The sequence below is a fragment of the Pan paniscus genome, chromosome 3 (genome assembly GCF_029289425.2).
Source record: "Pan paniscus chromosome 3, NHGRI_mPanPan1-v2.0_pri, whole genome shotgun sequence".
NCBI lineage: Eukaryota > Metazoa > Chordata > Mammalia > Primates > Hominidae > Pan > Pan paniscus.
Genome location: NC_073252.2, coordinates 65,973,177 through 66,045,265, shown reverse-complemented (window position 1 = coordinate 66,045,265; position 72,089 = coordinate 65,973,177).

Sequence of the window (72,089 nt, the reverse complement as noted above, 5' to 3'; positions counted from 1 at the left end):
CAAATGCCATTATTTTGTTCCTTTTTATGGCTGAGTAGTATTCCATTATATATATATCTATATATATATATATATATATATCTCACATTTTCTATATGTACTTGTTGATTGATGGGCATTTGGACTGGTTCCTTATCTTTGCACTTGAGAAATGAGATAGCAACACTATAATACTGGGAGACTTCAATACTTTACTGAAAGTACTAGACAGGTCATCAAGACAGAAAGTCCAAAAGTGGGCTAATGACATGAATAGAAAATTCACAAAGAAGATATACAAATGGCCAACAAATATATGAAAAATTCTCAACATCACTACTGATCAGGGAAATGCAAATCAAAACCACAATGCAATACCTCCTTACTCCTGCAAGAATGACCATAATAAAAAATAAATAGATGTCAGTGTGGATGTGGTGAAAAGAAAACACTTTTACACTGTTGGTGGGAATGTAAACTAGCAAAACGACTGTGGAAAACAGTGTGGAGATTCCTTAAAGAAGTAAAAGTAGATCTACCATTTGATCCAGCAATCTCACTCCTGGAATTTCCCAGAGGAAAATAAGTCATTATATGAAAAAGATACTTTCACACATGTGTTTATAGCAGCAAAATTCTCAAGTTTTATGAATTTGGGAGCTCCAGTACTAGGTGCATATATACTTAGAATTGTCATATTTTCCTGTTGGACAAGTCTTTTTATCGCCCTATAATGTCCCCTTTTGTCTTTTTTAATGGCTGTTGCTTTAAAGTTTGTTTTGTTTGATATAAGAACGGCTATTCCTGCTTGGTTTTGGTGTCCGTTTGCATGAAATATCTTTTTCTACCCCTTTACCTTAAGTTTATGTGAGCTCTTATGTGTCAGTAAGTCTCTTGAAGACAGTAGATACTTGGTTGGTAAATTTTTATCCATTCTGCCATTCTGCATCTTTTAAATGGAGCATTTAGGCCATTTATGTTAAATGTTAGTATTGAGAATGTGAGGTACTATTCTATTCAACATGCTATTTCTTGCCTAAATACCTGTTATTATTGTGTTATTGTTTTACAGGTCTTCTGAGATTTATCCTTTAAGGAGATTCTATTTTGCTATATTTTGAGGATTTGTTCCAAGATTTAGAGCTTCTTTTAGCAGTTCCTGTAGTGCTAGCTTGGTAGTGGCAAATTCTCTCAGCATTGTCTGAAAAAGACAAAGAAAATCTGCTAAGAAATCCACTGTAAATCTGGTAGGTTTTCCTTTATAGGTTATCTGATGCTTTTGCCTCACAGCTTTTAAGATTCTCCTCTTCATCTTGATTTTAGAGAACCTGATGACTATGTGCCAAGATGCTGATCTTTTTGTGATGCTTTCCCATATATTCTTTGAGATTTCTTGTACTCAGATGTCTACATCTCTAGCAAGACTGGGGAAGTTTATGTGATTAGTCCCTCATATATGTTCTCCAAGCTTTTAGATTTCTCTTCTTCCACAGAAACACCAATTATTCTTAGATTTGGTCATTTAACATGATCCCAAACTTCTTGGAGGCTTTGTTCACTTTTTTTTCAATTCTTTTTTGTCTTTGTCGGATTGGGTTAATTCAAAAGCCTTATATTTGAACTCTGAAGTTCTTCCTTCTACTTGTTCAATTCTATTGCTGAGGCTTTCCAGTACATTTTTCATTTCTCTAAGTGTGTCCTTCATTTCCAGAAATTGTGATTTTTTTATTTATGCTATCTATTTCACTAGAGATTTTTCCATTCATATCTTGTGTCATTTTTTTAAAATTTCTTTAAGCTGGACTTCACCTTTCTCTGGTGCCTCCTTTATTAGGTTAATAATCAACCTTCTGAATTCTTTTTCTGGCAATTCAGACAGTTTTACCTTGGTTTTGATCTATTGCTGGTGAAATGGTGTGATCTTTTGAGGGCATTAAAGAACCTTATTTTGTCACATTACCAGAATTGTTTTTCTGGCTCCTCTCATTTGGGTAGACTGTGGCAGCAGGAAGATCTCGGGCTCAAGGACTGCTGTTCAGACTCTCGTCCAACATTGTGTTCCCTTGATTTGGTACTCTCCTCTTCCCCTAGAGATGGGGCTTTCTGAGATCTAAACTGCAGTGATTTTTACTTCTCTTCTGGATTGAGACACCCAGCAGAGTTTCTGGGCTTCAGGCCAGCACTGAGGAGTGTCTTCAAAGAGTCCTGTGATGTGATCCATCTTCAGGTCTCTCAGCCGTGGATACCAACACCTGCCCTGGTGGAGGTAGCAGGGGAGTGAATTGGACTCTCTGAGGGACCTTGGTTGTATTTTTGTTAAGTACACTGGTTTTGTGTTGGTTTGCCTCCAGCCAGGAGGTGACACTTTAAAGAACATATAAGCTACAGTAGTATGGGGGGATACAAGCTTGCCCTATGGTCAGGTGGTGGATGGGGCAATAGAGTTCCCAAGAGTTTATGTCCTTTATCTTTGGCTGCCAGGGCAGGAAGAGAAGAATCATCAGGTGGAGGCAGGGTTAAGTGTGCCTGAGCTGAGACTCTCCTTGGATAAGGCTTGCTGCGACTGCTACAGGGGATGGGGATATGGGCCCCAAGCCAATGGAGTTATGTTCCCAGGGGCATTACAGCTGCATCTGCTGTATCACACAGGTCTCCAGGGAAGAAGGGGAAAGCTGGAAGCCATCAGCCTTTCCACGCAGCCCAAAAGGCTGGTCTCACTCCCAGCATGCCCCCCACTCAATAGCACTGAGTTTATTTCCAGATAGCGGGTAAGCAGAGTTGAGAACTTTCCCCAGGCTACAAGCCTCCCAGCTGAGAAAGCAAGCTGACGCATAGCTCCTTGGCTTTCCCACAGAGCCTATAGTGGCAATCCTCCTTCAAAGGGTCTGTGGGTCTTCTCAGCTTTCCTGGTATGTACATGTGGTAGTTCTTAAAGCAAAAGTTCATAATGTGGGTCTCCACCTGCTGCTCTGTCCATCCGAGTAAGAGCTGCAAGTTAGTCCTGCCACCTATCTGCCATTTTTACCTCTCTGTCATTAAAGATATTTCTAAGTATTTCCCTTTATCTGAAATTCCATTAGCACACTCTCTTGATCACATTTGTTAGTTTATTTCCATTCATATTCTTATATATATATGATTAGGAACAATATATATATCATATGCCCATCTCCCTAGTATTTTATTATTTTAACGCTCTGTGTCATGATCCAGCAAAAACAAAATATTATTTTTATACAATTAATGCACAATTAACTGTTCACATTCTACACCTTGTATTTAATGAAATAATAATTGCTAGCTGTGAGAAAAGAGAAGACATTTAACCTCAAATATTTCAGCTTTTTGCAATAAAATCCTAGGAATTGTAGTTATATTACAGGTGTCTTGTGACTACCTAAGTCATTCCTAGAGACTTCAGTTTATCAATTACAAAGATTTTTACTAAAATTAGTAAAAGACACAATTTAAAAGGGCTTAAATTAAGAATGTATTTGTTATTTCACATGAGAAGGGATCTAGAGATTGGGTGATTCCAGAAATGATTTCCAACATATGAAAGGCAGCAGCCAAACTCAGTATGCCTTCTTTGGTATATAGTATTACACCCAGTACTTACTAATCCTGGCCACAGATAGGTGCTTTCATAGATTTCACATTCCTAGGCAATTTCATCCAAAGATAGGAGGGGGTATTATAATTGTATATTTTGTGTTTTTTCTAAATCAACTTACTGAAATTATTCTTAGGTATCTAGGAAAAATTTAGGTAAATACTTATTCATAAGCAGAAAGGGTTGCTGCATTTTCTGTATTAAGAGGAGACAGGCACTGTGAGTGAGAAAGACACGAGTCTAGCTGTTCAGTAGGCAACCAATAACATTATTTTTCATAGTCTCTTTATAATTTCTTTTAAACATACTCTAGAAAGGAAGCATATATCCCAATAGAAAATGATTGCAACATATATGTGCATTAATAGAGAGTCACCAGTTCATTATTGGAAGCATTATTTATTTTACCTGCAACATTGCACTTGAATTTTGGCTGAAATTTTTTCTCTTTCAATTGTTCTTAAACTTTTGTGTGATCTTAGTATACTTTATGTTATTTATTAAATTTATTGCTTGAAGAAAAAAGTGCCTGTAAATATTAACAGAAAATTTCACACACCATTTGAGTTAATTGGTTCTACTGTTGAATCTCATCTGTTTATCCTTGGATGTCAATTTAATATGTATCTTTCATGGAAGCAATGATATAGTTTGTAAATATCTCAGAACACACTCTATAATATAATTCCACAGGCTGTGTTTACTATTCAGTATGCTCAAGGTTTTGGAATTCATCTTAACCTGCGCTTCTGGTTGCCTTGCACAATGACTTTCAAACCTTTCTGTGCTAGATTCTTCTGCTGGTATTCTGCTTCCTTCCTTACTTCCTTCTATGCTCCAACTGTCCTCTCCCATATCTCATGGGCCTAAAAATAAAATATGTCATTTTCCAGACATCTTTGGAGCAAAGAAACAGCTTTTCTGTAGGTTCCTGTAATGAAAAATATTTATATTATTTTGGAAGTTAGAAATAGCAAAAAATAAAATAAAAATGATACCAGGCTAAAATGTTGATGTACATGAATGTTTGAAGCAAGCCAGCCTTACATTGCACTGTTCACTTACAAGGTTCAAGAGCAAAGAGTTGCTATGGCAGAAACAGTAAGGTAATGGGATGTGGCAGCTGTTTCTTTTTTAATTTTTATTTTCATGGATTTAAGAGGTACAAGTGTCATTTTGTTCCATGGATATATTGTGTAGCGGTGAAGTCTGGGCTTCTAGTATAGCCATTGCCCAAATAATGCACATTGTACCTGTTAAGTAATTTGTCATCCCTCCTCACTGGGCTTACAAGTTTCCAATGTCTATTATTCCCCAGTCCATGTCCGCTTGTACACATTATTTAGCTCCCATTTATAAGTTAGAACATGCGGTATTTGACTTTCTCTTTCTAAGCTATTATATTTAAGATGATGCCCTTCAGTTCCATCATTTTGCTTCAAAAGGTATGATTTCATTCTTTTTCATGGCTGAGTAGTATTCCACTGTATATGTAGATCTATTTTAAGTTCTTCAAGAAATCTTCATGTTGTTTTTCATAAAGGTTGCACTAATTTACATTCCCACCAAAAGCGTGTAGTGGTTTTATTTCCTCCACATCCTCACCAATACATGATTTTTTGAATTTTTAATAATAGCAGTTCTAATTAGTCTAACATAGTATCTCATTGTAGTTTTATTTTGCATTTCTCTGATGATTAGTGATGTTGAGAATTTTTTCATATGATTGTTGACCATTCTTGTATCTCCTTTTGCCTACTTTTCTATGGTGTTATTTTGTTGTTGTTGTTGTTGTTACTAAGTTGTTTGATTTTCTTGTAGATTCTGGATATTAGTCCTTTGTCAGGCACATAGCTTGCAAATATTTTCTCCCATTCTGCACGTTGTCTGTTTGCTTTAATATTTATTTTGCTGCACTGAAGCCTTTTTGCTTATAAAAGTCCCATTTCTTTATTTTTGTTTTTGTTGTGCTTGCTTCTGTGACCTTAGTCATTAATTATTTGCCTAGACCAATGTCCAGAAATGATTTCCTTAGTTTTTTTTTCAAGAATTTTTATACTCTCAGCTTTTACACTTAAGTCTTTAATACATCTTGTGTTAATTTTTATATGTGGTAAGAGATAAGGAACCAGTTTCATTCTTCTGCATGTAGAAATCCAATTTTCTAAGCACCCTTTATTGAATAGTATGTCCTTTTTCAGTGTATGTTTTTGTCAACTTTGTCAAAGATCAGTTGGCTGTAGGTATGTGGTTTTATTTCTGGGTTCTTTATCCTATTCCTTTGTTTTGTATGTCTGTGTTTATACCAGTACTATGATGTTTTGCTTATTATAGCTGTGTAGTATATTTTGAAGTCAAGTAGTATGATGCTTCTGGCTTCACTCTTTTTGCTTAGGATTGCTTTGGCTACTTAGGGCTTTTTTTTATTGTTCCATATTTCTTACTTCTAGATTGGAAGGCCAGTGAGGTTATTTTGATGTAGAAATCTATTTTTTCTTCTTCCAACCCTTGTTTCCATTCTTCTAGACTTTTTGATAATTTTGTTAAGTATTTATTTTATTATGTTAAATCCCTTCTTTATATACAAGTAGAATTTTTCGCTTTACCTCCTGGACTTTAACTACAAAAGTAAGAACCTGTCATCCTTAAAAGCCAATAGTAAAGTTTCTGAGAATATACCTTAGAGAATGAATAAATTTTCCAATTCTTAATGTAGTCATAAATAAAATTAAATAACTTTGATTTTAAACCTTCTGTATCACAAGTCATCTTACTACCACCTTTAGCAGATACAAGCTTACATCAAGTGAAGAAATGAAGCAAAATAAAAAGAGGGCTCCAGAAAAAAAAAATGATGATGATAAAGAAAAACCTCTGTATTCTAAAATTAAAAGAATTGCTTTAGGAAAAAATAACAGGTATCTGAAAAATGCAAAGATAAGCTAGAGTGGAGTGAGAGTTAACTGAAAATTTTTTAAAAAACAAAATTTAGATGGTAGTATATGTTTTCTAAAAAATACAAATAAAGCGTAATACATATTTTCTGATATTTGGAGCTGAAAGTATTCAATCTCCACGTCTGGGCTATGATCAAAATGTTTCAAGATAAAATGTGGGTTCAAGAAAACACCCGTTAAATTTTCAGAGAAAATATATTACCAAATCTCATTCTCAACAGCTAAGATGATTATAAATTTGGTTTCGAAGATTTTTTTTTCTTTTTCTTGTAAGCATGCATTGTTCCTTCTTCTGTTAATTGAATCTGCACTTCTACTGTGGAAACCACCCATTCTCCTTCCCAGCTCATGTGAGTGAAATGTACCAAGTTCACTGGATACAAAACCGGACAGGTGGCCAGAGCTTTTTAGAGAACTTACTGAAATTTCTTAGACATGCACACGCAGTGGAAGATTGTCTCATGACACAGAACAATAAAATTCTTCGAGTTGTTCCACTTATTTGTGAATTTAACATGTGACATTTGAAGTTGAGGTTGCTAGTTTAAACATGTTGAGGAATCAATACTGAAATAAACAATGATCCATAATGAAAAAAAAAACTACTTGACTCTAACTTGGTGCGAAGTAATTTCAGTTTCTGTGTAGTCTTTGATGTATAGATACTTAAGTTCTTTGCAGTGATTTATTACTTATAATAAAAAAATCTTGATTAATACATGTGGTTTCAAATGATTATGAACAACAGGGAGAGCTCTATATTTTGAACATAACTGAACACAGGAGTGGGTGTTGCAAACAAATTGAAACAGGGAAGAGAAAGAGAAAAAATTTCTGCTCAACATGTTCATGTCAGGTAGTTTTCACATTCCGAAGAGAAGGATACCATCCTCCACTTGTTTCTTAATGTGATCATTAGAGCTCAGAAAGAGTACGCAGAAGTAAAATTCAAACTTGGGTTTTCCAGATTTCAAATACTGCATGATTTTAACATTGATATTTATTATGACTAAATCGCCTTGGTAATTCTACACAAAGTCTGAGAAAATTTGATGTCTTCAAAGTTGGTTAGAATACAGTTTCTCGCTTTATGACTTCTATTGAGGAAAAATAATATTTTTCATTAGCATTGAGTATAAATTTCTATCACATAACAGGTTCAAAATAATGTAACGCTTGAAAATTCATTAGCAGGTGAATTTTATATATGTTATATAATGGTCATGCAAGCTATAATTTGCACAATGATTAACATTATAGTATAAGTACTCAAATAGTATATAACATAAACTAAATCTGAGGGAGATTATTACTTTTCATACTAAAATTTTATATTTAAAAAACTAAAAATTTCTGTTATTATTTTCTCTAGAGTAAGTTTGCTTCTTTTCTCACTTCTCTTGTGATAATGGGTAGGAAATGATTCAGCTCCTAGAGAAATATAATTTATGGTTGTATAGGTATATTCTAAGTAAGCCAACAGCAGTGGATATCTATGATGTCTCAGAGAAGTTTCTTGATCTGGAATAGTACTCATTTTAAATGTAAAGCATACTACAAAATATGTCTTAGAAAAATGAAATATTATTGATCAAAATAAGAACACCCTTTATAATAAAATGCAGAAGCCCAAAGAAATGCATTTGGGCAATGCTCTTAAGATATTCTAAAGAAAAAATAAATTATTAGTTCTTACTGTAAATGGAAAGTGAAGAGGAGATGACAGTAAATCTCATTCCTAAATCATCTACCTCAAGCTATAGACTAAATGACTGTGTAGAATAATTTCAGGTATGTTAAAATATTGGAAGAATAAAAATGTCAGATTGAGTAAAAGTCTCTTGACAGGTGATTCCTTGGAGAAAATCCAGAAATGAATTTTTGGAAGCATATCTTAATGTAATATTCTCCTTTTACAGTAGCAAATAAGTAAACCAGCTCTGTTGTAATTAAGATAACTATAGTATGCAATGAAAAAATAAAACACTAAGCTAAATGATAGTTCCTATCTTATTTAAAGCCCCAAATCTTTCAGATTTCTCTCCAGGACATATGAATATTCCTTGATGTGAATAATCAAAACAAACTTGGAAAGGTACAAAGTTCAAGGACTTACGTTACTTGACTTCAATTCTTACTATAAAAATAAAAACTAAAGATATAAATACCTTACAATATTCAAAATGGTTAGAAAATAGATCAGTAAGACATAACAGATGTTTTAGGGGTATAACCATACTGAAACAATACATTGATAATTCAGTTTTCAAAAAAAATACTACATAATTCATTGTGAAAAGGAAAAACTATTAAAGTAAGAGTCACTAACCAACTGGAAAAGATGTAGAAATAATGAACATTAAATTTGATCTCATACTCTACTCATAAATTTGTTCAAGGCTTTAAATACAGAAATGGAGAAAGAGTCGGGTGTGGTGGCTCACATTTGTAAAACCAACAGTTTGGGAGACCAAGGTGAGAGTATCACTTGAGGTCAGGAGTTCAAGAACAGCCTAGCCAACATGGAGAAACCCTGTCTCTACTAAAAAATACAAAAATAAGCCAAGCGTGGTGGTGCATGCCTGTAGTCCCAACTATTTTGGATGCTTGGGCAGGAGAATCACTTGAACTCTGGAGGCTGTGGTTGCAGGGAGCCGATATCATGCCACAGCACTCTGTCTCCAAAAAAAGGAGAAAATAAATGTGTAAATGTTCTTAAATTTATACAAAAATCTAGAAGAATTGTTTTGAAACCTAATAGTAAGCTCTTGTTTCTTGGATAGAATGTCACAAAAAAACAAATAATGTATTAGAATTCATTATCATTAAAGGCTTTTTAGATATAAGAAAGTAAGCAATCCACAGATTAAGAGAATATTTTGTCATGTATTTGTAGGCATTGTATGTATGCATATAATGTACGTATATGTGTCCGTGTGTATATATGTGAAACATATATACATATATATGAATATTTCTCATAAAAGATCTAAGATCTATTTTAAAAGATAAGAAACTTCTACGCTCAATAAAAACACAAAGTGTCCTTGAAAGTTAGGCCAATTGAACACTTTTCAAAACAAAACAAAATAAAACAAAAAAACCATGTAAATGGCCAGTAAGGACATTTAAAAAGTGTTCCACAGTAGTCATTAAGGGAATGCATATTTAAACAATGATATATCAGTATATTGTTGCTAAAATAGCTAAAGGTTTTTTATGAAACCATCAAAATAAAATACTGATGAGGAAATGAATCTATTGGAACTGTCATACATTTTTAGTAGGAGAACAAATTATAATTTGACGATTTCTTGCAATACTAAATATACATTCATTCTAGAAAGCAGCAATTTAACTTAGATATTTACCAAAACCTATAAGAGTATTTATGTCATCTTAATTCATAAGAGAGAAAAACTAGAATGTTCATCAACAGAAGAATAAATAAACGTGATGTAGTCACACAATGAAGATAATAATTGGTCATGAATAAAAATGATCAACTGATAGATATTACAACGTATTTATCACAGGTATTATACTGAAGTTTTAAGGAAAATGAACACAAAAGAGTGCATATAGTTTGATATTATGTACATAAAATCTACAATGGTTAAAAATAGTCAGTGATATAAAAATTGGTAAATTATTGTAGAGGAGTTCATGAGGCCGGGACTTCACTGGAAAAGGAGACAAACAAAATACAATTCAAATTGTACACTTAAGATTATTGAATTTCACTGTATGTATATATTGCTTTGTTAACAAAGACCTGTAAATCAACATCACATATGCACAATGTTGTGAATTTGCATTTTTTTTCTTTCTAAGACAGGATCTTTCTCTGTCATCCAGGCTGGAGTGCAGTGGGGTCATCGTACCTCACCATAGCTTCTAACTCCTGGGCTCAAGTGATCCTCTCACCTCAGACTCCCAAATAGCTGGGACTACAGGCTTGCACTACTGCACTCAGGCCTGTTAGCATTTTTGAAACTGCTTTCAATATCTTTTGTCATAAGCACATGAGTAGAATTTTTTTTTATTTTATTTAAATTTTATTATTATTATACTTTAAGTTTTAGGGTACATGTGCACAACATGCAGGTTTGTTATGTATGTATACATGTGCCATGTTGGTGTGCTGCGCCCATTAACTCATCATTTAGCATTAGGTATATCTCCTAATGCTATCCCTCCCCCCTCCACCCACCCCACAGCAGTACCCAGAGTTGATGTTCCCCTTCCTGTGTCCATGTGTTCTCATTGTTCAATTTCCCAACTATGAGTGAGAACATGCAGTGTTTGGTTTTTTGTCCTTGCGATAGTTTGCTGAGAATGATGGTTTCCAGTTTCATACATGTACCTACAAAGGACATGAACTCATCATTTTTTATGGCTGCATAGTATTCCATGGTGTATATGTGGCACATTTTCTTAATCCAGTCTATCATTATTGGACATTTAGGTTGGTTCCAAGTCTTTACTATTGTGAATAGTGCTGCAATAAACATACCTGTGCATGTGTCTTTATAGCAGCATGATTTATAATCCTTTGGGTATATACCCAGTAATGGGATGGCTGGGTCAAATGGTATTTCTAGTTCTAGATCCCTGAGGAATCACCACGCTGACTTCCACAATGGTTGAACTGGTTGACAGTCCCACCAACAGTGTTAAAGTGTTCCTATTTCTCCACATCCTCTCCAGCACCTGTTGTTTCCTGACTTTTTAATGATTGCCATTCTAACAGGTGTGAGATGGTATCTCATTGTGGTTTTGATTTGCATTTCTCTGATGGCCACTAATGATGAGCATTTTTTCATGTGTCTTTTGGCTGCATAAATGTCTTCTTTTGAGAAGTGTCTGTTCATGTCCTTCGCCCACTTTTTGATGGGGTTGTTTGTTTTTTTCTTGTAAATTTGTTTGAGTTCAGTGTACATCGGCCCTTTGTCAGATGAGTAGGTTGCGAAAATTTTCTCCCATTTTGTAGGTTGCCTGTTCACTCTGACAGCAGTTTCTTTTGCTGTGCAGAAGCTCTTTAGTTTAATTAGATCCCATTTGTCAATTTTGGCTTTTATTGCCATTGCTTTTGGTGTTTTAGACATGAAGTCCTTGCCCATGCCTATGTCCTGAATGGTATTGCCTAGGTTTTCTTCTAGGGTTTTTATGGTTTGAGGTCTAACATGTAAGTCTTTAATCCATCTTGAATTAATTTTTGTATAAGGTGTAAGGAAGGGATCCAGTTTCAACTTTCTACATATGGCTAGCCAGTTTTCCCAGCACCATCTATTAAATAGGGAATCCTTTCCCTATTGCTTGTTTTTGTCATGTTTGTTAAAAATCAGATGGTTGTAGATATCTGGCATTATTTCTGAGGGCTCTGTTCTGTTCCATTGATCTATATCTCTGTTTTGGTACCAGTACCATGCTGTTTTGGTTACTGTAACCTTGTAGTATAGTTTGAAGTCAGGTAGCATGATGCCTCGGGCTTTGTTCTTTTGGTTTAGGATTGACTTGGTGATGCAGGCTTTTTTTTGGTTCCATATGAACTTTAAAGTAGTTTTTTCCAATTCTGTGAAGAAAGTCATTGGTAGCTTGATGGGGATGGCATTGAATCTATAAATTACCTTGGGCAGTATGGCCATTTTCACGATAGTGATTCTTCCTATCCATGAACATGGAATGTTCTTTCATTTGTTTGTATCCTCTTTTGTTTCATTGAGCAGTGGTTTGTAGTTCTCCTTGAAGAGGTCCTTCACATCCCTTGTAAGCTGGATTACTAGGCATTTTATTCTCTTTGTAGCAATTGTAAATGGGAGTTCATTCATGATTTGGCTCTCTGTTTGTCTGTTATTGGTGTATAAGAATGCTTGAGATTTTTGTACATTGATTTTGTATCCTGAGACTTTGCTGAAGTTGCTTATCAGCATAAGGAGATTTTGGGCTGAGACAATGGGGTTTTGTAGACATACAGTCATTTCATCTGCAAACAGGGACAATTTGACTTCCTCTTTTCCTAATGGAATACCTTTTATTTCCTTCTCCTGCCTGATTTCCCTGGCCAGAACTTCCAACACTATGTTGAATAGGAGTGGTGAGAGAGGGCATCCCTGTCTTGTGCCCATTGTCAAAGGGAACGCTTCCAGTTTTTGGCCATTCAGTATGATATTGGCTGTGGGTTTGTCATAGATAGCTCTTGTTATTTTGAGATACGTCCTATCAATACATCATTTATTGAGAATTTTTAGCATGAAGTGTTGTTGAATTTTGTCAAAGGCCTTTTCTGCATCTATTAAAATAATCATGTGTTTTTTGTCTTTGGTTCTGTTTATTTGCTGGATTACATAGAAAATCTAGAGGAAATGGATAAATTCCTAGACACATACACCCTCCCAAGACTAAACCAGGTAGAAGTTGAATCTCTGAATAGGCCAATAACAGGCTCTCAAATTGTGGCAATAATCAATAGCTTACCAACCAAAAAAAGTCCAGGACCAGATGGATTCACAGCCGAATTCTACCAGTGGTACAAGGAGGAGCTGGTACCATTCCTTCTGAAACTATTCCAATCAATAGAAAGAGAGGGAATCCTCCCTAACTCATTTTATCAGGCCAGCATCATCCTGAGACCAAAGCCTGGCAGAGACACAACCAAAAAAGAGAATTTTAGACCAATATCCTTGATGAACATTGATGCAAACATCCTCAATAAAATACTGGCAAACCGAATCCAGCAGCACATCAAAAAGCTTATCCACCATGATCAAGTGGGCTTCATCCCTGGGATGCAAGGCTGGTTCAACATGCACATGAGTAGAATTTTAAGGAAAATACGAGTTCACTATCTGACTATGAGGGAAGTACAGAATTAGAAGTAATGGAAGCTAGAATAGACGCTGAGCTATTAGAATTGCACTACACAATTGTGGAATCCTGGTTATTGATATAGAAAGGTAAACATATAAATAGATAATAAAAATAGAGTGTGCACATATATACATGTATAGATATGATGATATAGATAAAGCCACAAAGAGAAAGATATACAAGAAATATACATAAAATGTAAATATACATAAAAATACATACTTATATATTTTTATACATATATGACATAATATATGTTTATATATTATATATTAATATATTATATATTATATATTATATATAATACAAATAAATTAATATATATTCAATATTAAATATTCTATATTATATATTCTACATTATATATTTATATATTATATATAATATATTATTACATAATTATATTATATATAATATTATATATTATATATAATATAAATATAATACTATATATGTAATATCTTAATAATATATGTATAATAATATATAATACAGATATAATATATAACATATATAATACAAAATAATTATATAATATATACTATATATTATATATAATATATACTATATATTGTGTATATTATATATGCTATATATTATGTAAAATTATATATCATTATATATTATGTAATATATAATATATATTACATATATTATATTATATATAATATATAATACATATATTATATTATATATAATATATAATACATATATTATATATATAATATATATATTATATGAAACATATAATATATATTATATTATATGAAACATAGTATATATATTATATTATATGAAACATAGTATATATATTATATTATATGAAACATAGTATATATTATATGAAACATATAGTGTATATTATAATATATGAAACATATAGTATATATATTATATGAAACATAGTATATATTATATTATATGAAACATATAATATAATATTATATTATATGAAACATATAATATAATATATATTATATGAAACATATAATTTATATTATATGTTTCATATAATATATATTATATTATATGAAACATATAATTTATATTATATGAAACATATATATTATATGAAACATAGTATATATTATATTATATGAAACATATAGTATATATTATATTATATGAAACATATAGTATATATATTATATGAAACATAGTATATATTATATTATATGAAACATATAATATATTATATTATATGAAACATATAATATATTATATTATATGAAACATATCATATAATATATTATATGAAACATATAATATATTATATTATATGAAACATATCATATAATATATTATATGAAACATATAATATATTATATTATATGAAACATATAATATATTATATTATATGAAACATATAATATATTATATTATATGAAACATATAATATATTATATTATATGAAACATATAATATATTATATTATATGAAACATATAATATATTATATTATATGAAACATATAATATATTATATTATATGAAACATATAATATAATATATTATATGAAACATATAATATATTATATGAAACATATAATATATTATATTATATGAAACATATGTATTATATTATATGAAACATATATATTATATTATATGAAACATATAATATGTATTATATTATATGAAACATATAATATATATTATATTATCTAATATATAATATAATATATATTAATCATATATTAATATGATATTAATATCATTCTATATTATTAATATATGATGTTCGTATCATTCTATCTTATTAATATATGATGTTCATATCATTCTATATTATTAATATATGATGTTCGTATCATTCTATATTATTAATATATGATGTTCGTATCATTCTATATTATTAATATGTGATGTTCGTATCATTCTATATTATTAATATGTGATGTTCGTATCATTGTATGTTATTAATATGTGATGTTCGTATCATTCTATATTATTAATATGTGATGTTCGTATCATTCTGTATTATTAATATGTGATGTTCGTATCATTCTGTATTATTAATATGTGATGTTTGTATCATTCTATATTATTAATATGTGATGTTCGTATCATTCTATATTATTAATATGTGATGTTTGTATCATTCTATATTATGAATATGTGATGTTCGTATCATTCTATATTATTAATATATGATGGTAATGTCTTTCTACATTATTAATGTATGATGTTAATATCATTCTATATAATTAATGTATGATGTTAATATTATTCTATATTATTAATATATGATGTTAACATTCTATGTTTGTAATATATTAGAAATAATATATACATATATATGTTTATACATATATGTATACATTTTTATATATATTTATTATTTAAATCTGCATTCCCTTAATGACTAATATGGAACACTTTTAAACATATATCATATATATAAACATAAAACTTATAACATATATAAACATAAAACAAAAACCATATATGTGTTTATATTTAGATACAAATATCTTATTTTGAGAAACATATGTGTGTTTCTGTGTTTATGCGTGTGAGAGAGACAGAGAGAAAAGGAGGGTAAAATAGGAAATTACTCAAAGAATAAAAGAACATCAAAAGCATAGATAGCCATCTGACATGTCCTTGCCAAGTCAGAGAAAATTGAAACATTAAAAAAATGAAAAATATGTGATCTCTTTAATAAAGATTCATAAATTCCCACAATAGTACACAACTCAATAAACATGCAAATAGAGAGGATACAATTCTTTTCTACAATAAGTTGTTTCTTGACCAAAGTAGCAGATTAATAGAATTAGAAAATCATCCAATAATTGCAAAAGTAAAGGGAGAAATTTTCACAGATTAATAACATAATCTCAAAATAATACTGAGAAATTAGTTATTAATTTGCCAACCCAAAGAAACTCTTCTTTAATATCTTTATTGTCATATGATGGCTTCAACCTTACGTTTTCCAGGTGATTAATGTTGAAAAGAATAGAAGAACGTACACAACACACTCACATACATATAAAGTAGAAGAAAGAAATCAAAGGAAAAAGAAAATGGGCAAAAATAGTACTTGGTTTGTGTTCGTGCATGTGTGTATTTGAGAAAGGGGAAGAGTTCTTTATTTTTTGAGTTCTGCAAATTTTTCTGTGAAATTTAACTTATATCAACATGAAATTAAAATAAAGCATGTAACACCTTAATATAGACTATTCTAATAGCCAAACAAAATACTAATGGTATAAATTGAAACATAGACATAATAAAGACCAAATGCAAGAAAGTGATATCTCTGTGTGGGATGGAGATATTGAAGAAAATGCAATTGCAGAGATTGCCACACTGGGCTTCCAGAATATATATATAGGATATCAAAACTCACCAATAAGAAAACAAATAACACAGTAAAATTAGGTAAAAATTTAAACAGACACTTAATTTGCCCCCCCAAAAACAGTACAGGTATGACAAGTAGTAACATAAAAAGGTGTTCTAAACTATTAATTATTAGAAAAGGTGAATTAAACAGTAAGTGAGATAATAATACACACTTAGTGTGATGTCTAAACTGTAAAAGATTGACCGTAGCAACTAATAGCAAGGATGTGGAATAAATGTGACTGTCATATAATTATAAAAATAGCTATCATCATTGTAATTGTATGTAAAATTGTTCTATCATTTTGAAAAAGAGTTGGAGGTTTATGAAATATTTAAACTTATACCTGTGTATTACTCTACCGTTCCAAAGCTAGGAGTTGCCTAGCCAAATTTAAAGCATATATCCTACAAAAATATTTTTACGCAAATATTTACTGTAGCTATTTTTAATAACCATACTTGGAAAAAAACAAAATACCTACCAACAATGAAGAAATAACCATGGATAAATCATACTGGGTAAAAGAATCCAAATAAAATAATATATGCTGTATAATTCATTTATATAAAAGTTTTGGAAATGCAAATAAATCAACAGTAAGGAAAGGTATGTCATTGTTTTAGTCATGGAGGAAGAAAGGGGAGAGAATCGTATAAGGGCATGAAGAAACTTATGGGGATGATAGTTAAATTTTTTTTTTAATTGTGATGGTTTCACAGTTACATGCACGTTAGTATGTACCATGTTATACAATTTAACATGTCGAGTTATTTTATAATTATGCCAATTAAAACTATTAAATTTAAAAATTTTAATTTTTTGCATGTCTCATTAATTTATTAAATAAAAATTATTATATGTAGTGCCTCAGAAATTACAATTTTTACCAAGAAAGAAGTCACAAAGTGGGGCAAGGCGCATTACCCCAAATCTATGCAATCCACAGTAAAGATAAATGTCAAATATTATTTTATTTTATTGTAGTTAGAACACTTATCACTAGGTCTATCTTTATAAAAAATTTGGTGTGCCATACAGTATAGTTAATTATAGAGAAAATATTTTTCAGTAGATTTCTAGAACTTATTCATCTTGCATAATTGAGACTTCGTGCCAATTTATTAGCTACTCACTATTTCCCTCTTCTTCCAATATTGATTTATATTGTTCATCTATTAACATGTTTTAAATACAGTTATTGTAAATATATTTGTGTTTTGACTTTTATACTTGAATCAAGTGATTTGCCCAATACTATAACAGTATATGATATTCTGCATTTGTCTACATGTTTACCTTTACCAATGAGTTTTATATTTTCTTATGCTATTGTGTTGCTGTTTAGAGTCTTTTTGTTTCAAACCGATGAACTCTCCTTCGCATTTCTCTTGATTCATGTCTAATAGTGATGGCGTAACTTTTGATTGGGGAAAATTTTTGTCTCCTTCATTGTATAAGAATAGTTGTGGCAGGTGTAATATTCTTGGTTAGCAGGCTTTCATTTTATTTATTTCAGTACTTTGAAAGCATTATCCCACTTCCTTCTGGACTGTACAAAAAGAAAAAAAAATCTGCTGCTACCTTTCTGAAGCTACCTTGTATATGATGAGTTACTTTTCTTCTTCTGCTTTAAAATATGTGTCTAAATTTGATAATTCTATCATAATGTATCTTAGTGTGAATTTATTTGGGCTTATTTGGGCTGGGGACTTTTGGGCATCCTCAGTCTGAATGTTCATTTTCTTCCCCAGATCTGGGAAGTTTTCTACCATTATTTCTTTAAAAAATTTTTTTTTCTCTTCCTCTGCCTCTTCTATAACCCCTTAATGTCTTTATTGGTTCACTTGATGATGAAACATAAGTCTCTCACACAGTGTTTTTTAGTCTTTTTTATTTACGCTTCTTTGATTGAATAATTTTCAGTTACCTATTATTTATTTATTTATTTATTTATTTATTTATTTATTATTGTTTTTGAGATGGAGTCTCGCTCCGTCGCCCAGGCTGGAGTGCAGTTGCGCGATCTCGGCTCACTGCAAGCTCCGCCTCCCGGGTTCACGCCATTCTCCTGCCTCAGCCTCAGGAGTAGCTGGGACTACAGGCGCCCACCACCACGCCTGGCTAATTTTTTTGTATTTTTAGTAGAGACAGGGTTTTCACCGTGTTAGCCAGGATGGTCTCAATCTCCTGACCTCATGATCCGCCCGCCTCGGCCTCCCAAGGTGCTGGGATTACAGGCGTGAACCATGGCTCCCTGCCAGTTACCTATTTTTCAAGCTTGTCATTCTCTCCTGCTTTGCAGATCTAGGCTTCTGTTGGACCCTTTAGTGATTTTTTTCTCAGTTATTATATTCTTCTTCAACTCCATGATTTATGTTTGATACCTTAAAATATTTTCTCTCTTTATTTATATTTTCTGTTTATGTACGTATTGTTCTTATCTCAGCAAACAAGGACTATGTGATGTTTATTTTGAATTCTCTGTCAAGTACGTCATAAAATTCTATTTAATTAGGGTAATTTCCTAAAGTTTTATCTTATTCCTTTTTTTTTTTAGAATATATTGTCCAAATTCTTCATTTTTCTTGATCCTCTCTGTTGATATCTGCTCAACTGACAGAACATTCATCTCTTCCATTATTTATGAGCTTGCCTTATTTATGAAAAGACCCTTACTAATCAGCGCAACCAAAAATTATGGGGGCCTCTTCAAACTTAGTGCTTCAACTCACTTTCTCTATCTTTAGAGACCCTGGGCCTAGTACATGCCAAGTCAAATCAGCAAACACTCACAAGCGAGATTGAAGCCAGTTCCCCAACCAGTCTTGAGAAAATTGGTATTATTGGTTATTCTGTAAGGCTCTTTTCCTCCACATGGAGAAGAACAGATCTCATTGTTTTTGGCCTATCAGCCTGTGCTGAGCAAGATGGAGATATTTCCAGTGACTAGTTGCATGTTATATCAACCACTGCCTCTCTTCTCACTGGAACCCGGTGGGCTAGATTATTCCAGGTCCTGTCAGCACTCCGAGACAAGCTAGACAGAATCCAGTCATAAGGGTAGCCCCCTGGGAAAGTCAGAATTTTGGACACAGAATACATCTCTCCTTACTCTGAGAGAAGATGGAAGCTGGGGATTTTTATTCATTTTCTCTTTAATGACCTGGGAGAGGAGTTTTGACTACTGCCAACCCAAACTGCAATCCCTGTTCTCACCTGTCCAGGCAAATACATTGTGCTGAGTCCTGTCAGCTTTCCAAGACAGACTATACAGAAGCTGGTATTCTAGGTAGGCCCTGTAAGTGTTGGGTCATTGGATAAGTGGTACACCTTCTTCTCTCCCCTAGGGAAAAGCTGTAACTGAAGATTTCCACCTGATAAGATGGCGCCATATTTGGGGGTAAAGATTGTAGCAAAAATAGTCTTACATTTTCCTACTGCTTTCAATGTGGGTACTTTTGCATTCACCCAGGGTGCAGGAGCCTCTCGACTAATTTCCGGATTCCTCACAAAACGAATTTTTACATGATTTTTTTTGTTAAATTACTGTGTTTATGGGAGGAAAGGAGTATATATGGATTCCTACTCTGCCACTGCAATCCTTCTGACATGACTCTGTCAAACGTTGTTATTATTAATAATTATTTTTTCATATACTTGTTGGCCATACGTATGTCCTCTTTAGAGAATTCCCTGTTCATATCGTATGCCCACTTTTTAATGGAGTTGTTTTATTCTTGCAAATTTGTTTAAGTTCTTTATAGGTTCTGGATATTAGATCTTCGTAAGATGGAGAGTTTGTAAAACTTTTCTCCCTTTCTGTAGGTTGTCTGGCAACTCCGTTGATAATTTCTTTTGCTGTTTTGTTATTTAATTTAATTATATTTCACTTGTCACTTTTTGTTTTTGTTGCAATTGCCTTTGGCATCTTTGTCTTGAAATCTTTGCCTGTGCTTCCATTTTAAATGGTACTTCGTAGGTTGTCTTCCAGGATTTTTATAGTTTTACACTAAAATCTTTAATCCATCTTGAGTTAATTTTTGTGTATGGTGTGAGGAAGGGGTCCACTTTCAATTTTCTGTGTAGGGCTAGCCAGTTTTCCCAGCGCCATTTACTGAATAGAGGTTTTTATTTTTATTTTTATTTTTATTTTATTTTGTTTTATTTTATTTTATTTTGAGACGGAGTCTCGCTCTGTCGCCCAGGCTGGAGTGCAGTGGCACAATCTCGGCTCACTGCAAGCTCCACCTCCTGGGTTCATGCCATTCTCCTGCCTCAGCCTCCCGAGTAGCTGGGGCTACAGGCACTCTCCACCAAGGCTAAATTTTTGTATTTTTAGTAGAGACGGGTTTTCACTGTGTTAGCCAGGATGGTCTCAATCTCCTGACCTCGTGATCCACCTGCCTTGGCCTCCCAAAGTGCTGGAATTACAGGCGTGAGCCACCATGCCCGGCCAAGATTTTTTTTGCCATGGCTTATTTTGTCAGGTTTGTCAAAGTTCAATATTACTGATCATTAGAGAAATGTAAATCAAAACCACAATGAAATACCAACTCACACTAGTCAGAATGGTTGCTATTATGAAGCCAAAAAATAACAGATGCTGGTGAGGTTGCAGAGAAAAAAGGAAAACATTTTACACTGTTAGTGAGAGTTTAAATTGTTTAACCATTGTGAAAGACAGTGTGGTGATTCCTCAAAGACCTAGAGGCAAAAATACCATTCAACCCAGCAATCTCATTACTGGGTATATACCCAAAGGAATACAAATCATTCTATTATAAAGATACATGCACACATATGTTCATTTCAGCACTATGCACAATAGCAAAGACCTGTCATCAACCTAAATACTCATCAATGAGAGACTGGATAAAGAAAATGTGATACATATACACTATGGAATACTATGCAGCCATAAAAGTGAATAAGATCATGTCCTTTGCAAGGACATGGAGGGAGCTGGAGGCCATTATCTTTAGCAAACTAACACAGGAACAGAAAACTAGGTGATGCCTATTCTCACTTATAAATGGGAGCTAAATGAAGAGAACACATGGCTACATAGAGGGGACAGACCCACACTGGGGCCTTTTGAAGAGTGGTGGGTGAGAGGAGGAAGAGGATCAGGAAAAATAACTAATGGATACTAGGCATAATCCCTGGGTGATGACATGATCTTTACAACAAACCCCCATGACACACATTTACCTATGTAACAAACCTGCACATCCTGCACATGTACCCCTAAACTTAAAATATAAGTTAAAAAATAATTAATATTATTATTATATTTTAGAGACAGAGTCTTATTCAGTTCCTCAGGCTAACATTCAGTGGCAAGATTACAGCTCACTACAGCCTTAAACTCCCGGGATCAAGTGATCCTTTTGCCACAGACTCCCAGGTAGCCAAGATCACAGGTGCGCACCACCGCAAGTGGCATTTTTTTTTTTTTTTTTAGAGACAGGGTCTTGCTGTGTTGCCCAGGCTGGCCTTGAACTTTTGACTTCAAGTGATTCTCCCTCCTTGGCCTCTCAAAGTGCTGGGGTTATAGGCATGAGCCACCATGCTCCACCCAAATATTATTTTTTGAAGAAATCAATTGGAAGATGTAAAACCTTAGCTATTACAGATATTGCCACCCATGGTTACATGTTTTAGCAGAACAAAATTATTCAGGTTATGAATATAAAGTTAAATTAAAGGAAAACTAATTTAAATCCAGAATATCTTACCGAAAATATAAAACATTTGACATTCCTTAATTGGCAAATATTATGAATAAAGAATGTAGGGATATTTGAGATCAATAACTGTATTAAGATCATGGACTTAATGAAATTAAACAGAATCATATTATATTTGCAACTACTACCTAGTAGTCAACTATGAAAACCATAATATTTAACAAATCTAATAAAATATGAGAATTAGTTCTTAAATCAAAATAATTCAGTAAAAATACCACTTGGATTTAATAAAATTATTCAGCTTTTTAAAACTGATTTAAGTAATTAACTGGCATTTAGTTAATTTTTAGCACTAAAAATATGTATTTAAATATTATTGGAAAAGGGGCATATGTTTTAAATATTATTGAATAATGGTCCCTGTAAAAGAAATAGTCAGAGTTATTTTCAACTGACTGCTATTTGAATGTCAGAATCATGAAGAAACTAAGTATTATACAGTTCATACTTATAATTTTATAGAGGGGGGAACCTGTAGTGCAGAAAATTCAGTTTATGGTGGTTTAAACATATCTGGTACCTGAGTCTCATAACAGCCAGTAAATTTGTTCTATCATTGCATGCAGCCTTTATAAGAATAATGTACTACTTTAGAAAATAACAGTAAATAACTTTCCATTGTTTAAAGAGTTTATTTAGCATTACTACAGTCATTTTTCATATTAATACTTCTCCTAATTCTAAATATATATGAAATTACAAATTGCATATCCCACTGAGCTGTTCAAAAGAAAGATATTCTCTAATTAGAAGAAATGACTCATCTCCAAAAACTGCTTTATTCTGCATATAGTAATTATTTTTAGAAGGCATTTTGACAAGAAATTACAACAGGTAGTCATATAAATCCTATTCCTAAAGATTTATTTTTCTATTCTAAGACTATATCTCTCATTTGTATCTTTTTTCTTTTTTTAATCCTGCTCCTTCCATAAGTACTATATTTATTTTGTTTCATTTAGTCATTTTTATTAATCCACCATATTTTAACACCTTAATTTATTTTTAGCAGCTTTCGTATTTGATATACAAAAACTACATTTATATTAATGTATACAATCTGATGAATTTGGACATACGCGAACATCTAGGATACCATATAGTCACCACAATCAAGGTAGTAGATATACCCAATACCTTCCAAAGTATACTTTTGTCTCATTTTGTATGTGTGTGTGTACTAAGAACACAACATTAGATTGACTCTCTTAACAACTGTCGAAGTGACCATGCTGTGTTATAAACTGTAGACATTGTGCTGTCAGCCAGATCTCTATAACTTACTCATCCAGCATAACTGAAACTTTACAGCCTTCGAACAACAATGCCTCATTTTTCCTAGATTCCAGACTCTGGAAACCACTGTTGTACTCTCTGCTTCTATGAGTTTGACAATTACAGACACCTCATATAATTGGAATAATTGCAGATTTGCCCTTCTGTGACTGGCTTGTTTTATTTAGTAAGTTGTTCTCCAGACTCATCTCTGTTGTTGCAAAAGGCACGATTTCCATCTTTTTAAAAACTGAATGGTGTTTCAAAAATACCATAAGTATACAGAAACATTAATATATGTAATTAACATTTAATATAAATTTGATATGTTCTTCATCAGTGATGTTTTTCTCTTATATTATCAATGATTTTCCAGGATATAAATGACTGGAAACACATAAAAATATAGAATTGAAGGTAACTTCATTTTAAGTAATTTTGATGGACATCAGAATATCTGCATTTATTTTGTGATTTAAAATTTATTATAATTATGTTACTTTTCCACAGAATTCACAGATTTCCATGTATGTATGTAAATATACACATACATATGTGCAGTGTCTTTCTCATTTTTGCCATAAATTTTTTTCTATTTTTTTGTTGTTTGTTTCCACAATACTGACTCCTGTTATAGGACATGCATGTTTTAGTGTGAGACAATGTTTACTCAACTGCAGTGTCTCAATGTTTCTTTTACCCATATGTTTTTCCTCTCTCTTTTGCTCTGATTTGATTGTCATATACTATTTCCTTTATTTTGGGTATATATGGTATCCCTTCTGCTTAATAGTAAAGCCATGTCTTTTATTCTGTACCTACCTTGCCTATCCTGCTTAATGCAGAATATAACCATTATGTACATTATAAATGCAAGTAGAGAAACCCCCAACAATACCTTTATTTTTTTGAATGTATACAGACAAACCTAGCCCCACTCTGATTTATCTGCCATATTGGATGATCAGATATTACAGTAGGTCTAACTATTGGAACCCCTGTCTGAAATCACTTGGTCGATATAACGATATCGACCAATGACCACACTGCACACCTAGGCTCACTGGACTAAAATGTGGACGCTGGCAACAATTCAGAATGAATATCTTACTTTACCAAACACTGTACTCCACCACCACATATGGTTTTTACTCTTTTTGTGGTTTTACACTTTTTACAAGTTTCATATATTCTTTTTATTTTTCTGGATTTTATGACTTTTATTCAGATGATTTTCTATGATTCTTATTATTTTTACTTGGACAGTCATAGTTTGTACGATCAAATCCTCTATATTAATTTTTACCCATTAGCATTACATTGAATAGGTGAGCCATGTAGCAAGTAAACAGAAAACAATTTTGTCTCTTACCATGAGATGCAGTAATTATTCACTCCTTTGTTGACATTTAAAGAGGGCCCTATGATTTTTCTGATTACGAAGTTCTACCCAATTTAGTTTCAATAATTGTCTCACTTTAGCAATTAAAATATTCAGAACAGTTCAACAGTTAAATCTCTAAACATGATTTAAAATTTTGCCCTTCCCTGACCTGGAATGTTTCAGGTTGAAAAGTCTGTAATGGGAGTATGAGTGCAAGAGATAGTCAATTTCTCTACTACATCATTCATTCTCCTTAAGCTTCTTCTTCTCCCTTCAAATTTCAGCTTCCTAGAGCAGGTTAGGGTTGCATTGCATAAAGATTAGTAGGAAGAAAGAGTGAGGAGCATAAAATATTTTACTTATTGGCACACACTCCTTGTGTGGAGATTTCTCCTCTAAGGAACTAATATATTGCACAATAAATACTTTAGTATTTGTTTATTGATGTCTTCCCATCTCAGCCTCATAATATAGTCTTATGACATATACATATACTATAAATATAATACATATACTATATATGTATTATACATATACTATAAATATAATAAAATTCTATATATATTTATATATAATATATAATGTATATATAATTATATAATATATAATGTATATATTATATATACATTATATAATGTATAATGTATACATAATATATACATTATATATAATATATAAATATAATACTATAATGTCAACTATGAGAGCAGTGCATGTTGTCACTAATGTTCACTATTTTATCATGAGTACATAGGCAAGTGCCTACTTATGCTAAATATCTGTTAATAATGAATGTCCAGTGAAAGAATAGGCACATTTTTAATATAGATGTAAAACTATATTAAAATGAGATTGAAATTAGTTATACATTGACTTATAATCCCACATATGCATTTTTTGTACTTTATTTCTTATAGGACAATATCAGAATAACACAAACTCATATAGTGTTGTTTTCCATGGATACAGACTATCTAAATAGAAAAGACATTGTAGTTTTAATTACTTGCTTTTGGCAAGATCAAAGATAGAGTGTTCTTCAGACACTCATTGGGAATATATATTTCTAGCATAAAAGTAATGTTCAAATTTTGCTTAATATTTTTAAATGCTTGCATTCATCAAATACTGAAACTTGCAAAGCTAAACATTCAATTATGATTAATCTGTAAAGTATGCTTATGTCTTTCTGTACAAGATTTCCTTAGTTTGTTAATAGGATATGTAGAGATAAATTTAATAATCAATTTAATAAATTTGTTTCTCAAATCCTTAAAAGTAACTTTCATTTTGAGATTTTCTTAGGAATAGACAATACCAACCAATTTATATTATTTTTAAATATTCAGTGTTTAATAGTGTAAATTGTATATTTTCACTAAAATACAAAGTTCAATTAAGAGTTTATCCTCCTCAATATTTATTTTACTGCTATGCTGTGAAAGGCTATGCATTTTTCAAATGTATTTAAAACATGAAAATAAAGCAGAAACAGCACACACTGTAATCATGAGAGAATGCTATATTTCTAAGAGTTTTCTCAAGCTATTTTCTTTAAGAGATCACAGTATATCGTAGTTTTACAGATGAATAATGTGCAATAGCAAACTCACCCAAGAGTAATTCAGCATGTCATTTAAAGAAATGTGAATTGCTCTCTTGTCTCCTATTATTCCAATCCAGTCCTGATCCTTTATACAAAGCAGAGTTGTTCGTTCATTTATTCACTAAATGCTTACTGAGTACCTGCTGGGTTAAAAATTTGGATAAAATATATGTAGAAGCTACTGTTCTGGAAAGACACATAATAAAATGTCTCCCTTCATGATTTTATTTGGATGCCCAGTAAAATATTTGAAAGTGGTAGCGTGCCCCAGAGATGACTCTTAATGGAATACTTTTTAACTGTTTGGTGCTCAACAAAGTTGAGTTTAACTTATGGTCATCATGGTGATACTACTAATATGGCACTTCACAAAACCCTTAATATGGCACTTACAAAAGTTATGATTATACTACTACTATATATCTAATATTATAACGTAACGGCTATGGTCTAAATATTTGGGTCCCCCCAAAATTCTTAGGTCAAAATGTAATCCTCAATGCGATAATATTGAGAAGCCAGGCCTTTAGAAGGTGATTAGGTCATGGGATGGAGCCCTCGTGAATGAGATTAGTTCCCATATAAAAGAGGTCCCAGGAAGCTTATTCCCCTTTCCACCATGAGAGAACAGAGCAAGAAGGCACCATCTATGAAAAAGTGAGTGAACATTCATCAGAAAGAGAACCTGACGGCACCCTCATCTTGAACTTTCTGGCCTCTAAAACTGTAAGGAAAAAATTTGTTTGTAAGCCACCCAGTTTAATGTATCTTAACGCAGCCTGAATGGACTAAGACAATATCTAATACCACGTGAGCTTACAAAAGATATTAGATCTGAACATCGTTTTTGTGATATAATAAAATAGATTTAATGATGATTACTTTGACATTTTTTTAAACCATAAAAGAGGTAACATATAGAAACACACATGTATCTAGGACATAGTGAACAAAGCAGACTCAAGTTTGCTCTCTAGATATGTGATCCTGAGGTATTTCATTACCCTTCCTATGCTTTAGACATTTTCTAAAATAGCTATGATACAGATTATTTTATTTTAAAATACTAAATAAAACTTTACAACAGAAATTTTCAAATAATTTGCCTATATTAAAATAAAGAACATCTGTTTGTGAAAGCTGTCATAGAAGTAGAAAAATACAATACATAAAGCAAAAAAAGCTAGTACAATACACATAACCAATAAAAGATTAATATTCAGAATTTATAAAACATTATTCAAGTAATTACTAAAAATATATAAAACCCAAAATAGAAATGGACAAAGAACTTTTATATTCATCTCATAAAATTTAAATAGTCAACAAGTCATTGATATAAACAAAAATGGTTTCAATTCCATAAGTAATCAGGAAAGGCAAATACATATAGCAATTTGAGGAATGATTAGACAGTTACAGAGAAACAATTGAAATGTCTGACAATAGTTTCAGAAGGAGTGGCACCAGCTCCTCTTTGTAACTCTGGTATAATTTGGCTGTGAATCTGTCTGATCCTCGACTTTTTGGTTGGTAGGCTATTAATTACTGCCTGAATTTCAGAATTTGTTATTGGTCTATTCAGGGATTTGACTTCTCCTAGTTTAGACTTGGGAGGGTGTAGTGTCCAGGAATGTATCCATTTATTCTAAATTTTCTAGTTTATTTGCATATAGATGTTTATAGTATTCTCTGATGGTAGTTTGTATTTCTGTGGGATCAGTGGTGATATCCCCTATATCATTTTTTTATTGCATCTATTTGATTCTTCTCTCTTTTCTTCTTTATTAGTCTGGCTAGTGGTCTATTTTGTTGCTCTTTTCAAAAAACCAGCTCCTGGATTCATTGATTTTTTGAAGGGCTTTTTGTGTTTCTATTTCCTTTGGTTCTGCTCGGATCTTAGTTATCTGTTGTCTTCTGCTAGCTTTTGAATTTGTTCGCTGTCGCTTCTCTAGTTCTTTTAACTGTGATATTAGGGTGTCAATTTTAGATCTTTCTTGTGGGCATTTAGCTTTTTCTTGTGGGCATTTAGTGCTATAAATTTCCCTCCAAACACTGCTTTAAATGTGTCCCAGAGATTCTGGTACGTTGTGTCATCGTTCTCATTGGTTTCAAAGAACATCTTTATTTCTGCCCTCATTTCACTAGTTACCCAGTAGTCATTTGGGAACAGGTTGTTCAGTTTCCATGTAGTTGTGTGGTTTTGAGTGAATTTCCTAATTGTGAGTTCTAATTTGATTGCACTGTGGTCTGAGAGACTGTTATGATTTCCGTTCTTTGCATTTGCTGAGGAGTGTTTTACTTCCAATTATGTGGTCAATTTTAGAATAAGTGCGATGAGGTGCTGAGAAGAATGTATATTCTGTTGATTTGGGATGAAGAGTTCTGTAGGTGTCTATTAGGTCCACTTGGTCCAGAGCTGAGTTCAGCTCCTGAATATCCTTGTTAATTTTCTGTCTCGTTGATCTGTCTAACATTGACAGTTGTGTTAAAGTCCCCCACTATTATTATGTGGGAGTCTATGTCTCTTTGTAGGTCTCTAAGAACTTGCTTTATGAATCTGGGTGCTCCTGTATTGGGTTCATGTATATTTAGGGTAGTTAGCTCTCCTTGCTGCATTGATCCCTTTACCATTATGTAATGGCCTTCTTTGTCTCTTTTGATCTTTGTTGGTTTAAAGTCTGTTTTTATCAGAGATTAGGATTGCAACTCCTGCTTTTTTTTTTTTTTGCTTTCCATTTGCCTGGTAAATATTCCTCCATCTCATGCCAGTTAGTATGGCAATCCTCAAAAAGTCAGGAAACAACTGATGCTGGAGAGAATGTGGAGAAATAGGAACACTTTTACACTCTTGGTGGGACTGTAAATTAGTTCAACCATTGTGGAAGACAGTATGGAGGTTTCTCAAGGATCTGGAAAGAGAAATACTGTTTGACCCAGCAATCCGATTACTGGGTGTATATCCAAAGGATTATAAATCATTCTACTATAAAGACACATGCACACGTATGTTTATTGTGGCACTATTCACAATATCAAAGACTTGCAACCAACCCAAATGTCCATCAATGATAGACTGGATAAAGAAAATGTGGCACATATACACCATGGAATACTATGCAGCCGTAAAAAAGAATCAGTTTGTGTCCTTTGCAGGGACATGGATGAAGCTGGAAACCATCATTCTCAGCAAACTATCACAAAACAGAAAATCAAACACTGCATGTTCTTACTCATACGTGGGAGTTGAACAATGAGAACACATGCACACAGAGTGGGGAACATCACACACTGGGGCCTGTTGGTGGGTGGGGGCTAGGGGAGGGACAGCATTAGGAGAAATACCTAATGTAGGTGACAGGTTAATGGGTGCAGCAAACCACCAAGGCACATGTATACCTATGTAACAAAATTGCACATTCTGCACACATACCCCAGAACTTAAAGTATAATAAAAAATAAAAATAAAAATGAGCAAAGGATCTAAGTAGACATTTCTTAAGAAATACTAATGGCCAACAGATGATATACATGAAAAAATGCCCAACATTTCTAAACATCAGAGAAATGCCAATTAAAAACCACAATGAGAAAAAAAAGAAATGTCTCACAATACTATTATAAAAAGGTAACACTAATTCAATTTTAAATAGTAATGTAAACTAGGAAAAATATTCCCTTATATTAAAATCAAATAAACTTATAATGCATGACCCCAAAATTGCATTTCTGTATCCATAGACCCAAATAATTTGCTCACATATGTACATGGGTACACGTAAAAGAATACTCAAAGCAGCTTCATGTATCCTGTAGGGGAAACCAACTGTCCATCAGCAGTGGAATGGCTAATTAAACTGTGATGTACTCAAATGATTAAATGTTGCACAGCAGGAAAAAAAAAAGGAGTAAGAGCTGGTTACACCATGTGGACGATGCTAACAGAAAAAAAAATATTGAAATAGCAAGATGAAAATATGTATAACATAATTTAATGTACATAAAATTTGAAAAAGTGTAAATTAAACCATTCTATTTAAGAATATATACATAGATGATAAAATTAAACAGAAAGAAAAGTATATGATTGTCATCAAATTCAAGATATTGATTATCTCTTCATGGGAGAGGTCATGTTTTCCAAAGAGCTGGTGATGGCTTCTAACAATGTTTTATTTCCTGACCTCAGTGGTGGACATGTGCATGTTTTTTTATTTGTTTGGTGTATTATACATTTTAATGTTATATACATTTATGTATGTGTGTTATATTTCAAAATAAATAAAAATGTTTATAATCTGATGCAAAAAAAGAACCTTCCTTTTGACTGCCTTAAAACCTTAAAATCCTTCTAGTTAAATAGCTTTTCACTTCCTTTTGTCTCTCATAATATAGCCCAAACCCAAATTTTTCGCCTACAGTTATCAGCAGCCATTCCACTACTCTTACTCACATTCATCAGGAACTCCCCAGACTATCTCTTGGGTATTTGAACAAGCGAACTCTTTCCCTTGTATTTAATAGCATCCTTTGTCCTGTTTCTTAACTTCAAGTCTAACTTAATTATCATGAAACTTGTGAAGTACAACATCTCTAATTTTAGATATGTTCATATACCTGTTTTAGTATTCAGAAAGGCCTGTTATTAATTACCTATTTACATCTTCTCAACCTATTAAATTATAAATATTTATACGAAGAACTATATTTTAATCATTATTCCCTAAGGCTAATTTGTACCTGGATTTCTTGGCTGCTAGTCAGAAAAATCTCCCTTTTAAAATCTAAAGTCTCTAGCCCAGTAAATTTAGTTTTCTTTATTATGAAAACAATAGGTTTTTCACAAAATAGGTCAGTGTTAATGTACAACTTTCTATAAGATAGCTAGCTACCTATCTACCATACAGGAAAATGAGGCCTGGGTATGTAAGTCCTTGATCCAAATCAGAGCCATTTATCCCTGGTATAACCAAGCAAGTAACATTAATTTTGTGGTTCAGAGCCATTCAAACTATTGACAATTTCCAACTTAAGTCAGAGAATTAAAAGAATGTGAATGATTTAGATATTATATGTGTTCTGAGTTTAAGAAAATGCAGATAATGTGAAATTGATTGCCACTCTCATTCAATATTTTAAAATTTGAATCACAGGATAGAGAGATAAATATTGTCCTGGTCAGAGAGTGGAGGAATTTCTAAGTCTGGCGGACTCTAAAATACCAGCATGTCTTCATCTAAGCATCCCTAAATGCCCATTAAATGAATGAATGCTTGCATACATGAGAAAATTAAAAGGAAGGCAGAAGGAATTTCAACGGATATTCAGAAGTTTTAAAGATACATTTTAGTTTTCTGTCTTGAAAAAAAGTGTTTTCTTAATATTAGAAAGCAGATAACAAAAAACACAGGGGGTAGGAAGTGACATGAAAGGACAAGCGATGCTTGTAACCATAATGTGACCTTAACGGTTCAGGGTGACAGAGATAATTTCATACATTCAGGAGCAGGTGCTGATGAGCTACATATTAAGTGCTAATGAGGAACGTATTAAAGACAATTGAGGAAGCCTACACCAAAATTTCATCAACAACTGGCCTGCTCTAACCAAAACCTTATATTCTTTAGGTAATATTTTAAAACAAAACAAAAATAGAATAAAACAAAAAAAAATTTTAGATGAGGTTTACATAAGGTTTGCATAGGTTTATATAAACATTTTATTTAAGGTTATCTTTTAGTTAAAGGATATTTTATTAGGTTGAGAAAACAGAAATCTCTAATACAAAATAATTACTAAAATGTTCTGTGTAGGATTATAGCTAGTTCTATTTGCTTATGAATTTCTAAATCAATAAATAAATGTATACTCATAATCATGTATCTAGTATATTTCTCAGTATAGAAAGAGTTTGCTTTGAAGCTTAGCCAACAAAATTTTAGGCTGAGGCACTCAAATATGAATTTCAAACTCAAAGACGAATAGTGGTTTATTCCAAACCTGTTTATGTAGAATTATCTAAAATATTTATTAAGGCCTCTTGCAACGAGCTACATCTTGAGAAACCCTACCATACTGGGTTACTTATTTCTCTAATGAATTTTCATCTTGCAACTTGTTTAAAAATGCACACTCTGTGCCAGTTCCATTGCCAAGTGTTATTAAGGCTTGTTATTTTAAATAAACTGTTTAGATTTTTTTCACCTGTGCAAACCTATTACAAAAATATTGTGCAACAGACGTATTTCAATTCTTGCATTTAAGTGGGCAGATAATAATTTATAATTATTGCAGAAAAATATAAGGATTTTAAAAAAGCGAACATATAGACATTCCAGGTGAATTATTTGTGTATTTGTACATGTTCTTGTGAACATCATTAATTTTTCCCTCTATTGGATCATTTACGTTGCCATTAAAAAAATCTTGTTTGTCCCCTCACTTATTTCAAGCAATGACTTCCACTCCATTCTCTTCTGGTTTTTTTTGCATTACTCCTTTAAATGGTTGCTATAATGCCTGACTGCATTTGCTTCTTCCCATTGTCCCCCCTGCAATAAAAAATTTGCTTTCTTCAATCCAGTGACATTATGTATATATGTCTTAATTTGACTTCCACGTAAGAAAATTTTATGGGTAATTTATTCTCACAATATTTCATCAGCATTTGACACTCTTTATAATTACATTCTTTTAGAAATCTTTCTTTAGAATCCATGAAGATTTCTTGTTCATGTCCTTCACAGGACATCACTTTCAACCGTTTTGCTGGTTATTTCTCAAAATGATGAGAAGGCTCAGGGGTAAGCCTTCAAACTCTTATCTTCATTGTCTTCACTCAATTGTCTTTGCTCAATTTAGAAATGATCTCATCAATTGCGTGCTTTTATTTACCATGTTTATGTTGATGGGTTCAAAATTTATGTATTTGTTGTTATCTAATCAACAAATATTTTTGCATATTAGGCATTACAAAGTAAATGTGTCTAAAATTAAACTCCATTTCCACACGCCACTACATTCTGCAAATCTCATATCGTTCATCTTAGTAAACACATTTCCCTTTATATAACAAAGACAAAAATACTCAAAGCTGTATTTTATTTTTATTTATAATTATCATTCTGCCTTGCATTTAATACATCAGCAAATCATACTGGATTCATCTACAAAATGTATAAAAAATTCAAATTTCTTACATTTATCCATGCTAAATACTAGGTTTTTAATATTCGATGACTTGATTCCATGTTCTCAATGCCATTTTCTAAATGCATACCATGGACCTCACAATCACTGTGATACAAGTCTCCTATATCAGTTTTAGCTGTTTTTTGGAGGATGAGCCTATCTTTTCTGGTATCTGTAGAATTCTACACTGGTAATTTTTGCCTGTGTTGCCTTAATTATCTTTTGTTATTGGACTATCTCACAAATGGATCAGACTCTCCAAAATGTCAAAATTAAATCATTTTCATTTGATGCTATTAAGAAAAATAAATGCAGAGAATGTGATTTTGATTTTTTATCCTAGAGTGATAGTTTGATATGCCAATCATGTAACTTGGAAAACAATAATAATTTGCCAACATTTTACCGTGGTGTTTGGTATTTCTTTTTCTTTTATTTTCTTCCCAAATTCCCTTTCTTTGGCATGCTAACTTTAGCATTTTATTGCTTTATTTTGAATATTTCTCACAGATGTGTGTGTGTGTGTGTGTGTGTGTGTGTATTATATATATATATATATATGTCTGTGAATCTGACCTAAATTTGAATTGTAGTAAAAAACTGCCTCATTTTTACCATTTAATTTCTGTAACTCCCTAACTGGCTAAATAATCTGGATCCCTTAAAATTAGTTACTTTCTAGTTTGAAATTTTCATTTATAGTTTGATTAAATTTATAAATGTTATTTTGTTTTAAATCAAGTTTAACTTACTGCACTTCAGTCACTTAAATATTAACACTTATGTTCTAAGAGACTCTACTTTTGCTAACTTGAGCAAAAAAAAAAAAAGATATTTTTGAGAAAGGAAGGATATGAATTAGAGGCTTTCTTTTCCATAGCCCAAACAAATATTACCAGCTTATGGTTTTTATAACAAATGAAATGAACAGGAGTGCAAGCTATATTAAGGAGGAATTCTATGAGACATGGATGGGTGAATAGCAGAAAATGCTGTCTTGTGGTCCAGATGGCTTAATATCATGTCACTGTTAGAGAAATGGAGTTTTTAGTTTCTGTGGACAACAAATTGTGGTTAAGACATTTAATACTTAAGTTAACTAATATTTAATTGTCATATTTATAATTTGCAATTTTGGATAATTGGGAAATAGCACCATGGACAGTGCTTCAGACTTTACATGGGGAATACCACCATTGTTGAGGCAGCATATTTTTATACCTTGGAGTGTTGCATAAGTATCACAAAACGGTACCTTGTGACTTAAACAAATGAACCCCTTTTTTCACAGTTTTGCACACAAGAAATCCAAGGTCAAAATGTCAACATGTTTCATTTCTTTTGAGGGCTGTGAAAGAGAATATGTCGTATGTCTATCTTCTAGCTTCTGGTTTTCTGGAAATCTTTGGTGTTCCCTGGCTTATTGATGTGTAACCCTAATCTCTGCCTCCAAGTTTTCATAGTGTTCTCCCTGTATGTGTGTTTCTGTATCCAAATATCCACTTCTTCTGTAGTAGTCTTCTGAGTATGTCAGTAGTGTTGTATTACATGTAGTATGATATAACTTCATCTTAACTAATTACATCTACATCACCTTCATTTCCAAATAAGTTCATGTTCTAAGGTTTTGTGGGTTAAGTCTTTAACATATGAATTTCAAAAGGATGTAATTTGTAATGGTTAATTTAGTGAGTCACCTTTACTGGGATATGGCATGACCAGATATTTGACTATCCTTTATTTCTGGTCTATGTGAGTGTTTCTGGATGAGATTAACTTTAGAATCAGTAGACTGAGTAAAGCAGATTGAGTAGATATTTTCCTTTCTTACTAAAAACGTGGTTATATAAAGACTTCATGTCTGGAACTTCCACAATAGTCTTAATATCATAAAAGGAAACAGTATAGCCACACTGAAAATGCAAATATAAAAATTACACATATTTTTGAGGATGCTGTTAAATCACTGAAAAAAATTCCTAGAATCACGTTTTAATGTTCCTGTACTTCATAAGATAAAGGTCCTTAGTATTTTAGCTGAATTTAATTTGTAAAATATATCTGTACATAGAACAGCGCTAGGTTTAATCTTGCTTTATTTGTTTCTAATGCATAGCATAATTTCTTTGGAGATTAATGTAGAGGATAGAAACATATATGATTAATGAATATTATTTACACACTTCGGTCATTTAACAATAGCTATACATTAAACTTTTCCTAACAGTTACTTTTCCTCTTAAAATTAATATCATTACACAGACCTTGTCTCTACAAAATAAACAAATGGGGTTAAGAAATATTAAGTATTTTGAACAGAGGAAAATAAAATTATGTTTTGAGTTTTTCTTAGGATGCAGTTTATTCTTCACACAAACACAAAGTAGACTTGTAATTTAATAATATCAATGCTATTAATTCTGGAAGTAAGTGTTGAATATAAAATAAATTATGTAGCAAAAAATTCCAAATAAATAAACTTGGAATAAATAACGGTTTCAGGTTAAATTAGTAGCTTGGTAAACACTTCCAAATTAGAAACAATCAAAACTATAGTCCTTGCAAGAAGACATCAGAACAATGTTTAGTGATTTTGGAAAAAAGATATAAAAGAAATAAGACAAAACTACATTATCTTTTAAATACCTATAGTGAAATCTATAAAGATATAGACACACAATAAAATCTATAAATATCTAAAGTAAACGAGAATTTACCTTTCTTTTTTAGTTATATTTTGTATACCCAGGAAATTATTTAGTCATATCTGTGTATGAGAAATGGAAAATTTCTATTTCATATCAAAATGGCAAGTCGTTATACTTTAAAAAATCCCTGCATAATGCACTACTAACCACATTATTCTTCACCTATTAAAATATATGTATATATGTAATAAACTTTATGCTATTGCTTAACACAATAGTCTTACAAAATTTTTTAATTTTACTACATACTGCTACAGTAAATTTGAACCATTTAAATAAACAAAATAAAAATGTCATTTTTATTATCTTTTTAGTTAATATTTTTGAGTACCAACAGATACTTTATGACTGTCTGATATTTCTAGAAGTACATAACATGCGGTCTAATAAAGCTCAAAATTCTTCATAGATTATTTTATTCATGTTAACTGAGGAATCTTCTTACAATCATTCAGTTTCTTAAATATCCAAAATTGTAAATATCTTATTACAACTGCAACAAAACTAAAGCTCATAAAGAAGAGCTACATATACTCATTCTTTCAACATAATTTTTCTAAATTTTGTCATTAATTGGTAGTCATTAATTTAAAAGTAAAGCTAGAATAAAAGACTTATTTTGTAGCCAAGTACACACATGAAAATTCTTTCTTGAAGGAAGTGTTTACTTATGTTTTAAAATGTAGCCTTTATTACTAATCAGGTAAAATATGAGGTTAACAGATTGGGGGTTGATTGCCATTGAAAAAATAGTTTGTTACTCACAGTTTCCAGAAATTGAAGACTCACACTACTACAATATGCCCAGCCATGCAAGAAAGCACCAAGGTGAATCAGGAAGCATAAGGAACAAGAGGAAAATATAGGCAAGGACCTTTATTACGGTTTCAATGGGAAGAAAGACGAGACACGGCAAGCAGCTTTAGGATGGGCTAGTTTGAATAATTTCAGTGGGCTCTAATGTATATGGGTTTTCCCTAGTGGGTCTGGTACTGGATGTTGGTGTGATTAGTACAGAGGAATAGCTAGAGGTATGATGTGTAAAACCTCTATAAAGGAGGCAGTTGGGGAAGTATGGGTTCTGCTGGGTTATTTTGCATATGAAAGGTATACTCAAAGCGGAGTCATTATTTGCTGTGTCTCAGAATTAGCCAGTCCTGGAAGGGGCAGTCCTTTCTGCAAGACCCAGATGTCAAAACATTAGAAACACATAGTTAAGAGTGTGTTTAGTTGTTTGTTTGTTTATTGTTTTCACTACACAGCCATATACAATGTCTCTGTTTTTGACAATTGGAATAATAAGATATAATAATTTTTAATTATGAATTCTAATTGAATTACATTTGAGTTGCTTAGATTATCATGAAAAGTTACTTATAATTAAATAATCTTTGAGTGCCGTTAAACTTATGTAATTTTAAAGCTTCTAATGAATTTATTTTTTATTTATTTTTTATTTTTATTTATTTATTTATTTTGAGACAGGGTCTCATTCTCTCACCCAGGCTGAAGTGTAGTGGCACGAACATGGCTCACTACAACCTCCACCCTTCTGGCTCAATGGAACCTCCTGAGGATCCCTCCTGCCCCAGCTTCTCAAATAATGGGAACTACAGGCATGTGCCATCATGCCCAGCTAACTTTTAAAATTTTCTGTGAAGAGGTGGTCTCACCATGTTGCTCAGGCTGATCTTGAGCTCTTGGGCTCAAATGTTCCTCCTACCTTGGACTTCCAAAGTGCTAGGATTAGAGGAGTGATCCAGTTGTAGTATTGAGAAGGTCAAAATTAGTGGTCAATATAGTAGGTTTTTTGGTTCCCAATACCATAATACAGACATTGGTGGCAAAGAGAATTGCATTTTTGTTTATTCACTTTTCATATAGGACTGATAAGCACCAAGAATTTGATATGTATATCCGAACAATTACAAAAGAAATGTAGGTATAAATCATGTTTCAAAATTCACATTTATTGAAATATTATTTATATTAGGTGTACAGTTTGATGATTTATGATACATGTAAATGATTGTATAATCACCACTACAAATAAAATATTGAAAATTTGTATTACCCATCCCAAAGTGTCTCATTCTGCTTTCTATGTGTCTTCTATTTCTAATTTAAATTTTTTACAAACACTAATATAATTTCTATCCCACTAATTTTTTTCCATAATGTGATATAAATTAAATTATGCAGTTAGCAACTATGTGAATTGTGTCTTTTTCTTGAGTTAGCATAATGCTTTTGAAAGCCAATCATGCTGTTGAATGCATATTTCTTTTTTTTCATTGCATAATATTTAGTGATATGGATATACTGAAATTTCATTACCTGTTTACTCCTTGCTGGGCATTGCAGTTACTTCCAAGTTTTAGTAATTATGGATCAAGCCGTAATACACATCCAAATACAGAATTGGTGTGAACATATGGTTACCTAAATTCCTAAGTGTTAAATTTCTGGTTTTTGCTAATGTGTAAGCCAAGCCATTCAAATAATAGGTAGTGGTATTTCATTATGATGTTCTTTTATATGTGTCATGTCTCAAAAACCATATGGTACTTCGCAGCTTTCACATACTTATTTTTCATGGAATTTTGTTGGTATTGTGTCTGTTCAAGTCCTTACCTCACTTTTATTGTTTGTGTTATTATTGAATAGTGAGGATCTTTTATATATTCTAAATACAACTGCATTATCAAATATGAATTTAAAATAATTATTTTTTTCTAAGTCTGTGGCTTGCCTTTTCATTTTCTTAGCAGTACCTTTTGATAACAAAGTTTTGATGAAGTTCACTTATCTTACATTTTTAATTTTATGATTCATGCATTTTCTGTCCTAACAATAAATCATTTCTGACCTAGAAAATAATGTATACTTTCCACTTTATCGATAGGTAAGTTTTTATTTTGACAGTTAAGTTTAATTTCTATAACTTCAAAATTAATTATAAAAAATTTGGTATCTTCTAATATGGTATTTCAATATATGTATTTATTTTACATTACGTATCTACTAATTCCCAAATTTGACATATTTTGTACTTCTAAATATATCATTTCTCATTTCTACATTTGTTTTTCATTTATGATGTCTAGTCTTCTAATGCCTTCTCATTGTTCCTACTTTATTTTGTGGCTTCTGTCACAATTTTGCAGAACTAATATGGGAAGCCATGACCACAACCAGATTTTCTGTTACTTAAAAGGGATACAATCCCATCTCACATCCACATTATATTCCCTTTATAATTTATGTTCAGAACTTAGATCTAGATCCAGCTTCTCTCTCTGGCTTCTATTTGAAGATTGAGTATTGACAAATATATGTAACTCTAGGAATATGATAGTTGATTAATCCTCTCTCCTAGTTACCTGCAGATTCACATAATGAAATTCTTGCTCCACCTCTCAAAAGCTTAAGTCCAGCCCATCGCCCCTAGCCTGACCTGCAGCTATTTCCATAGCTTCCTGGGCTTCACCCTGCCTCCTATCCAATGAAGACCAACTGAAAATCAGCTTAGATTCAGGGTGATAATATTCTGATGAAGGTACCAAGTTATCGTAAAGTATATTTATGTGACATAAAATTAGTTTTCATAGCCACTTTAAATTGATAGGACCCAGTTTGCCTCTCTGTAAAACTGGAATATGTCTCTGGATTTCTCCAAAATAATTTCCAGACACTTAGGTATTTTAAATGCAGATCTGGGTCACATTTTTTTTCTTTAATTTTTGGTTTGCAAATGTTTAGCACCTGATAATTGAATGAATTTACTTTTTACACATACATAACAAAAACATATTTCCTTGTGTTATTTCCTTACTGATTTGCCAAAAAGAAGTATTATAAATCTATCTATCTACCTATCTGTCTTTCTAAAAGTATATCATATATCATACTTGTCTTTGAAAGATAACCACTAATATATTTTTCTCAAATATTTAAGTTTGCTAATACTTCCATGGGGGATTCAACAGAAATTGAGACTCAGACATTAAAATATTCAGGGAAATCAAGCTGGGTGAATATACTAGTCCAAAGTGACTCCAGCTCAAAATTTTGAGGGTAGTGAACAAGAGCAATTTACTTCTCAATTTTTCTTATTCTTTGTGAAAACAATTATTTTAGCTTTTTTTCTTTTTCTTTTCCTAATCTGTAAGTTTCCTCCAAAATGGACTGCAGTATTATTTAACTTGGAAAACATACCCTATTAAACAAATATTGTTGACATCATTTAGGAAAATTAGAAAATCAAAACCATTTTAATTAAACAAAAATTATGAATTAAATACATAAAAACCTAAATTCAATAGCCAAAGAAAATTTAAAAATTGTGATACTGAAATTCAAGAGGCATGTAAACCAGAGCCACTCCACTTAAATAGGGGCTGGATAAAATAAGGCTAAGACCTGCTGGGCTGTCTTCCTAGAAGTTTAAGGCATTCTAAGTCACAGAACAAGATAGGTCAGCACAAAATACACATTATAAACATCTTACTGATAAAATGGGTTGCAGGAAAGAAGCCGACCAAAACCCACCAAAACCAAGATGGCCACAAGAGTGACTTCTGGTCGTCCTCACCGCCACACTCCCACCAGCACCATGACAATTTACAAATGCCATGGCAATGTCAGGAAGCTGCCCTATATGGTCAAAAAAGGGGAGGCATGAATGATACACCTCTTTTTAAGCAAATAATCTATAAATAACCATAAAAATGGGCAACCAGCAGCCCCGAGGGCTACACCATAGAAAGAGACATTTTTTTCATTCTTCTTCTTTCTTAATAAACTTGCTTTCAGTTTACTTTGTGGACTTGCCCTGAATTCTTTCTTGTGCAAGATCTAAGAACCCTCTCTTGGGATCTGGATCAGGACTCCTTTTCTGTAACACAACTAAGTACTGTAACTTTTGGAAATTCCAGTTGAGAACAAGCTCTGCAGGGAAATACCCAGGTGTCTTTGGACAAGTGAAGCAACCTATCACTTTTTCGCTTTTAAAAAATCCACGTTCAGGAAATTGGCTCAGATGATATTTAATATGACCTGCAGAGGTCCAGCTTTCCTTAATTCTAAGTAACTCATTTTTAAACATATGTTAGGCTAAGTCTTTAGCTCAATTAATAAGTGCTATATCAAGATTTGTAAATTAAAAAAACATACAGCATAATGACAAAAATAGTTATTTCAGGTTTTGTTGCCCCTCGAAATAGTTAAGCACATTACATACTTTCATACAAACTTTCTCTCATTAAACTACAGAAACCATACGTAACTTCAAGTTGAATTATCAGTATATGAAGAATAAATTTAAGTATATGACTTTAAAATGAATTTTTGATACATCTTCATTCATTCAGGCCCCTTCAAGGTTATTTAGAGGTATAAAAGCACATACATACCTCTCTTAGAATGATAACTAGAGGACATTCATTCCGGAAAATGAGGAAATGAGGTTGCAACAAATTTCATAAAACAGTAAGTAGATGAAGAATAGTGATTCTAGAAAAGGCAAGGGAAGCAAAGAAAGAAAAAGCTCCAAGAGAGTTTCAGGGGAGGCTGCTGCCATTCTGAACCTGAATATTGTGCGCTAGAAAGTTAGAAAGCCAATCTAGCACTAGAAAGCTAAAATGCCAAGCAAAAAATGTGTTATAGCATAATACTCATATTGATCTAAGAAAGTGACTAAGTCTCTTTCTGTCTCAAACACAGATACACACACACACACACACACACACAAACATACACACATGCCTTCCTCTGCCCGCCCACAAACAAATCATTCAGAAAAAAAGAAGTGAACATTAAAATTCTAATCCCCAAATCCCAAACTTGGATGAATTAATCTACAATGGTTTTTAGAAGCCGTTAAATACATAAAATAAGAGACTATTCCAGAAATGTATTTAAAGTTGAAGAAATTGATCTTAGATAAAGAACATACTTCTATTTATATTGTTATTTATGTCCAAAACTTGAGCTGAAAAATAAAGTCAAGGAAGCAGTTCAAAAAATAACCAAAGTAAATGAACACAAGGTAAAGTGTAGATAAAGCATGGAGGATTCACTGGAGACTTAACATTTGCCTCCTAGAAGCCCCAGGACAAGAAGGCAAAGAATGACTTTACAAGGATTGGAAGGACTCACCAAGTGCTAAAAGCAAAAAAAAAAAAAAAAAGAGAGAGAGAGAAAAAGACACACATATATGAAAACATCTGCAGGGCTTTTATGACACCAAAGAAAGAGAAAATGAGAAGTATAAAAATCAGCTAAAATCTTCCAAAATGTAACATGTAGATACTAAGAAAGAAATAAGTTTGGAACCTACTACCTTTTCAACAACATAAGATATCAGAAAGAAAAATGTTACAATATTCTAAGAAAAATATGTTATTTATTGTGCATATTTCCAGAGAATGATTAATAAACTATATGAAGGCAGAATTATGACATTTTCAGATATACAAGTGTTCAAAAATAAAACTTTCCCTACGCTGTTTCTTAGGATGGCATTTAAGAATTAACTCCACTATACTGAAATCATACCAGAAAAAAACACATGGTGACCTATGAATGGTGGCTCCATTCAAAAGAGTTGCACAAAGAAGTATCGGGGCACCGTGCCTCCAAATTTTAGATTATAAAAGGAAAAATAAGTAGTCAGAAAAGAAATGGAGAGAGAGGGACAATAAGAAATAAAAGCAGATTGTTTTTATTAATAATAACAATATTGTTAAAGAAAACACTTTTTTTAAAGAAATCTCAGATGTCTTAGTCAGCTCAGACTGTCTCACCAAATACCACAGACTGGGTGGACTAAATAACAGAAATTTGTTTCACACAGTTTTGGAGCCGGCAAATCCAAAATCTTGGTGGCAACATGGTCAGGTTCCAGTGAGGGTTCTCTTCTCAGCTTGCAGTCAGCCACCTCCTCACTGCATCCTCACATAGCAGAAAGAGAGAAGATGCCTACACTGAAAATGTAGAACAACTTCAAATAAACAACCCAACAATGCCTCTCCAAGGTCAAAAAAATAAATCCCACTAAAGTCAAAATTAGTAGAGGAAATAATAAAAATCAGAGCTGAAATAAATGAAATTGAGACTAAACATATATATAAATGATCAACAAAATGGCAAGTTGATTTTTTTAATAAACAAAATTGACAAACTTTGGCCAGACTAACTGAAACAATTTGAGAAGACCAAAATAAATAAAATCAGACATGCAAAAGCAGACATTATCACTGATACCACAAAAATTCAAAGGATCATTAGAGACTATTATGAAAAACTACATGCCAGTAAATTGGAAAACCTAGAAGGAATGGTAAATTCTAAGACATACAAACCAAGATTGAACCATGAAAAAGTCCAAAACTTGGATAGACCAGTAACATGTAGTTAGATAGAAGCAGTAATAAAATATCTCCCATCAAAGAAAAGCCCAGCATGGGATTATCTCCCTATTGAATTCTATGAAGCATTTAAAGAAGAGCTATCACCAATCCTACTTATATTATTTTTAAAAATTAATGAGGACGTAATATTTTCAAATTCACACTACAAGGCCAATATCATCTGATTGATTGTTAATCTTTTTGCAGAATGGGGTAGCTCAATGGATTAAAAAATAGAGTGGGCTGATCTCAGTGGCTCATGCTTGTAATCCCAGGACTTTTGGTGGCTTAGGTGGGCAGATCACTGGAGGTCAGGAGTTTGAGACCAGCCTGGACAACATGGTGAAACCCCATCTGTACTAAAAATACAAAAATTATCTGGGCATGGTTGCATGCACCTGTAATCCTAGGTACGGTACTAGGGAGGTTGAGGCAGGAGAATTGCTTGAACCCCGAGAGGCAGAGGTTGCATTGAGCCGAGTTCACACCACTGCACTCCAGCACTCCAGCCTGGGCCACAGAGTGAGACTCTGTCTCAAAAAAAAAAAAAAAAAAAAAAACAGTGAAAAATGTGTGTATACACACACACACATTCCCACACACGTACGTTCTCACACATGTCCATGCACACATACAGACACAACATCCACATGTATAGAATGTAACAGGTAAAACTATGTTTATATACTCTATATTCCAATGCCAAATAACTTAGATTAATATTACAAGATGGGCCCGGCAAGGTAGCTCAAGCCTGTAATCTCAGCATTTTGAGAGGCTGAGGTGGGCGAATGTCCTGAGGTCAGGAGTTCAAGACCAGCCTGGCCAACATCGCAAAACCCCGGGTCTCATAAAATTAAAGAAATTAGCCAGGCATGGTGGCACATGCCTATAGTCCCAGCCACTCAGGGAACTGAGGCACAATAATTGCTTGAACCGGGAGGCAGGGGTTGCAGTGAGCTGAGATCATGCCACTGCACTCCGACCTGAACAATACAGCAAGACTCCGTCTTAAACAAGAACAACAAACAACAACAAAAACTACAGAATGACTTCAGCAACTTTAATCAATCTTTCAATCCTCACAGATTAACATATTATAGAGAGATAAAAAATAAGGCATGTTTTGTTCATCTCCTTCTTGGTTTTTATTATAGATTGACCTGCTGGAGTAAGTGAGTTGTCAAACTTGTATATTGCAAAGTTTTTGCAAAACTTATATATTGCAATATATTCACTTATGACTCTTTGTAGACATCACTTGATCACTTGATGAATAAATATTCTTAGTTGTTATGCATTTTTATTACATATTTGACTGTATCTATTTTGATTTCCTTTAAGTTAGTGATGCTTCTGGTCTTGTTTAAATGAAAAACACAATCCTCCTCTTAAAGTTATAATTATGACATTCTACATTACTTGAAGGGACAATGTGAGAAAGAGGAGAGAAGGTAATTGAAAGAAAAGCAAAGGGACCAATTTTTTTTAAGGCTCTGCATTTCATAAATATGAAAAAATTTAAATACTCAAATAACAATAATTTATGTAGATATATTTGTATCAAACTAGTTAAAATTAAGGCCAGATTTTGTTACTAAATTTACTCCTCATCTCTTCATATTATTCCAATGGAATAACAGTAATTAAAACTAATTTGTAGCAGTTTAAAAACTCATTGAGTGTAATTTTTAGGAGGGCTGTGTCTGAAATTAGACAGATTAGTATTCTAATTTTGTCCCATTTAGTCTCCTAATCTGAAAACTCAAAAAATAAAAAGGAGTATTTCATGCATAAAGTTACAAAAATGATTCAATACTAAGTTCATTATAATAAATATATACTTTTTTCTTTGCAGAATATTTTACTGTTGGAAGTACCTCTCCTCTACTTTTTAATTTCGTTGTGCCTTCCATTTAGGTAACACTATCTCTTTCACCAGTTAGGAATATTTAACTCAATTTGAGTACTCAAATTATCCTGGGACAAGTTTTTTCAGTATCTCTTCTTTTGGCTTCAATGTTTCAATTTCACAAACAAATAAAAGTTCTATATTATTTTACTTGGTTTAGATTCAGTTTTCTGTCTCTCTCAAACAGGCAACCCTTAACAAATATATGCCTATAAAGCACTTAGAAAGTGCTGATACACACTAAGTATTTAGTTAATATCAGACACAATTAATATAAAAAAGTGAATTGCAGCTAAGTAATAACAAGGAGATTGGAAATCATTCTGAAGATATATTAGCTTTGCTATAAGATATAACATCACTGAAATGCATTCATTCTTTATTAATTAACATAGTCATTTAACAAATATCACTTGAGCCACTACAAAAGTTAGGAACTCCAATAAATATTAGGATTAAAAATATTCAGTATTCTTTAAATATATTGAGCTTAGAGAATTAACAACTCTTCCTCTCATTGTCTGTTTATATATTTCTATTTTCCTACTCATTCCTTTACAAATAGAAATAATCTCAACATAAAATCAAACATTCTAAATAACATCTGCAGGAGCTTACAGAAAAATCATAGAAGTAAGCCATTCATTTTCCAATTTCAATAAATCAATAGTTTAATGTAAATCAAAAAGTCTGTTGTTATATAGTGTACACACACAAACTCACACACATACAAATAATGCAGGAATGCAAAAAAAATCAGTTAATAAGGAAACACTACATTTTTGATATGGAAATCAGTACTTTTTAATATATCTATATGTTCATAAAATTTTATATTTTCAACATCATATAGCTGTGTCTATTTAGGCACATATTTAAATAAGAATAAATTTACTGGAAGGGAAGTGCAGCTGATATCTTCTTACATATGTGTATTAACTACCACTAAATGCTTCTATGATCCGAATTTTCGCTTGTATGCAAAGTTGTTTTGATTATATATGGTCACAATTGATGACACTCTATATTAAGCAAACACAAAACCACCACGATATTTCACAATAAATTTTTTATGTTTATTTTTTTGCCTAGGACCTTATGCATTTGCAGTATGGTTCTTCTCATCCAGGTCAAGATTAAATGATCTCTATTTGGCTTACTTAAGTAGTTTAGTGAGAAAGAGGATTGGCTGGCCTAGGAAGGTATTGGCTGGGATGGCTCAGCAGTACTACATGTAATCTCTCATTCAATGCCAGATTAGTCTGGGTGTATTTTTATTACCGGGCCAGATTACTAAATGTGAAAGAACTGAAGCACACCAGGCTTGTGGATCTTTTCAAGTTCTGAAAGAGCACAGTGTTAATTCAACTGTGTTAACACAACATTCAACTGACAATACAAGTCACAAGTCAAACTGAGATTTAAGAAGTGGGGAAACAAACTCTATCTATTGGGATGGAAGGAGCCACATCATCACGAAGCAATGTGCACATACTCAGGGAAGTGTAGAATGTGGGGGTATTTTTGCAATTCTACCATGTCCTTTTTCTCAGTTACTGAGAACTCCAGTTACCCAGTTAAATACACAGGGGCTCATATATATGATATAATGTGGTATTGCAATAAGCTGAAATCATATTTTTCTTGGAAAATGCACTATTTGAGAAATGCTCAAATTCTTTAATAATCCAATGTAATATTTTAAAAAATCTACAACATGTAAAAGTACTCAAACTATCTGTCCTACTAAATAAGCAGTAGAAAATTCATTTTAATTATAATTGTATTGCAGCCTGCAAACCCTGTATTTTTGTCATTAGAGTCAATAAAGCAATTTAGAAATTAATAAGCATTTGTCTGTGTGGATATGGCTTCATGAATTTTAAACAGGATAAGAAATTGCTGTATTACATCTTTTGTCAAACAATGGTTTCCTGCTATTAGCAGTGACAAATTAAAACTAGCTCTGTTTTTATGAATAATACACATGTAATTTCTTAGCAGTTAATATCTGAATGTTTAGTGAAATGGTTTATCATATTCTCTCAAGTGTAATTAAATAGAAGTATCAATTAATATTTCAATTTTATTGAATGCTTGAGCAGGTATAACATGTGTCCAGCACAATAGGTCAGTAGTAATTATAGAGCTACTCACAATAGCCTGTTTGTGACTAAACTTCGAAAATAATTTATATTATGCATATATGATAATTCATATTGTTAAAAGTAATAACGTATCCTGTTACAAATAATACATTAAATTATAATGACTATGTAAATACTATCCTATGTTTGAGCAAGTAGGGTGTTGGGATTACACTGTCTTCCTCCTTTAGCTTGTTTCACACAAAGATCAAATGGTAACTTACAGTCATCTGCAACTTCAAATGTGTGTTATTTCAGTTAACTTTAGCTTTCAGCAGTGTATAGAAATGAAAAATTATACAATCTTGTTTCTTCTGAACTATGGACTAAATCGTGTCCCTCTAAAATTAATATGTTCAAGCCCAAATCCCCAATGTAACGGCATTTGAGAGACAATTAGGTTTAGATGAGGTCATGAAGGTGGGGCCCACATGATCAGATTTGTGCCTTTATATGAAGAGGCATCAAATATCTAGCACTCTCTTTCTCTCTCCTTCCTGCCTGCCTCCCCACCCCCCATCCCCTTCCTCACATAGCAGAGAGAAGCATATCGTTTAACTTCTATGTATTTATATAGTTTTTAAAATCTCTCATTATTAATTTATAGTTACATCCATTGTGACCAGAAAAGATGATTGATATTATTTCAACTTTTTAAATGTTTTAAGACTTGTTTTGTGACCTAACGTATAGTCTAGTCTTGAGAATGATCCATTTGCTGAGGGGAAGAAGGTGGATTCTGCAGCTCTTGGATGAAACGTATATATTAGATTCATTTGGTTTACTGTGCTGATTAAGTCTGATGTTTCTTTTTTGATTTTCTATCTGGAAGATATGTCCAATGCAGAAAGTGGGGTGTTGAAGTCTCCAGTTACTATTGTGTTGGAGCCTCTCTCTCTCTTTAGCTCTAATAATACTTCCTCTATATATCTCAGTACTTCTGTGTTTGGTGTATACATGTTTAAAATTGTTGTGCCCTCTTGACACCTTTCTCTATATTTAGTGACCTTCTTTGTCTCTTCTTATAGTTTTTGCCTTGAAATCTTTTTGGTCTGATATAAGTACAGTGACTCCTGTTCTTTTTTGGTTTGCATTGTCATGGATTGTTTTCTTCATCCCTTTATTTTAGTCTATGTATATCTTTATAGGTGAAGCTTGTTTCTTGTAGGCAACAGACCAGTAAGTTTTGTTTTTTCAACCATTCATCCAGTCTATGTTTTTTGATTGGAGAGTTTAGTTCATTTATATTCAATGTTATTATTGATAAGACAAGATAAGACAAGACTTACTTTTGCCATTTTCTTTGTGTTGTTCGTATTTATATCTTACTGTACTAACTGTATTTGAAAGTTGTTGTAGGTATTACTTTTTATTGGTTTAAAGTTTGGTATTTCTATTTGGGATAAGAGTAGTTTAAACATCATATTTACAGTGTTACAATATTCTGTGTTTTTCTGTGTACTTACTATTACCAGTAAGTTTTGTACCTTCAAATGACTATTTATTGTTCCTTAATGTCCTTTTCTTTCTGATTGAAGTATTCCCTTTAGCATTTCTTCTAGGATGAGTCTGGTATTGCTGAATTCCTTCAGCTTTTGTTTGACTGGGCCAGTATTTATTTCTCCTTCATGTTTGAAAAAGTTTTTTTATTTCTTCAGCACTTTGATATTTCATGCCACTCTCCCCTGGCCTATAAGGTTTTCACTGAAAAGTCTGGCACCAGATATGTTGGAGCTCCATTGCGTGTTATTTGTTTTTTATTCTCTTGTTGTTTTTAGGATCTCTCTTTATCCTTGACCTTTGGGAATTTGATTATTAAATCCCTTGAGGTAGTCTTCTTTGGGTTAATTCTGCTTGGTGTTCTATAAGTTTTTTTTACTAGATATTGATATCTTTCTCTAGGTTTAGGAAGTTCTCTGTTATTATTTTTTGAATACATTTTCTACCCTTATGTTTTTCTCTACTTTCTCAGCACACTGTCTTATCATCAGCAGGAAGCATAATAGCCCGAAGAAATTGGCAGCCTCTTTTAAATATTAATAAGAAAAACAATTTTCAACCAGGAATATCATACCCCACCAAACTAAACTTCTTAAGCAAAGAAGGAATAAGGTCCTTCTCAGACAAGTAGACACTAAGGAAATTTATTAAAACCAGACCACCTTTACAAGAGGTACTTGGACAAGTACTAAACATGGAAACAAAAGATTGAAACCTGTTTCCTAAAAAATACATCCAAGCACATGGCCCACAGACACAATAAAGCAACTACACAATTAATTCTACAAAACAGAGCCAACAACACAATGGCAAAAACAAAATCTTGCATATCAATACTAACCCTGAATATAAATTGTCTTAATGCTCTACTTAAAAGGGGTAATGTTGCAAGCTTGGCAAAAGACAAGACCCAACAGTCTGCTATCTTCAAGAGGTGCAACTCATATATAATCACACACACACGGGCTCCATGGAAACAAATGGAGAATGGCCCCACCAGTAAAATGAAAAAAAAAAAGAACAAGAGTCATAATTTTTGTATGAAATAAAACAGATTTTAAACCAAAAACCATCAGGAAGAACAAAGGAGTGCAATACATAATGTTAAAGATTTCAACTCGACAAGAATATTTAACTGTCTCAACTATGTGTCTAACATAAGCATACTTTGATTTATAAAACAAGCTTTTGTTGACTTGTGAAAAGACTTAGACAGACATACAATAATAGTGGGGGCTTTTAAAAACCCACTCTCGGTGTTAGACAAATCATCCAGTCAGAAAACTAATAACGGAAGTCTAGAGTAAACTCAACACTTGACCAATTAGACATAATAGTTATCTACAGAGTACTCCAAGCAACAGTCACAGAAGATACATTTATCTCATTGGTACACAAAACATTCTAAGAGTGACCAATTGCTCAGCCATAAAGCAAGTCTCAATAAATTCAGAAAAAAAATGGTATCAACCATGTTCTCAGACCACAGTGCAATAAACATAGAAATCAAGATCAAGAAGTTCTCTCAAAACTACACAAAACATGAAAATTCAACAAGTTGCTTCTTAATAACTATTGGGTGAACAATGAAATTAAGATAGATTAAAAAGATATTTGGCATTAATAAAAGTAGAGACACCACTTACAAAAACATTGGGGATGCAGATAAAGCAATATTAAGATTAAAAAGTAGTGTTAAATGCCTTCATCAAGAGATTAGAAAGTTAATGAACTAAAGGCATAACTGGAGGAATTAGAAAAAGAAAGAAAGAAAAGGAAAGAAAGAAAAAAAAGAAAGAAAGAGAGAGAGAGAAAGGAAAGAAGGAAGGAAGGAAGGAAATCAGATAGTATGAGAAACCATGATATTATGAGAAACCAGCCCAAAGCTAATACAAAAGAAGAAATAACTAAAATCAGAGATTAACTGAATAAAATGGAAGCCAAGAAGTCCATATAAAGATCAATGAAGCTAAGAGTTGGTTCTTCAAAGGCATAAAAAGATTGGTAAATCATTAGCTAGATTAACAAAAAAAAAGATAATATCCCAGTAGGAACAACAAGAGAAGGACAAAGATGACATTACAGCCAATCCCACAGAAATACAAAAGATTCTCAGAGATTATTATGAACAACTCCATGCCCCAAATTAGAAAATTTAGGGGAAATGTATAAGTTCCTAGAAATACACAATATCCCAAAATTGAATCAAGAAGAAAGTGTAAACATAAACAGACCGATAATAAATTCAGAAATTGAATCAGTAATTAAAAACCTACCAACTAAAAAGAACCCTGAACTAGATGGATTCACAGCCAAATTCTAACAGAAACACAAAGAAAAACTGATTCAACTAAAATGATTCCAAAAAATTGAGGTACAGGGCCAGCTCCCAAACTCTTTCCATGAAGTCAGCAACGTCCTGATACCAAAACCTGGGAAAGACAGAATCAAAAAAAAATATTTGGCCAATATTCCCAATGAACATAGACACAAAAAATGTGCAATAAGATACCAGCAAACCAAATTTAGCAGCATATCAAAAAGCGAATTTACCATGGTCAAGGCTTTATTTCTGTGATGCAAATTTGGTTCAACATATTTAAATAAATAAATGTGTTTCACTCACGAAAACAGAACTAAAGACAAAAACCACATGAGTATCTCAATAGATGTAGAAAAAGTCTTCAATGAAATTCAACATCCTTTTATAATAAAAACCTTCAACAGATTAGGAACTGAAGGAACATACTTCAAAATAATGAGAGCCGTCTATGATAAACCCACAGCCAGCGTCATACTGAATGGACAAAAACTGGAATCATTCCCTTGAAAACTGGAAAAGGAAGACAAGGATGTTCGGTCTCACCATTCCTGTTCAACATAGTATTTGAGGTCGTAGACAGGGTAATCAAGCAATAAAAGATATAAAAGGCATTCAAATGGGGAAAGAAGTCAAACTATGTCTCTTTGGCAGCGATATGATTCTACAGCAAGAAAACCCCAAAGACTGCCAAAAGGCTTCTAAAACTGATAAATGAATTCAGTAAACTTTCAGGATACAAAATCTATGTATAAAAATCAAAAGCATTTTAATACTCCAATAACATTACAGCTCAAATCCAAATCAAGAATACAATCCTATTTACAATAGCCACAAAGAAAACAAAATACCTAGGAATTCATCTAGCTACTGAGGTGAAAGACTTCTACGAGGAGAACTATAGAACACTGCTGAAAGAAATTAGAGATAGCACAAATATATGGGAAAAAATTCTGTGCTTATGGATTGGAAGAATCAATATTGTTAAAATGGCCATACTTCCCAAAGTAGTTTACAGATTCAATAATATTCCTATCAAAATACCAATGTCATTTTTCACACAACTGGAAAAATCTATTCTATATAAAACATCACCCCCCCGCCACTGTTGCTAGATCATTTTCATCAGCCATAACTATGTAAACTTTAAACACAACAAAATCACAACAATCAAATAACAACACAAGCTGAGACCCAGATGCAAAGATGCTGATTCAATCGCTTTAAGGAAAGAGACATATACTTACATTTACAGTGAAATTGTTAATGAGTATTCATCACCTAAGTTAAAAATAAGGTGTTTATGAATCAATGATTTTTATGTTTTAATCAGATTTGTGTGTTTTTCCTATGCATCAAAATCCTATCCAAAAATTTGCCCAGTAATCTTTATTGGAAATTGCAATGAATCTTGATACAAAACGTTTGTGAACTACTGCCAATGAACATAGTTTGATAATTTCATGGAAAATTTTTCTTATTTATAGGCTTTCTAGTAAATATAGCGTATTACTCAGTCCTATAAAATACACATGCTAAAATAACACCGTTCTTAAAGTGAGCAGGGTACAAATGTAATGCAGGTGAATACTAGAACTACTTCCAAAGTATAAAGCGAATATGACATATAACTAGGTAAATTTTATACATTTCTAAAATACAAATTAAACCAAAGTAAGAACATAGTGAAAATCAATAAAAAAATTTTAGATTTAGAAAATATAAATTATATTATAGTTCCATTTTCAAATAAGATAAACTCATTGATATTTTGAAAAATTCACTGTATCATTAGACAATTAAATATCTAAATACTTAACATTAAAGAAATTAATATGATTGTTAAAAATTTCTGTATTTCCAATGAGCTTTTAAACAGATGATGTTTATACAGGATTCTAGTGAAATTGTGGTAAATTATTAGGCCTTGGAGTCAAAGAAATTTATTACCTAATTTATATAAAAAAATTTGACTTCTCAGAAATCTGATTACTCTTATTGAGTAACCTGGAAAGAAAAAACGATTAATTATATATTCAAGTTTTTCACCTAACTGTTCTGTACATTTTTGAGGTTAAGATATGTGCCTGCCTGGGCACGGTGATTCACGCCTGTAATCCCACCACTTTGGAAGGCCAAGGGGGTGGATCACGAGGTCAGGAGTTCAAGACCAACCTGGCCAAGATGATGAAACCCCATCTCTACTAAAAATACAAAAAATTTAGCTGAGTGTGGTGGTGCATGCCTGTAATCCCAGCTGCTCAGGAGGCTGAGGCAGGAGAATTGCTTGGACCCCAGAGTCGGAGGTTGCGGAGAGCCAAGATCATGCCATTGCACTCCAGCCTGGGCAACAAGAGTGAAATTCTGTCTAAAAGGGGAAAAAAAAAAAAGATATATGCCAAAATAACTTTCCCTCAAGTGCAAACAGGGCTGCAAAATTTTGTCATCGTTTGCAGACTTGATTCCTAATATATAAATAACATTAATACAACTGATATATTTTTCTTATATTGGCTAAGTAGCCTGAAATAGCTTCCTTTGTCCCTCCCTTTTTTCCTTCCTTCCTTTTTTTCCTTTGCTCCATCTCTTCCTCCTTCTTTTTTTCTTTTTCTGCCTTACTTATGCTTTGACAAATGCCCCACCAGTTGCTAGACACTGGGATATGTACTAGAAGCAAGATACACATGCTATCATATATCTTAGAATCAAGTGTTGGATACATGCATTTAAAGGGCTATTAAAAAACTGAGGAGACATAGGAAATGCAAATAACATTGGTAACACAAACAACTCTCAGAGTATTTTTTGAGGACATTGTGCCTATTTGCCATCTAACATAACAGTGGTAATTACCTAGGTAAATGGTAATTTAGATAAAGCAGGAAGTGAGGCTTGATTGAGGACAATGCAACAAAATCATTTAGGCAAAAGATACAAAAAACAAACATAAATTGTAAACAAAACCATGGAATATCAAAGTGACAAGCCTTCCTCACTGAGGAAAGGAAGAATGGTTAGCATAAGTAGACAATTAGAAAAACTTTAATTATGATTGAAATTAGAAAACCTATGGGGGGCCAGACCATATAGACTCTCAAAACAATGCTAGATTTTAGGTTTTATTGCAGCAATAACAGAAGGGATGCAACTGAAAGATTTTAAGCGAGGAAAAGACCACCATATCTGAAATTCAGAAAGATCACGCTCTTGGAGAAAGAATGAGGAGATGATTGGAATGGGTAAGCAAAGATTAACAGGAGAAACAGGTTATGGGGTATATGGAACTTTGCTATCATCTCAAATTTTCTGTAAATTGAATCTAATTTAAAATAAAATATTTACTTAAAAATGTGACCTCTAAAAAAACAAATTAGCATTACAATTCCATTCTAGCCTTGGACACATATCAAATGCTTTATTTGTCTTCAGCTTTTCTCTCCCCATGATAGTTTGAGTAACCTTTAATTTTAACACTCAGTGCTTACCACTGTAATTATCTGACATTTGAAATAATTCTCTAATACTGGGTTAGTTTGGATGCCCCAAAAAAGCAGATGACAAATTGGTACTAGATATAAAAGAGATATACTAGTGAAACCCCTGTGAGGGAAAAGGATCAAGAGACAAAAGAGATGAGGAGAGCTTTCAGACCGTGATGCTGGCCTGATGCTTATGAAAGATCAGAAGAAGAACAAAGCGGTGAGTAGAAAGAGTGCCACACTACAACATTGTTGTAGCCAGGCCAGGGAGGGTTCTTAATTCACTCTGGAAGAGGAATCAGTCATCTCCAATGAGATTAATGGAACTCATTCATCCTATGAATCTCCCATTCATATCTCTATCGAGGTCAGTTTCTTAGCTAAAAGCCCAGAGGAAGCATAATCTCAGTGCCAACAAGGTGGTGAATTTGGAGTGCCCACATTTTAGAAATCACACAGATTCTCCTCTCTACCACTAGGGTTTACTATTTCATGAATCTGTGGGCCAGCCCTGGGATAACCACGGAAAAAGGCTGGCTGAACTCAACTAAAGGAGTCATTCCTAGGTTGCTTTGTTGCTCCTTCTGTCATGAATGCTCTCAGATGGACACTGACCTAAGAAACAAGAATCCATAAATGTGGGGTTTACTCCCACAGATTTATCTTCATGCTATTTATCTGTCTTCTAAATTCTCTCAACAGAATGTTTGCCCTCACCAAAACTTTCAGGGATTCCCCAAGGGGTTCTATAAAGTAGCATCAGTTTAATTTCACTCATATTGATTTATTGAGCCAACCCACCCATGACTCAAACTTCATTTTTTTTTCAGCAACAAATGACTATATTAAAACCACAGAAATTGGTGTAACTTGATCAGAGAACATCGGAAAATTAGAGTTAGGGGATATAAGTCTGGGCCACTTATTACTGTATATTGTTTGTGCTCTTCAATTTGCTCCAATACCAAACCATCCATTTTCATTCATGTTTTCTATGTTTCTACTGCTACACATTATCTGGGTCCTATAGGTCTTTTGTGACTAGACTTAATATGTCATTTCTATTAAACAATAAATTGCTTCTATGGATACCTGATATTATAACCTAGGAATTAACAATACCATCATCTCTTGATGAGTAGCACCAGTTGCACAGTCAACTAGACATATCATCGTTAGGAACTCAGTCTCTACTAGTTGAAAGAGCATCTGACTTTTTATATTTTTGAATGATGAAAAGACTTCTAATGCAGCTTACATGATTTTTCTTTTTTGAGACAGAATCTGGCTCTGTCACCCAGGGTGGAGTGCAGTGGTGCCATCTTGGCTCACTGCAGCCTCCACTTCCCCGACTCATGCGATCCTCTCACTTCAGCCTCCCACATAGCTGGGACCACAGACACATGCTACCATGCCCAGCTAATTTTTGTTTGTTCTTTGTAGAGACAGGGCCTCACTCTGTTGCCCAGTCTAGCCTCAAACTCCTGAGCTCAAGCAATCTACCTATCTAAGCCTCACAAATTGCTGGGATTACATGAATGAGCCACCACACCTGACCCAATACGATCTTTTTTTTAGAACCCTAGGTGACTGAAATGTGACTCTTCTATAGGGGTTTGCCAGAAACTCCTTGTAATCCTTATTTGCAACCATTATCTTTATCACCATATGACCTATGAGATTATGTGGACCAAATGGCAAAGCCACTTGTATTGAATTCTGGATCTGCTAAAGTTCTTCCTTGTTCCAGCCCCTACTCAAAACTGGCAGTTTCCAAGTCTCCTGAGACTACTGTCAAAACAATATTTGCTATATGCAAACTTCAAAGGAGTCTACCAAGTGTTCCATCTCTTTCTTGGTGGTGACAATGGCAAGGTGCAACAATACATCCTTTAACTTGTAGGGAATATGCAGGTATGTTCAATAGCACTAAACCCTAAAAATTACACTAATGTTTCAGTTTCCTAAATCTTTATATTTTACAGTATCACATCTGTGGCATTATGGGTCTAACTAGGGTTATCAAAGCATTTGCTGTTATTACTCTAATATCTAGTGAACATTATTACATGCAATTTTTTCAGACAGATAGCTGCAAAATCTGTATTAATCTGTTCTAGTAAAATATCACTTCTGATAAAGCAATAGCAATTGGTAGTATACTTGTGTAAGGTCATAGTACTCCTTTGACAGTCACTGTAATCCATATGATTGTTATAGGGATTGGTGAGTTGAAGAAGGGTACATCAATCCTTAATTGTTGAATGCTGTAAGAGTGGCACTTATCTCTCTCATTTCACCTAAGTTGAAATGTTGCTTCTGATTTCCCAACCTAGGCAGGGGCAAGAAAGTTTCAGGAGCTTCCATTTGATGTTTCTTACCATAATGGCTCTTTTCCTCATCTCAGGTGGCTAATGAGAGGGTTTGGCTACTTGTTAAATATATCCATCCTGATTATGACCTTAGACTAGTGAATAAGTACAGTGTGGAGTCATAGGCCAACTAGTGAGAGGTGGATTTATCACCTGGCTTCCATATATATCCCCATGTTAATGTAATACAACAATATTTTTGTTCTCCTGTTGTCTTTGTCAGCTTTGTTCTGGGCATTATTTTTCCTTAGCAAATAGTTATTCTGATAAACAGCTATGGGCACCTTTAGAGAATAATTGAGGGAAGTTCCACCATATATAGTTGCTGTGATGTTTTGTTGATTTCCCTCAAGGTGACTGAGACATTTCTTCAGTTCATTTGCTTTAGTATTGAGATTTGTAAACTGAGTAGAGTTGTTAATTTTGTATCCAGGTAGCTGAAAGTAAACTTGGGTTAATTAGCCCTTGAGTGCATTTCGTTATATAGCTCAAGGAATACCCTTACTGGCTGCTCCTCAACATTACCCCTAGGAACTCCATGGTCTATTAATCATTCCCCATAAACTTCTGTGAATCATTCAGCTTTCCTACTAGTTGAAGTTACTGTCAAATCCTGCCACCCAGCTTCTGCTTTCTAAAATCTTACTGTCCCTGTTAACGCTTAGTAACCCAGTTTCATAACAACTTCTCCTATCATCAATCATAATCTAAAAAGGACAAAAAATTATGACTTTTTAAGGATACCAGGAACACTCTCATTAGTACACTACTTATTCATTTAGAGAAAGAAATATCCTCTGGGAACTCCAAGAGAATCGAGATAACAATAGTTTATCTAGGTTTGTGTAATATGTCTTTTTTTTTAACATGGGGCTAAGCAGACTTTGACCCAGTCCTCAATAGTTTGCATATTTTGCATTTGCTCCTCATTTACTGTAAACCATTGTTTTTTGTTTGTGTATTTATTTTTTTGCCTTTATTTTGTTTACATTCAGACAAATTCATTTAAGGAACCACCCACGCATTATATTAAGACTAGCTTAAGGATGCTAAATCCTATGTTACACAAGGATGATTCATATTAGTAACTTTCTTTCAATTATATTTTGCATTACCCCTTCACTCCAGTTTTTCAAAATCCATTTCTAATTACGTATTTCTTCTTTGTATATGAATATATTAGGCTAGACTTGCAGCTTTTTTGCAGGTTAATTACTTTCCCCCTGAAATAGTGTAATGATTGCAGAGATAAGCAATGCTGAGACTAGATCCTAGCTATTAACCTAAAACACCTTAAGGAATATGAGGGCCAATTTTGAGGAGTATCATTATCGGAGGAATGTATTTCAGTTGAAGCTTTTGCATATTATCAAGAGATGAACGGCTTCTCTACTAATGTAACAGTGTTTAGAGATCCAAGTTCTCAAGCACATACACTAGATGTCTCTATTCCAGGTGTCAGGATCTATCAGTCTATTAAAGCTATGGGTTTAGTGTGTGAAAATTGCCGGAGCTTTGAACAAACCTTCTCTTCAATTCTTCTTTCAGAAAATTAAGTCCTGTGCCTTGTTTCAGGCAATAGTTACGGGGTTGTCTTTAAATCTTCTCATAAGGGATTGCAGCTTTCATAGACCTTCTGGTTTTCACATAATTTACTGACTTTGGGGTTGCCTGACTTAAGCCTCTAATTTTCTTCTTGAGTGCATTGACAATGCTTAACAAAAACTAACCAATCAACACTAGCATCCCCACAACTATTATTTCCACTATTTTCACAAGTGGAAGAAGGATTGCCTAGGTCAGCACAACTCCTTTTGTCTGTAATCCCATCCTAATTTCACACATGTAGGAACCTTAGTGACTGTAATGCTACAGCATATTAGCATTTGTAACATCTGTTCACCATCAGAATGTGGTTTTATTGTCATTTTGCTGGCAAATAATTTAATTCCAGAATCTCTTCATGAGTATCTGTTTCCTTGGCTTATTTCTAGTAAAAATATTATTTGGATTTTCCCAGAGGGAGACTGTAACTCAAGTATTTAAGTCCAGATCATTTATCTGAGAGCCACAGAAAACAAACAAACAAACAATTACCAGGGTTGTGAAGAAGTGACACAGAGAAGAGAAGGCAGACAAAAACAGATGAGTTTTTTGGCCAGTTATCAAAATTGCTGATGGGCTCAATACTGTGTAGCACCATGGAAGTTGTATGATATGATTATTGGAGTCAAATGAGGTAAATATAAAAATAATCATCAGTGTCTCTAGTAAGACAGCATTGAAATTTCTATAACTATTTTATTCTTATATCAAGAATAGAACTAGAGCTCCAATAATACCAACTAAATTATTATTGTCTTTTGTTACATGAAGAGTCTTAGAATGCCTAATTGTGCTTTATAAAATATAACACTGTCAGCTGAAGTTGAATGTGCTCCAAGGCTTAATAATTCTGAGAAAAACAGCTTATATTAAAGAATGTCTATGTACTCTCTTGTCCAGCCTCTTTTTAAGTCAGAAGAAAGGGCTTAATTAGACTTTTAGGTAGAAAGAGGTTGACACGGAGGATATTTTAATATTTGCTGGTGCAAATTTGTTTCAGAAAGTATTGAGACTATTCAGTTCATATGTGTCTAATTTCATTTTTAATGTCTGCTAATATAAATCACTTTAAATAATTTTTATTGTAAATACTTGCTAACTTTGTTCAGGAGAATATACATTTAACAATATATTCAGTATATTATTGTTATGTTTTTAGAAATGTCCCAAGTTCTTTGATATTGAAATTTATTTTCTACCTGGCTTTGCATTATTTTTCTCTCTCCATGTTTCTCTTTTCCTCTCTTCCTCTAATATCCTTCTATAATTTAGTTTATTTTCCCTCCTACATGTGTACAAAAATATGCATTTGTTATATTGAGTACATTTTTGAAAAAAAAATGTATTTGTATTAGTTTGTTCTCACGCTGCTAAAAAGAATTGCCCAAGACTGGGTAATTTATAAAGGAAAGAGGTTTAATTGACTCATGGTTTCACATGGCTGAGGAGGCCTCAGGAAACTTACAATTATGGCACAAAGTACCTCTTTACAAGGTGGCAGGAGAGAGAATGATAGTTGATCAAATAGAGAAACTTCCCTTATAAAGCCATCAACCCACGATTCAATTACCCCACACTGGGTACCTCCCACAACACGTGGGGATTATGGGAACTACAAATCAAGATGAGATTTGGGTGACGAGACAGCCAAACTATATCATTCCCCTCCTGGCCCCTCCCAAATCTCATGTTCTTACATTTCAAACCACAATCATGCCTTTCCAACAGTCTCACAAAGTCTTAGCTCATTTCAGAATTAACCCAAAAATCCAAGTCCAAAGTTTCATCTGAGGCAAGACAAGTCCCTTCCACCTACGAGCATGTTAAATCAAAAGCAAGTTAGTTACTTCCTATATACAATGGGGGTAACAGGCATTGGGTAAATACCCCAGTTTAAAATGGGAGAAATTGGCCAAAACAAAGAGGCTATAGTCTGCATGCAAGTTGGAAATCTAATAGGGCAGTCATTAGACCTTCAATTTCCGAAAGAATCACATTTGACCCCATGTCTCACATTCAGGTCACCCTAATGTGTGTAGGCTTCCACAGCCTTGGATATCTCCATCACTGTGGCTTTGCAGGGTACAGCCACCCTCTCACTGTTTTCACAGGCTGGCATTGAGTGTCTGTGGCCTTTCCAGGCACATGATGCCAGCTGTATCTACCATTCTGGGGTCTGGCTGACGGTAGCCGTCTTCTCGCAGCTCCACTAGGTGCTCTAGTGGAGCTCTGTGTGGGGACTCCAACCAGTAGGGACTCTGTCTGGGGACTCCAAACCCACATTTCCTTTCTGCATTGCCCTAGCAGAGGTTCTCCATGAGGGCTCTGCCCCTGTAGCAAACTTCTGCCTGGACATTTAGGTAATTTCATACATCCTCTGAAATCTAGGAGGTTTTCAAATCTTAATTCCTGACTTCTTTGTACTCACAGGCTCAACACCATGTGGAAGCTGCCAAGGCTTGGGGATTGCATGCTCTGAAGCCATGGCCCGAGCTGTACCACAGTCCCTTTTAGCCATAGGTGGGGTGGCTGGGAGTCAGGGCACCAAGTCCACAGGCTGCCACATTGGGGGACGCTGGGCCTGGTCCATGAAACCACTTTTTTCTCTTAGGACTATGGGTCAGTGATGGAAGGGTCTACTGTGAAGATCTCTGACATGCCCTGGAGACATTTTCCCCATTGTCTTGGTGATTAACACTTGGCTCCTTGTTACTTACATAAATTTCTGCAGGCGGCTTGAATTTCTTTCCAGAAAATGTTTTTTTCTTTTCTACCTGCATCATCAGGCTGCAAATTTTCCAAACTTTTATCTTGTGTTTCCTTTCGAATACTTTGCTATTAAAAATTTCTTCTGCCAGATACCGCAAATCATCTCTCTCAAGGTCAAAATTCCACAGATCTCTAGGGCAGGGGCAAAAAGCCACCAGTCTCTTTGCTAAAGCACAACGAGAGTCACCTTTTCTCCAGTTCCCAACACCTTTTCTCCAATTTCCTTATCTTCATCTGAAACCACCTCAACCTGGACTTCATTGTCCATATCACTATCAGCATTTTGGTCAAAGCCTTTCAGCAAGTCTCTAGGAAGTTCTTAACTTTCCAACATCTTCCTGTAATCTGAGCCCTCCAAGTCTCTAGGAAGTTCCAAACTGTCTCATGTTTTCCTGTCTTCTTCTGAGTCCTCTAAACTGCTCCACCCTCTGCCTGCTACCCAGTTTCAAAGTTACTTCCACATTTTTGTATATCCTTATAGCAGCCCCCCCAACCCACCAACTCATGGCACCAATTTACTGTATTAGACTGTTCTCATGCTGCTATAAATAACTGCTAGAGACTGGGCAATTAATAATGGAAAGAGAATTAATTGACACAGTGCTGCATGGATAGGGAGGCCTCAGGAAATTTAAAATCATGCCTGAAAACACGTCTTCACAGGGCAGCAGGAGAGAGAATGAGAACTGAGCAAAGGGGAAATGCCCTTTATAAAACCATCACCCCTGTGATTCAATTACCTCCCACCATGTCCCTCCCGTGACACATGAGGATTATGGAAATATCAATTCAAGATGAGATTTTGGTGGGTACAAAGCTGAACCATATCAGTGTTCCTTTACTCTTGTCGAATATTTGGTAACTTAATGTTTCAATTTCTTAAGTAATTTGTATATAGTGACATAAAATGGAGTTGTAGTATTATAGAAAGAATCACATCATCATACATTATAATTGTGTTCCCTTCCATCAATCACGTCTTAAGGGAAGTACATACACTTAGCAAAATATTTGAATGTAGGTAATTTTAACGGTTAGCCATAGATGTTACTTACAGGAAGTCTCATTTTTGCCACATGAAAAATATTGTAATATGCATCTTCATGTTCTGTGTTTGAAATAAATATGAATCTGATAAGCCTATTTTATTGCTTTAAAACCTTTTAGTGGGTCCAAGAATCAGTTCTAAGATCCTTAACATAGTGGCCTGCACTACTTGGTATAATCTAGCACCTGTCTAACTCTGGAGCCTCACCTCCCACCACTCACTCCGATTATATCTTCTGGATTCTGGAGTCCTGAGCATTTAAAAAAAAAAACAAAAAAAACAACAAAATTAACTTAATTTAGAAGTGTTCAAAGGCTTTACAACCCACACAAAAATGAAAATCCAAACTTCTTGCCATGAAGTTAAATGCCTTACATGCCCTGGTTTCTGTCTCATTATCCACTTTTTTTTCTGCTCTACGTTATTTTGTGTTCACTCTGCTCCAGCCACACACGACTTCTTTCAGTTTCTTAAACCAATTTAACTTCTTTTACCTAAAAATATTTGCATTTGCAGACTCTTGGCATGGATTCTTCTCTAGTGGATCTCAAAAGTCATTTATTCAAGGAAAACTTTTTTGATCACTCTGTTTAATGTAGAGCTACCATGACCCTTTGTATTTTCTTCATAGAAAATTATGCTTTCAATGGTATTTATGTGCTATGTATTTGCATGTGTATGTCGGTTTATGTCTAGGCACATATACCATCTACTCCCTTTATGGCATATAAAATAAAGGAGGGCCTATTGGTAAGAATTTTTTCTGTATTGTCCACTAATATACATCCCAGGCCTAGCAAAGAAGGCACTTATGATAATATTAGATGGGTGAAAAAAATGATATTTAAGGTTGGACTCAGTTGTTGCTCTTTTGTAAATCACGATATTTATTATATTATCATGTATACAGGATTACATAAGTTAAATCATGAATCAAAAAAATGTTGAAATTGTCATATTTTCAGAGTTTATGTTTTACATTTCTGATTAACTGACAGTTAAATTATGATGAATTTAAATCCATAAAGAATTCTGTGAGGTCAAAAAATGTATACAAATTTAAACTGTTTAATCAAAATTAGTGCAAGTGTATTTATCTAAATCATTTTATTAACACTCTGTGGTATATAGGAAAAGAAGAATGTATTCCAAGTATATAGTGATTATTTATGCATTTGTAAAAGCTAGTTAAATGGATTTCATTATAAGTAAGTTCTTGATAATAAGGGAAGATGGCTCTTTGACAATGAAGATCAAAATACCCAGTCAAGAGCACAGATGGTTCAATTAACAGAAAAAATAAGTTTCTTTTATTAAATGCATCTTCACCCTATTCATCTGAATTTTGCCCTAATTCCATAAAAGTTGTATTCATCCTAACATGGGGATAAATTGGCAAGATATGCTTGAAAGTCTTATGCAGACTTTAGAAAGCCACATCTGTTGGTGCTCCCATAATCTTATTTAGAAAGATTACCTCACAACAGATGTTCATGGGTATTTTGGAGAATAAAATACTACAATCATGTAATGTGTACTTCCATAAAAATTTAGGCCAAAAAAGTCTATTATAGATTGTTTATATGTCTAAAATATCAAGAAAATTCATCATTATTGCCAAATACCTTAGAATATATTTCCTACAAGTAAGTACATTTTTTTGTATAACTGAAATGCAATTGTCAAAGTCAGAAAATCATTAGTAAATTACTACCATATAATCGTCATCTATAACTCATACTTTGCCTAGATTTCTAGTAATATCTTTAAGGGAGAATATTCCAGACTAGAGCCATGTATTGCTTTTATTTATTATTTCTATATAGTCTATCTTAAAAAATACTTAATTTTTTTAACTTTAATTTTTATAATCTTGGAAGCCTTGAAGATTATAGGTCAGATATTTTTACAAGTTCTTGTATTTAGATTGTCAAATGCTTCTTCATAACTACTTTAAGGTATGCATATTTAGTGGAATATCATAGAAGTGAATTTTTTTCTAATTATATGCTATTATTTGACACACATGAGTGGCCACACTTTTTCTATTAGACACACTATTAGTGATGTTAACTCCAATTATTTGATTAAGGTAAGTTGACCAATCTTCTCCATTCTAAAATCGTTCTCTTCCCCTTTGCCATTAATAGCTAATACTGAAACTGTGTATTATATTACGTTCATCATTAAAATTTAATTTATTTATTTATGGATTCAATGTTTTCTTTTATTTGTAATGTCTTATAATTTGTTACTAATATTTTCTTCCCCTGGTGAAAGTGTTCTGATTTTGCGAGTGAGTGTCCCTTAAAGCTGGTTTCAGTGTCGTTTTTTTTTGTTTGTTTTTTTTGTTTGTTTGTTTGTTTTGTTTTTGACAGAATCTCACTCTGTTGCCTAGGCTGGAGTGCAGTGGGGCTATCTTGGCTCACTGCAGCCTCCGCCTCCCAGGATGAAATGATCCTCTCATCTCAGCCTCCCGAGTAGCTGGGACTACAAATGCTCACCACCACGCCCTATGAATTTTTGTATTTTTAGTAGAGATGAAGTTTCCCCATGTTGGCCAGGCAGGTCTCAAACCCCTGATCTCAAGTGATCTGCCTGCCTCAGCCTCCCAGAGTGCTGGAATTACAGGCATAAGCCACCATGCCCAGCCTGGTTTCTGTGTCTTTTTGATGTTTCCCTTCATTCTTTAACTACTGCCTTGATATTTTGCAAAAAGAACATTCTAGGAAAGATATTTTCTCTGCCCAGCCTTCAAATCAGATATTTTACCAAAAAGTCCTTGTTACTTTAAGTGGAGGAAAACATTTTGAAACCAAGTTCTATATCCCAAGTGTGTCCATTGTTACTAAATTGTCACTGCTCTCAGGTCCTCTTATTGAACAAAATGAAGGAAAATATGTATGGACACACATGCACACATACATTTATATGTTTATTTACATTACTGCTGTCCAATATAATTTTTTTATTATTTTTAAATTTTTTTTTAAATTTTACATTGGTAAAAACACTTAACATGAGATCTTCCCTCTTAGTCAATTTTTAAGTGTACAATACAGTGCCAGCTTTTGCTCAGGGCAACAGGCTGAGTTTCTCCAGCATTCAGTGGAGTCCAATCCTATCATTTTCAACAAGATCTGAATTCCAACCTTGGAGAGTCCATATTCTCCTTTCCCAGTTTATTCCTTTTTTGAGCACTACACCCCAGCTCTAAGGGTTTATTTATAATTTTATTTGTTACTTTATATTAATTATCCTCTGTTCAAGTCACTGCATAGTTTATATCTCCTGACTGGACCTTAACTGATAAAGCAAATAAATAAATACAGCTCTGCTGGGGTACTTGGGTGTATTTATAGGAATGAGCTGTGTGTGTGTGCATGCACGTGTATACACACATACAGACACACAAACACACACTATCTATATTTATATCTATTTACATTCTATGCTGTTCAATACACTACTAACTCATTACTAACCACATGTTATTATTGAATACTTAAAATGAGGCTTTCTTGAGATAAAATTAAATATTTAATTTTAATTAATTATTAATTAATATTTATACACATTGCCATAAACATATCAATTTAAAACCACATTTATTTGCATATCTATCTGTAAATTCAATCCAATGCCATAGGGATTTTTCTAGTGATCATGGTTTCCATATTTGCACTCCCTTGCTCACCACATCCTTACTCATTTGCATACTCGGTCAATCCCCTTGTGTGTACTCAATCTCTTGTCATTCTCTCCTCACTTCAACTGTGCTTTTGAATCACTCATTGGGTTGCCACGTTTGCACTTTAATAGATGCTGCTGCTCTCAAGCAGGTGCTCTTCTCACTCTGAAACATATCCAGAGCCATGCTAGTACAGCCTCATTAGCCCGCTTGTTCTCTAATACACTACACTTAGAAGCCTTCATAAGGACATAAGATCCTAATTCTTCTCAGTCTCTAATACTCCATCACAATGGCCTTCCACGTGGACACACTTCTCACTGCACTTAGTATATTTTATGATGTACCAGGGTGCCTTTCCTTAGAGATGTCATCCTCATGCCGGTTGGATTGTATGCACAGAGGCATCCTCTTTTGCAGATGCCCTCCTTACCCTAGACTTTTATACCTTGTGCTGGACTGCCCATCATGCATACTCTACTAACCTTGGTCAGGATTTCACACCCTGTTCTGGGCTATGATATATTTAGCCTCTGTTTTGGAGACAGATCCTTCTGTTACTGTCTCTCAAATAATGTCTTCGGACTTAATTTTTCAGCGTGGAAATGAAAAGGAACGAAAAAATCGGCAGAGTTATTCTTGCTATTTTACTTTGTTATCATTATTTTTGATCTATTATTGTATTAGGCCATTCTTGCATTGCTATAAAGAAATACCTGAGTCTGGGTAATTAATAAAGAAAATAAGTTTAATTGAGTCACAGTTCTTCAGACAGTACAAGAAGCATGATGGTAGCATCTGCTTCTAGGGAGGGCCTGCGAAGGCTTATAATCATGGTGGAAGGCAAAGGGGTAGCAAGCGTCTCACATGGTGAGAGTGGGAGCAAGAGAGAAAGGAGAGAGGCACGACATACTTATAAGCATCCAGATGTCACAGGAACTCAGAGAGAGAACTCACTCATCATAAAGAGGATGGCACTAACCCATTCATTAAGGACATGACCCCAAGACGAAAATACCTCCCAGCATCTCCACTTCCAACACTGGGGATTACATTTTGACATGAGATTTGGAAGGGCCAAAAATCTAAATTATATCAATCACTAACTGACATATAAATATTATCAATGTCATTAAGCTATGATGGTGGGTTTATCTATTTACTTTTTCTATTTTATCAATTTATTTTCTCTATATTTTGAGGCATTTTATTATTAGTAGCATACAGGTAAAATATAACGTTTTCTTAGAAAACAAAACTCTTATCATAGAGTGACTGTCTTCATTTCAAATAATAATTTTGTCATAAAGTCTATGTTACTTGATTAATGAACTCTTCCAATTCTATTTTCTTTATATATATACACATATATTTTTGTTACTATAGTTTAAGTTCTAGGGTACATGTGCACAAAGTGCAGGTTTGTTACATACGTATACATGTGCCATGTTGGTTTGCTGCACTCATCAACTCGTCATTTACATTAGGTATTTCTCGTAATGCTAATCCTCCACCAGCCACCCACCCTACGACAGGCCCCAGTGTGTGATATTCCCCGCCCATGTGTCCAAGTATTCTCATTGTTCAATTTCCACCTATGACCAAGAACATGTGGTGTTTGGTTTTCTGTCCTTGTGACAGTTTGCTGAGAATTATGGTTTCGAACTTCATCCATGTCCCTGCAAAGGACATGAACTCATCCTTTTTAATAGATGCATGGTATTCCTTGGTGTATATGTGCCACATTTTGTTAATCCAGTCTATCATTGATGGACATTTGGGTTGGTTCCAAGTCTTTGCTATTGTGAATAATGTCGCAATAAACATACGTGTGCATGTGTCTTTATAGTAGCAATACTATTTTCTTATTATTAGTCTAAATGTCTTTTTTTATCTTTTTAGTTTGAATTTTGTGGCTAATTATCCTCTAACGTTTTCACTGAAAATAGAATACATATGAGTGCTTTCTTTTCTTAATCTAGTTTGAAGATTTTCACTAAGTTTTCAATGATTGAAGATCTTTATAAACAAGATCTTTGTTCTTGTTTAGTTAATATTCACTCCACCATCCCATCATGCTAGGAGTATGCTTTTCCACTCCATTACATAGCTTGGCTATGTGATTTGCTTAGGCCTGTGGCATTGTGTGGAAATGACAGTCTGCCTAATTCAGTAGAATTTTAAGAAGCCTAGTATCGCGGAACCTGCCCCGAAGTCACGTAGGTGCTTTTCTATTTTCCCTAAGCATCGGCCGGTTTGAGAAATTAAGGGACGGAGTACAAAAGAGAGAAATTTTAAAGCTGGGCGTCCAGGGGAGACATCACATGTCAGTAGGTTCTGTGATGCCCCACAAACCACAAAACCAGCAAGTTTTTATTAGGGACTTTCAAAAGGAGAGGGAGTATATGAATAGGTGTGGGTCACAGGGATCACGTAATTCACAAGGTAATAGAATATCACAAGGCAAATGGAGGCAGTGCAAGATCACAGGACCACAGGACTGGGGCAAAATTAAAATTGCTAATGAAGTTTCGGGCACCATTGTCCTTGATAACATCTTATCAGGAGACAGGGTTTTGAGAGCAACTGGTCTGACCAAAATTTATTCGGCAGGAATTTCCTCTTCCTAATAAGCCTGGGAGCACTATGGGAGACTGGGGTCTACTTCACCCCTACAGTTTCGACCATAGAAGACGGCCACACCCAAGGGGGCCATGTATAAACCCACCCCCAGGTGTGTATTCTCTTTCCCAGGGATATTTCTTGCTGAGAAAAAGAATTCAACGATATTTCTCCCATTTGCTTTTGAAAGAAGAGAAATATGGCTCTGTTCCACCCGGCTCATCAGCGGTCAGAGTTTAAGGTTCTCTCTCTTATTCCCTGAACAATTGCTGTTATCCTGTTCTTTTTCAGGTGCCCAGATTTCATATTGTTCAAACACACATGCTCTACAATTTGTGCAGTTAACACAATTATCACAGGGTCCTGAGGTGACATACATCCTCCTCAGCTGACAGGATTAAGAGATTAAAGTAAAGACAGGCATAGAAAATCACAAGGGTATTGACTGGGGAAGTGATAAGTGTCCATGAAATCTTCACAATTTATGTTTAGAGATTGCAGTAAAGACAGGCATAAGAAATTATAAAAGTATTAATTTGGGGAATTAATAAATGTCCATGAAATCTTCACAATTCATGTTCTTCTGCCATGGCTTCAGCCAGTCCCTCTGTTTGGGATCCCTGACTTCCCTCAACAGCCTGGAAGTGTTTATTTGTCATTGCCCTCTGCCATGAGAGCAACAGGTTCCATATAGCAGCTGGTTCTTCAGCTTACCGGTAGAATCAAGGAGGCCTAGGGACTTCATCTGGACCCAATATGATACTCAAAGAAGGGTGTCTCCAATCAGCAGCAAGGTCAGTGAGCTCATACTAATAATGTTTGTTATTGTAAGCCATGCTTTTTTATTTTTATAAATAATATAAAACAGCAGAAGCTGAATAATTTAGTATTTGATAGAGAAGTGATAAAAGAGAAAATGAGGAATCCAGAAATTCTGATATTTGAAAGATAAACTCTTGAGACAAACATCACATGTTGTATTAAGAACTATTATATTAAGACACCTCTGACTGTATTGATTTGTTCCCCAAAGAGATATGTTCTTTTTTAAAATAAAGCTCAAGTAAAAGGAACTGAGGACATGCTAACACTAATGTCTTCTACGTTTAAAGAATCTGTATTCAAGTGAGGAGAACAACATTTATTGAAAAGAATTATGCTTATGGTGTGACTGGAATTAATAAAAGAACAAATTATAATAATTAAGGAAAAATTAATTACATTTTCAGACAGATGGATGACCAAAATCACAATCTTAGGTGAAGTAAGACTGACAATTTGAGATGGAAATTTGCTTTTGCACATTCAGTACTTTATGGCCAGAATCAAACTGAAAAAGTTGCTCAGTGAGCAAAGAACAAATATTCTCTAACACATTTTCAAATATGTTGAAGTAATATAATAAAACAGAAATGCTCAGAGGGTGGAGCCCAAACCCATAAAGAATAATGTCCTGGCAAGCTACTATCAAGGAACAGTATTAGGGCCTAATCAGAAGAATCAGGATTTCTACAGATTTCAGCTGTGCGATTTTATCTCTTCCACTTCTGGAACAGGACCTTGTTTCACAAACATTGTATTGCATATCTTTCTTTTTCTCTCCTTTTTTTTCTTTACTTTTTCCTATTTATTTTCTTCCTCTTTTTCATTTCTTTTTTCTTTTTTCCCATTTTTTTGTTGTTGTTCTTAAATTTCAAGTTCAAAAGGGGTGTCTTCTAGATCTTATGTAGAAATCATTTAAAAAAAGACTCTGAACTGTAATTTTGATTGGTTGATACTTTTGGAATATCATTCTTAGGTTTAAATAATTGGTTTTTATATAGAAGGGCAGAAACTAAATATATGTGACTCAAATAGAAGCTTTTGCCAAATCTATTATTTTGTAGCAAAATTCACTTTTCCTCCCTGTAATCTCAACAGAATTCATATATATTCCCTGCCTTACTGATGTGGTTTCTCATTGGGAGTTGTTTTGACAGTGTGGAAGGAGTCAAGAATGTGCCAGTCCTAAATAGAGATGTTAAGATGTACTATCAATTGGTTTGCTAGGGCTGGCATAACAAAAGACCACAAACTAGGTGTCTTCAACAACAAAACTTTATGTATTTATAATTTTACAGCCTGGAAATACAAGATCAAGATGCTAGCAGGTTTAACTTCTCCTGAGGCATCCCTCCTTGGCTTGCAGAATGGCTGCTTCTGTGTCCTCATATGACCTTTCCTCTGTCAGTATGCATTTCTGCTGTCTCTTCCATTTTTGTAAAGGGGACTAGTCATACTGAATTAAGGGCCCCACTCCCGTGAATTCATTTAACGTTAATTATATTTTTAAAGGATCTGTCTTCAAATACAGTCACATTGATAATTAGGACTTCAGCATATGAATTTCGAGGAGACAAAATTAAGTACATAACACATTACAACCATCACTTTGTGTGTATGCCAAGATAGAAGATTTTTTTTTTCATTTTGGGAACAGGAATGAGAACACAAATAGAGCAAACCAAACATGCCTGAGGT